The sequence below is a fragment of the Macrosteles quadrilineatus genome, unplaced genomic scaffold (genome assembly GCF_028750875.1).
Source record: "Macrosteles quadrilineatus isolate MER2022 unplaced genomic scaffold, UCM_ALF_1.0 Scaffold_2__2_contigs__length_208266976, whole genome shotgun sequence".
NCBI lineage: Eukaryota > Metazoa > Arthropoda > Insecta > Hemiptera > Cicadellidae > Macrosteles > Macrosteles quadrilineatus.
Genome location: NW_026542595.1, coordinates 108,736,528 through 108,797,475, shown reverse-complemented (window position 1 = coordinate 108,797,475; position 60,948 = coordinate 108,736,528). Strand labels below are relative to the sequence as shown.

The following is a 60,948-nucleotide window of genomic DNA, read 5'->3' as shown; positions in this document are numbered from 1 at the left end:
AAACAAGTATGCTTTAAGTTTCTTTCTAAAAGCGTTTATACAAAAAAATAAGGACTAGTATGTGTATGGGACACGTAGTTTTTTTTATCGTGGAGGTGGATTTGTTAGCACAGATTATTAATTTAATTAGTATTTTCATATCACTGACTGTTACATATAAAGTTTTCAAATATAAAAATCTTCATCCTCGGTAACAAACTTAAGCAAAATATAAATGATTAAATCTTATCTTCTTTATGTAGCACATTGGAAGTTTCTTTCATCCTAGCATATTGTTTATCTCAGTATTGATTCCCAATTAGATTTTGTATTATTATATGCTTACAAGGAAATATAATAACTGTTCGTGATCTAAGTGTTATAAATAATGTTCTCTATGTTTTCAGTCAATAAAACTGTCATATTATACAGCTGTTATGAAAACAGCTGGAGCTGCGACTGCGCTTAGCCGGTTATTCTTGGATTTAATTGGCTGAGATTTCTTTCACCTGACCAATAACAACAAAGGCCTTAAACAAGAGAGCAGTCGGTTGTCAGTTGCCAAACTGTTTCAATATGGTGGATCAGCTGGTAGGAATTATTGAACTACAAGTTAATTAATTTGAAAATTAGCCATGATTGTTAGAAAATGGGTTCTATTGCTTCAGTATTACAGTGGCACTGTGAGAAGTGCACTTTAATTAACCCAACCGAACAAATTAAGTGCATAAGATGTGGAACTGTGCGAGAATTCAAACCACCTAGAAAACCTGGACTTAGGGGTAGAAGTGCTAGTTTCAATGAACGTCCCCTGAAATATTCTACATTCACTGTTTCATCAATCAAGAGGGATGAATCAAGAAGTGAGCTGAGTAGTTCGAATCAAACTTCCAACCCTGAGAAAGAACCAGTTGACAATTGCTTAGCACAAAGGTATGTTAGCTAACCTCTCACATAGGCCTAGTCAATTGATTTTTAATTTTCTCAATTATTTATCTTCTCTCTTTTTCAAGCGTTAAACAGGGAATATCTCTAAAATTAATGAAGCGTGTCCAACAGTCGGTACTTAACGACCTCTGTTCATGCTTCAGGATAACATTTTAAGTTATTAATTCAATTCAATGGCTGTCAGGCATGCAATATATTTTTCGGTTTTCATTGGCCAAACTTACTCTTGTTGTCTGCTAGATTATTAATAATAGAGAAAAGAATAGGTTTGAGTTACTTAGTTTAGTAACTTAGCCAACAAAAATTTACTACTTGATAGGCAGGCAAGATTGTTAATTAGGCTAGCCTAATATTTAAAGATGGTAATTAGGCCTAGCCTAATTTTTTCTATTGGCGGTATTTCTTTGACAATCAGGCCTAGGCCCTGGGCCTAAATTAATTAATCGGTTTCTCCACCCAGTTTTTAATTTTAAAAATCCTCCATTTGTTATGCCAAGTACCAACTCTGCATAGCCTTCACAGTTGATTTTAATTCCCAGAGAAAGGTTGGGTGGTAACTTGGTCATAAACATAGCCTAAGTAGGCCTAAGTTTAGCCTATTTTTTACATTACGGACACATGGAATTTCGCCTTAACAATGTTAGCCTATGAGGTTGTGCAGTATTGCATCTAGATCACGACTTTAATGCTTTTCCGTCGCTCCTAATGAAAAATGTGTATTACTTTTTTGTACTAACTTAAGTTAGGCTAAGTAACTTACTTAGTTTTCATGTTTAGCCTGAATTTTCAAAGTTTGACAAATTTATGACAGGTAGAACACTAGGCCCATGAAGTGCTCTAGTGGTTAAGGACATAGGCCTAACCAATTTAAAAAAAACCCAAGGCTGTTCCAATCGAAAATTGGCTACCTACTCATTTCTTAAATTTAAAACTAAACAACACATTTTCCTATAAATATTTTTCCAATAACAAATTTGATAGCCTATGCCTATTTTCGATTTACATAGGCTAGGCCTAGGCTATCTATCTAACTTATCTGTTACAAAAAATACTATTATAGGCTAGGCCGCTCTTATTACCAAAAGGTTTAACACGTTCACTGCGGGCGTATCCGATCGGATAAGGGCTGAGCGGTGTTCAGGTGCTGCCGTAACCGATTGGATACGCTCGGCAATTCAATTCAATTCAAATTCTCTATATTCATTCACAGTACAAGTTTTTATACAATGAATAGCGTCAAATAAATTTGCCTTTCGTATATCTTCAATTTTGCTCTAGCGTGGGTCGAAGGCAGACCTATAAGCTACCACGTTAGCGGACTTGCTTTTGGTTGTGGTGTAGATTGGTAGTAAAATTTCCCAATAAAATCCGTGTCTGGCAAACTTAAAAATCAACTTGGTGTCCCGTCTCTCTCCCTCCAATTGGCAATACAATGGGACCGGCTACGTTACAAGCAGTGCCTGCTATATTTGGGTGTTTAGCGAACTACGTTGACTCTTGTCATAAAGCAGGTATATCACCACACTTTATTTTCTATTCGTCATACCAAAATATGAAAGCCAATCAAAGGCAATGAAGAAATCACCTGGCAATCGGGTTTGTTTGACGCTGCGGGCTGCGCCACACTGGGGCTGCGCCTGCCATTTGATGGGTCGCAGCGAACGTGCTAAGTGGTAATGGTACAATCTTCTTCATTATCCCCTTGTAGCTTGTATCAATGCACGTTGCCAGGGAAGTGACTAGGCCGCCAATTTTCATCCATGTTAGTCTAGGTACCTATTGAGTACGAATTATAAGTTAAAATGAGGTACAGCATTGTGTTATTAGCGATGTTGCAAAATGCGAGAAATGTGGGCAGGAATAATTGCTCAACCACAAAATGCAATTTTTCTGGTGCAACCGTGTGGACATTCTTCTGAGAAACGGAAGCCTATGAGGTGTTTATTAAATATAGGCTAGGTGCCTCCACACAAATTTTTGATTTTGATATTTTTGAAATTTTATTGTTTTTTTGTTTTTTTTTAGCTCTTGAATCCAAATATAGCCTACCATATTTTTTTAACGTGAATGAATATTACTTACCGTACCCGGTAGGTGATAACTTATCCCTGTTCAATTCAAAAAGACTATAGGTAGGTACATTTTTTAAAGGCTTGTCCAGTAGTAAGCCTGATGGTGTCACTTTACTCTGCTGCTTGGTAAAATAAAGGCGAGATAAAGGCGGTCGAAGAGATAATGAGAGGAAGATAAGGCTATGAATTTCGTTGATTAGTCTATTTATTGTCATTCTTTAAGTCAATAATGTTTCTTTTGAAGGGAGTTTTTTTTTTTTCATGGGGATATAAATGGACTGGCAGGCAAATGAAATGTAACAAGGCATGTGGGTTGAAGGATTGTTTTTTAATGAGAAATCAAGGTTGTATTACTTAGGTGTTAACAAGATACAGGTTAGATAATGAGGAAGGTCAAGTTTAGGTCTATAATTGAACCGAGTTGTTTGTTACCTCCAGAATGCTTTCGTACAATTAGCAAGGGGTAAGGCACTGCAAGTACTATTTCAAAAATGTAAGCACTGCCTTATTTTGTTGCCTTCGTTCTTTAGGTAAAGGTTTATATTCACATACACCCTGTGTAAATTTTACTAGTTTGTGTGGTACCGTACCTTTAGAGGGTCTTTTGCATAATACCTTAAATTCCAACACCCCCAATACAAGAAATTAAACGGTGGAGGAAAGGCCTCCTGCCGCGAATCCGCTGTGTGCCGTCAGCGTGTCACCGTTCGGCCTGACTGTGATACAAGTGTAAATATTTTATGTAAATAGACAGTAGAAATTTGTAGTATTCTAAGTGTTAAATAGAATATATGAAGATAGAATACCCCCGAAGATGTCACACAAGCTGTCAAAATGTGTCACATAGGGTGACTTTAGCTCTAGAAATCACTATGTAAAGCTTGTTGTAAAATGGTGTTTGCCGTCAAAATAAATAAATAAATAGAACGAAGGTGAAAAAATAATATTTAGTAGAATTAGTGACTTTTAAAATTTATTTTTTATCAGGGACTCTTTGTGGACGGTACCCACTGTTTAAGCCTAGCTATTTTCAGTCTAATCAAAAGATTTTATTAAAAAATTATCAACACTTAAATATGGTTTTACATTACAATGTACCTACATCTAAAGTAAAAATTTTTAGGCTATATTAAAGTACCCCTGCTATTAGCAAACTTGCAGACTAAGGAAATTTTCATTTGTGTGAAAAGATTTTTACTAAATGAAGCTGGGGTCAGTTTCATTTTGGAAGAAAAAATATTCTTGGATGATAAAAAACTCTTCAGCAGCTGTTTAAAATTATCCAAGATGGCCGCTAGCCTCCAAGGAATCTTAAGCTGGATCAGCTGTTTAACAATAGTTTAATAATTTGTCCAGTGTTTTCCCTCAACAATTCAGTTCAGACTTTGTACTTAACTAAACAGAGATTGTGAATATCATAAAATGAGTCAATCATTGATGAAAGACGTAACATCTGTGACTTATCTACAACTGTTACCATCTGACTCAAGCGACTTTTGACTTTGTATTACTATCATCACCATGTGTTAAGAGTAATTAATCATTCTGGTTTTTCTAGTGTATTTTGTTCACTTCTTCTATTTACATCTAATTGCAAGTATACATGAATTCTTAATAAATATTCCAGGCTATGAAACAGGTGATCTTAGCCATTAACAAATCCATACAATTTTAATACGGTACAGAATCGGGAAGGGTGGCAACCATGCCTCTAGGCTGTTTGTGTACATGTTCAATTTTTGTGATTAATTAATAAAAAAAAATAATTAACCTGTAAAATGGGTTGGTCAGCCAACAGTAGATTTTATTCTTAAAATACTTTGTAGTGTGTGATTTAATTATGGATTCAAGGAAGTTATATATTTTGAGTGACAAAACTATGTGGCTTAGAGTTTTACCTAAACAATGGAATTCTATTGATGCATGGTTATTATTTCTTACCAGAAATATAGCCTACCTATGATTATGAGAATTGTTTCTAAATTTAAAAAATGATGATTTTCTAATATTTGAACTGTCTTAGTCTCTCTCGAGCCTTAGATATAACTCAAACCGCTTTATTTGGCAAAACAAGAATGCCCTCTACACAATTGCCCCAAAAATCAACCTATGCCTGAAAATGGATTGAACGTATAAAAAATATGATGAGTTAAGACATAATTTAGTGGAATGCATTTTCTTCAGACAACCTGGTAAAAATAATAGACGAGAAAGTGTGGTACTTAAATTTAAATTTACTTAAATAGTCTACAGTATGTGTATCCCATGTTTGTTGGATATTAACACATATATTGGACCCAAACACTTATTCCCAAAAGCTTTGCTGTAAAAAGTCTAATTTAAATTTAATCACTGTACAGTCACTATTTATATCAATTCCTCAGAGCTTATTAAACTAGGCCCAATCAAATTGTCAAATACCTATAGACAAATTAAATTTTATTCAAATTTAGTTAGACCTGCAAAGTATCATAACTATCTATTCCATAACTTGCTTTTTAAAAACATTTTTTCTATTTACTTACAACATAAAAAAATAAACACAAAAAATTGGCTAAAAACAATATTTTTAGAGCATTAAAAAGTTAAAAACTTATCTCTAGAATACATCCATTTAGGTTTTTTGGAAGATTCAAAGGAACTACTGAACTGAAATTTACACTTGAGTTAACTATAAAAGAGACAATTCTTTGATAAATAAAATTTTATAACATTGCTATTATCTTACAGCTCCATCTTAAACCCCTATGAATTTAATAATATTAAAACAAGAAATTAAATTGTAAACAAAATTAATAATAAGTAACATCCATAAAGATGAAACCCAAAACATTACTTGGAATTTGTTTATAAGGCCTACTTTTAATTAACTCTCTTACCAAAATTGTATCTTTAAAAATAAAAAAAAGGGTTTCTCAGGACACAACCCTTATTGCAAGAGCAGGTACGAACACGATAGAACTTGGGTCGTGTTGAGACAAGAATGTGAGGCAATTGTAGTTTCCGGTTGGTGCAGAACTATTGACACATTGTTGAAATATGGCTTTGACAATTTTCTCTCTAACCCTTGGCCTTCTCATCTTCGATAGCCAAGTAATTTGTTACGTGACTTTTAAATCATCGAGCTATTTTAAAAGTTGTTCCATATTTTATTAATTTTTAGCGAATTTACCATTTAGGGAATAAGCTAATGTATTTGCGTAGGTGTCACGGTAAGAACTGGAGCTGGGACCGATTTACTTTTTCGTTTTGAGGTCCCCAGAGGCCAAAAACACCATCCGTTCAAATTCATATAATGTATATATTTAAATATATTTGTCCGTTAGCACGATTACTCTAGCAAAAATGATCCGATTTTGATGCAATTTGGTATAAATGGGAAAACCTACATTTGTTCGAATGAATTCGCGAACCAGCATGATAGGACTATGGGAACAGGGGTTTAGGGGGTAAAAATGGGGTTTTCCCATTTTTACCCCATAAACATAACATTTTTCAATTTCTTTCCTAACCATTTTGTAGAGCTCAAAAAAATAAATAATTTATGATATTGAAGCATTGTTGTATGCCCAACCGTTACGGAAATTCTACAGTACTAAAATTTTAAGTAAAATCTTTTGTAATTGCATGCCAAACCGCGATGGGGAATAGGCTAATAGTAATATTTATGTATAAAGAATAACTTAGGTCTATACTATTGCCACACATAATACACTGTGTCAAAATATTCTACTTTGTACATTTTATGTAACGTACATTTTTAATAGATGAGATTTAATCGAGAAAAAACTGTAGAGTATTTTACTTGTGAAGGTTATAATATTGTTGCTAGTAAAACCAAAAACTGTCATACTAGAGGTGAATTTAAATGGGTTAACTATTTATTGGTAAATTATCAAATTATTTCCAATAAATATTGTTTGAATAGAATATAAATTTTTCTACTTTTACCATCCAGAATTTATTTACGTTTAGAAGCCTTAACATTTTGTTGTTTCAACTGTTAACTCTGATACCAAGATCGCTGCCATTAGCCGTGTAACAAAGCAATTGAAGGGAAGCTCTGAACTTTCTTCATAAACGGAACTTAACTGATCTCACAATTTGTGATAACGATTAATTTTTACTCTTCAGGAAAGCGGAGTAATTATTTATATTTTGTTTTTTCCCAAAAACTTTTCCCTAACAAAAGCTTGCAAAACATAGCTCCCACCAGAAAACATTGAAAACAATTGAGTTGAATTTAAATTATGTGAAAAATGATAAGATCAAGGTTATAACAAATTATTTGAAATTTAGTTTGGACTTTAAAATATCCTATTGACAACAGAGTTTGACAAAATTATTTAAAATTTGAAAATAATTTGTTTTTAGTTAAGAGCTAAACAGGCGAATTTTATTTCATTATTTAAAATGATAATAATTTATTTTAGAACGATTCTTATTCCAATTCTCCAGAGAAGACATGTATAAATCAGGGTAAAGTATTGTCTTTATAATTTCAAAACTTTTTTACTCACTGAAAAAGATTGTTTCGACGAGCACAAACTGAATTCTGGTCCAAAGTTAATATGTGTGGGCGTATTAAATTCCTCAGACGAAAAAACAAAAGTTTGTTTATCAGAATAACAAAATAAATGAAAACTAATCTGTTGTAAAATCATCGTACCGGTTCGGTTCTTAGTAACAAAATAAGATATGAATCAAGCTAATGAAACTGTGTACCACCCGTGGCACATGTCAACCTGTCATTGTATAACCACTAGTCAATGTGCGCCACCTGTGGCCACATCTAGTACTACTACCTGAAACAGTACATGACAATGTTCAATTTAAAGTAAAAAAAAGTGGGAAATGTGATGTGTGTGTCTAGTTTTATCCTTATTCAACGATGGAACTCCGTAATCAATGAGGAAATAAACTATACCAGAAATCTGACACATACTTTTTCCCATTTGCTTGTCAACAAATCTTATCATGGGTAGTGGGATTAAAATTTTTATGAAAAAAAATCACAAAAGTTGCAATACCGTAATTTTTACATCATGGGGTGTGTACCATTTTGTTTAGAGCTAAAAGGAAGACTGCAACATACTAAATTTGTATTAAAATCTCCTTGGTTTTTTTAGGAAATTAGTTTTACAGGTTTAAGTGGGAAAACCGTGCTATTAAAAAAAATCCATGCCCTACGGTACTATGGATTAGTAACCATATAGGCCTACCAAATTGCAGTAAAATCGGACCATAGGTGTGGTCTCTAGCTCTGTACACATCCATACACACAAAGACATCACTTGGTAAAACCACTTTTTTGGATTCAGGGGGATCCAAAACGGATATATCATTCCAAAACTCAAACTCAAAAATGTTGATAAAAACAATACTTTCTCCATATACAAAGTAAAAGGCAGATGTTTACCATGGATCTTTGGTTGCAGTGCCAGGAGATGTCAGGTGAAGGCCGCTACGTGGCACGCAGGGGACAGTGGCCGAGGAGAAGGTGTCGTCCGCTCCACCAGTCTACCTAACCTCATGTCTCACTGGGACTGTAGTGTGTGCGGCCTCACCAACACCAGCGTCAGTGATCGTTGTGCCGCATGTGGAATGGCCACCAACACCACGGTGCGTTCCCCCAAACGACAGAGCCCATCCGTCTACGAGAAGGTCCGCTCCAAAGTCAGCAGGTCTTTGTCCAACAACGGTGTAGTTCAGCGTCGACGCCCCAGCAGTCTGGTGGTGGAGTCCAACAGTCTCACGTGGAACGTCAACAACATCGGTGACAAGAACTCCTGGTCGTGTTTGCGATGTACTCTGGTCAATCTGAACAGTGTGGAAAGGTGTGCCGTGTGTGAGATGCCTCGGAAAGCTAACATTCCCAGTAGTTATAGTACTTTGCCCAAATCTGGGGTCGTAATCACGATTCCAGACTGGAGAAGTTCCGTTGGCGCTCACAGAAATTTGCTTGCGACTCCAGCTAAGGAAGTCGCTATTTCGGTGCAACAAACTGATTCTAGTCTCGCTACTAGTTTATGGACTAAACCTATATATCGTAGATCTTTTTCGGAGGTCTTGCCCTCCGATCCGCCTTTAGATAATAAGATTAACAGAAGAAGTTTAGTCGAAACGGATGCTCAAGGTAATTTGCAACAGACGGTGCCGCGACAAGCTAATAATTTAAATTTGAAACTGACTCCAATCAACAGATCTCCTAGCACAACTAGATACTCGTACATAGGAATTTCGGAACCCGGTGTTCAGCATTTACGGAGTCCACAAGGGACTGTGGCGGCCAAAAGAGTTTCTACGGGATCCGTGGTTATAGATCTGGTGGATAAGAAAAATTCCCTTACTGAAAGCACAAGCGCTAAAAACTTTGAGAGAATGTGGACTTGCATAAAATGTTCTTACGCTTACAATCCTATTTGGTCTGAAGCTTGTGATATTTGTAACTCCGTAAGAAGCCCGCCGAGTCTAACGGAACCCAGCCTCATCACAGTTACCAAAGACAGTGTACGATACACGCCTCCTAAAGAAGAAGGATTGGAAAATGGGCCAGATAACCATCTTCAACAAGACTTAGAAGATGACTTTCAATTTCTACCCGGTGATAACGCGGAAGATTGGACCTGTAAAAAGTGCACTCTAGTCAATTCCGGCAGCGAAATGGCTTGTGTCGTTTGTGGAGGGTCGAAGCTCAGAAGTATATCGTTAGTACGTGACATGACCCTACGCAAAGGCGAGTTCTGGACCTGTCCGCAATGCACATTGAAGAATCCTCTCAGCTCCCAGCATTGTCAAGTGTGCAAAACGGCCAACAAGCCGCAAAGATTGCTCGAAGTGCCTACATCTAAAGTTCCCAGAAGTCCTTCTCCGAGACACGGGCAGAAGAAGTTGGCCGGTGCCAATCCAGCTCTGGGTGCCATACCCAAACAGAGACAAACACGCAAGAACAGCTCCCACAGAAGCAGCGCTCACGTGCGACACAGCAGATCAGGAGTTATCGGGAGTTACAGCAACGGCCCTGTTACCAACGAACTCTCTGTAATCCCAGCCCAAGTAGGCGCTCGCAGTCCCTCCACATCGTGGCATTGTGTTCACTGCACATTTGAGAACCACACAGCGTCCGTGGCATGTGAGATGTGTCAGACGTCGCGGAGTGTCTCTTCATCAGCGTCGCCAGTCGCCCCTGGGACCCCAGTGTCGTCTCCTGCGCCCCTTGACGTGCCCCCTAGAGTGCAGACTATGAGACAAGAGAGTGAACTGATGGAGGATCTGCGTCATATAGAGGAGCGAGAGGCATTGGAGAAATGGAAGAGGATCGTGCAGTTCTGCAAAGAGGTTTGTCACTTTTATTCTCCCCACTTAAACTTTCTTACTTCTAATGCATTTTATGCTTCATACTTTGATATAGCAATTTATATATCTTGGAATATATTTTAAGCATTAAAGAGGCATTATATTACCAAGCTGTAGGTTCAAAGTATCAGTACCTAAAAGTTCCAATCTCAATCTTCTTTGGTATCAAAGTCGTTAAACTTCTTAACTTCTTCCTGGTAACTGGTGCGCATGCAAAAGCCCAACAAGTCTAAAGAGTAAGACCTTTCCAGAAAGATTTTTCCAACAAACCTTGTTTCCCTTGCTTAATTTTCTTGCTTGTTGGACTTCTCGTACTCTGTAAAGAAGTTTTATAATTTTAGAAGACTTTTGTAATGTGTACAACTTGTCTTTGAAATTCCATGTTGAGTTTAATAGTTTGATAAATGATTTTGATTCAGAACAACGAGCCGTTTGTAGACGACTCGTTCCCTCCAGCGCCCAAGTCTCTGTACTACAACCCCGGGGACAGCAAAGACCAGAACCACGTGGTGCAGTGGTTACGACCTCACCAGATCAACACGGAAGGCGACTCTAAACTGAAGTGGGCCATCTTTCGCACACCACTGCCATCAGACATCTCACAAGGTGAATAAATATTATCTATAGAGATTGTACTTATTTTGGATTGTTGACAAAGCTTGATAACTACAGGCCAATCTTCCGACATATGTGGCATCCCCAGGATGTCAGAATAAAAGAATTCGGTATTACCAAGAATATAATGCCCTTATGACCATGATATGTAAAGTAAAAGAGAGATTTGCAGATAACAGAAGATATGACTAATTTTAACAAATTTGTATTGTGAGACTATTCCATACTTTTTTCTGCAGGTGTTCTCGGCAACTGCTGGCTTCTTAGTGCGCTAGCTGTGCTGGCAGAAAGAGAAGACCTTGTCAAGAAAGTGATGGTGATGAGGGACTATTGTCACCAAGGGGCGTACCAAGTACGACTGTGCAAGGACGGAGTGTGGACCACGGTGTTGGTGGATGATCTGCTACCTTGTGACAAGAGAGGACATCTCGTGTACTCTCAGGTGAGTTGTGGTAAAGTACAGCATCTGACAAGCCATTGGAACCCAATATTTGGTAACATCTGTTACTATTGTAACTACAGGTCTGCGGAACAGACTTTAATACTTTGAGTTGGGTCAAAGATTTCGGTCCTTAGGTCTTGGGTCAAAATAGGGTTGTGTTGTTGATCATTTATTTATTAAAATATTAATTGGCATACTGCAATTGGTTTATACAATACTTTACTTGATCTCCCCCTATGTGGTAAAATTTTCAAAATCTTCTTTGGTTACGACTAAATCATGTACGTCTTCCATGGTTACGTAGACATCCTCTGTGGTTTAGTGAAATCCTGACAACTTCTGCGGGCACAATTAAATTTAGAAAATTGTGTGCAGTCCCGCTAATATTGAGTATGTCTTATGCGGATCGGGCGAAATCATGAACGTCTTCCCCAGCTACGGCCCCCAGCTACGGCAAAATGGAGAACATCTTCCACGGCCATACAAAACATTGGAGCAAATTTGTCAATTTTTTATCACACTCCTAAATGCTTACTGGGATTGCAACAGAGTAAGATCTAGCCTGGCAAGGTTGACCCGATCCGAGCTCGGCCCAAAATTTATTCAGCGTCCGTTGCATGAAGTGGTAGTGTAGTGTGGTGGTAGTGTGGTGGAAGTGGTATTATTGATTCCAAAATTTGAAAAAGGAAGAATGCCACATCCTAAAGACAATGATGGTAAAAGTGCATTTTCTTGTGTCCTGTTCTTATTGAAGAGGTAGTAAATCACCAAATAATCCTAGCTAACCTTTTATCCATCAACAAAAGTATGAAATTTAATGAACATCTAACCCATCAGTTCCTATTATAACGGTTTAATCTATATCTATAAAAGAGGAACTATGTATGTATGTATGTATGTGTGTGTGTATATACGTTATGGACTCCGAAACCGCTCGACAGATTGTAATGAAACTTTCAGTCATTATTAAGCATCTTTCAAGGATGGTTCGAGTGAAGTTTGGTGCAGATCCGTCAAAATGGCTCTGCCCCAGAGGGTTTTAAGTGGGCCAATGTCAGACTTTTTGATCTACAATGTTTACAAATAAATATAATTTAAAAGCAGATGTTTACTTTCACCAACTGTTTTGTAGGTTTGAATAATCACAACATTCTGTATTAGCATTAGTCATGATTTGAAATAGTGCCACAGTGTTTCTACAGATTGCAGCACAGAAAACTATTTTACTTTTAAATAAGTCCCAATGTATTAAACCCCAATCGCAGCACATCTGTGCACTTAACAACGTTTAAATTCTCCAATGTTAAATATTATAACATAAAAACCTTTATCAAAGTACTGTATTATAAACAATAAAAGGGATGACTTTTTAAAATTTATGACAACAGCTATTTCCAACCAAAAGGTGAGTGAGCGTAGCGAACGAACATCAACCTGGAGGCGAGTAAGCGTAGCGAACGAGCTAACCTGAAAACAAGTGAGCGCAGCGAACGATTAACAACCTGAAGGTGAGTGAGCGTAGCGAACAAATTTAAACTATAATAATTGTTTTCAAATTCTAGGCTTGAGTTGGAATTGCTTTGTTTTCAGGCCAAAAGGAAGCAGTTATGGGTGCCTTTAATAGAGAAAGCTGTTGCCAAAATACATGGTTGTTATGAAGCGCTGGTCTCCGGAAGAGCTATTGAAGGCTTGGCCACGTTGACAGGTAAAATTAAAACTTCTTAAATATGTTCAAACTGTAATATGTTATTTGTAGAAGGTATTCAACTATATAGTATATTTATAGTATTTAGACTTCACTTATTGGAAATAAAATCATCCAGATTGCCTATTATCATGCACACGTCAAGGGGGAAAAGTAAAGGAAACTAAGTTTATTATTTCGGACCCAACTGTCTTTTGTCGCTGCCATGGTTAGTAAAATTCTTACTGTTGTTGAATTAACAATTGTAGCAAATATTTCATCATAGTCTTTTTCAAATTTCTATGAGTAACCCTTTGGCTACTAGACGTGCCCTATAGCGCTCAACCATACCGTCATATCCATACTTGGCTTTAACTACTCATTTACTTCCAACTGCCTTTTTCTGTGGAGGTAAATCTACAAGTTCCCATGTATCATTTTTTAATAAAGCTTCCATTTATTTTAATTTGTCCACCACGTCAAAAAATATATTCATGTAATCTCTGACATCACAATCAGGTGTAAGTTTTGCCAAAATCAACTTCTATAACAAGGTATTCTTGCTAGTCCACTCGAAGCCCACTTAAATTTTTCCCATATCTCTGCTCAAGTGTTACATCCTTTCTGTTCAATCTCCTAACAGACTGTTTGTAAATTAACATATGATTGAATTTATATTTGTAAAAACACAAACAAAAACAGTAGGTATTGTATTTTTTAAAGTTTTACAAGCAAGTCATAAGTTAAATAAAGTTTCATTTTTTTTATATGATTTCATGCAGTTTTCTAATACAAACAATGTTGGACACTCGACATTGTACATTTTGGTCCTTCACCCCGCGATAAAACCACGACCTTAAGGTAAATTTAAATTACTTACAAACTTTGCAATATTTATTCAGTTGTACATTCATTCAAGTTTTATTGAACATTAACAAGCCATGCCAAAGCAAGATCAGTTACAACAATTAGTGAAAGCTAGAAGTAATATTAAGGCTAAACTTACAAGATGTAAAAACTTTTTTGATAAATGTTTAGGAAGTCAGCATGTAAAGGAATTACAACTTAGGCTACAAAAGGTAGAAGGAAGTTGGGTAGAATTTGAAAATGTGCAATCTAAGATTGAAGATATTGATTCAGATTCAGAATTGGATCATGAAGCTGAAAGGGATGAGTTTGAACAGCAATATTTTGTGCTTTGTGCAGAAATAGCTAACTTTATTGAACAACACACGTGTCCACCACCACAAAATGACGTAGTTGTTGTTAATCACAATTCTAATTCAAATAACAGTACACAGTCCTCAGACTCGTCCATTTCAGTTCGACTACCAACCATAAATCTACCAAGCTTTTCTGGGAAGTTTGATGAATGGATGCCCTTCTTTGATTCCTTTTCAGCATTAATTGACAAAAATGAAAGTTTAAATGATGTCCAAAAGTTGCATTACCTAAAAGCTGCACTCACTGGTGATGCAGCTAATGTAATAAAGAACTTAGAGCTATTAGCTTCTAACTACAACGTAGCTTTAAGCTTACTTAAAGATCAGTTCCAAAACATTAGGCTTATCGTTCAGCAACATGTAAGATCACTCTTTGAGCTTTCTCTCGTACAAAGGGACAACCCAACAAGCTTAAGGCACCTACTAAATAGCACTCTAACTCACATCAGGGCTTTAGAAGGGTTACAGATAAAGATTAATGAAAATGATCCATTCATTGTCCATCTCATAACTACAAAGCTTGACACATCCACACATAAGGAGTGGGAACTTTCAACCCTACCAAATGAACTTCCTACTTTAAAGGAACTTACAGACTTTTTACAAAAAAGATGTCAAATGTTAGAAAACGTCAACCACAGCATTGTTCACACTAACTCAACGTCATTTCAACTCCATAACAAACCTGCCCATCCAAGACAACACTTGGCTCATCCTCATAAATCAAACACGAAAACATATGTTTCTGTCAAAGAATCCATCTGCCTCATATGCGATGGAAACCATCCTGTGTATCAATGCAGCGAACTTATTAAGGCTTCTCATGAAGAACGATTAAGCAAATTGACAGCAGCAAAACTCTGTTTTAATTGCTTAAAACCGGGCCATCGCGTAGAACATTGCAATTCTAGAGGATGTAAGCATTGTAATAAGAAACACAACACTGCACTTCATTACAACACATCAGACCCAAGGCTTAAATCATTACAACCAAAGAAAACTGCTACATTTAACAACAAGCAGGGAAGTAGTGATGACACATTAAATACCAGTACCACTACAACAAGTCTAAGTACTAATTTCCAAGGTGGAGAGGTTTTATTATCTACAGCATTGGTGGATGTTATAAGTCCGAGTGGAATTAAATACACGTGCAGGGCATTCTTAGACAACGGCAGCCAATCTAACTTCATGACAGAAAATCTCTGCCAAAGGTTAAAACTAAAGAAAGAAAATTCAAATGTATTAGTAACAGGTATTAACGAAGGAACAACTAAAACTACAAACAAGGTACAAGCAACATTTCAGTCAAGAAATTCTAATTACAAAGCAACTGCAACATTTTTGGTTCTTCCTAAAATAACAGGGTTACTTCCAACACACACTGTTAATACAAGTCAATGGGATATCCCTGGAAATATCACTTTGGCAGATCCCACATTCTGCAAACCATCTAAAGTTGATATTTTGTTAGGACAAGAGTTTTTCTTTGATCTATTGGAAGATGGAAGGATAAAGAATCAAAATTCACCAGTACTTCAGAACACAAAGCTCGGCTGGATAGTTGGAGGCAAAGTACACCATCAAAAGTCATCAACTGAAACGTCTTGTCATCTAACTACACTGGAAAGCCTTGATAAGAATATTCAAGCATTCTGGAAAATTGAAGAAGAACCTATAAAAAAGGCGACAATGACATCAGAAAATAAACTATGTGAAGAAATGTATGACAATTCAGTTCAAAGAGGCGATGATGGGCGCTACACTGTCAAAATGCCTCTGAAGCAAGATCCAAGTTCCCTAGGAGATTCCAAAGAATTAGCAATCAAACGATTTTATCAAGTTGAAAGACGATTAAAAAATAACAGTGAACTGCAAAAACAATACAAATCCTTCATGCACGAATATGAGGAACTTGGACACATGGAAAAGGTTACTGCAAATGAAACTGACAAACCAGTGTATTATTTACCCCACCATCCAGTTATTAAGGAATCCAGTTCAACAACTAAATTAAGAGTAGTTTTCGATGCTTCAGCAAAAACTACAACAGGGATATCTCTGAATGACTCGCTTATGGTTGGTCCGACTCTTCAAGATGATTTATTTTCTATCCTATTGAGATTCAGGATTCACACTTACGTTCTGACAGCAGACATAGAGAAGATGTATCGACAAATCTGGATCCATCCAAGTCAACGAGACATGCTAAGAATCCTTTGGAGAGAAGACAACTCAAAATCTGTCCTCATTTACAGGCTCAATACAGTTACGTATGGAACAGCATGTGCTCCTTACTTAGCAATCAAAACTATTCAACAATTGGCTCAAGATGAAAGATCACAATATCCACAAGCTTCCAATGTAGTGATGAAAGACTTTTATGTGGATGATGTATTGACAGGAACAGACGACATTAATGAAGCAAGGGTATTAAGAGATCAACTGGTCGGTATGTTAAAGTGTGGTGGCTTCAATTTGCGAAAGTTTAACAGCAACAGTAACGCACTTTTAGCAGAGCTTCCAGATGATATGGTGGAAAGAAAAGCACATAAACTTCCCAACTCTAATGATAGCACAATCAAGACCTTAGGCATTTTTTGGGATGCAGAATCTGACAAAATAAAGTACAAGTACATGTTATCAACAGACAATAAGGCAGCTTCTACAAGTGTAACAAAGCGAACTGTGCTCTCAGACATAGCAAAACTGTTTGATCCTTTAGGAATCATTTCTCCAATTATAATAAATGCTAAAATACTCATGCAAGACCTGTGGAAACAAAATATGAAATGGGACGATGTACTCCCAGAACAATTACACAAGAGATGGCTACAATTCAAACAGGATTTAACTTTGCTCAGCAATTTTAATGTATCAAGATGTGTAAGAATGATCCAAACAGAGGGAACTTTTGAACTTCATGGTTTTTCAGATGCTTCTGAAAAGGCATATGGAGCAGCAATTTACTTGAGACACGAACTAAGCGATGGAACTGCTAAACTACTCTTCTCTGTTCAAAATCTCGTGTAACACCACTGAAAACACAGTCACTTCCAAGATTGGAATTATGTGGAGCTCTACTCCTAACTGAGTTAATGTCAAATGTCAAAACCGCTCTTATCAACAAACATATTGAAAGGGTTACATACTGGACGGACTCTACAATTGTTTTATCCTGGTTAAATGCAGAAGCAGCATGCTGGAAAACATTCATTGCAAATCGTATTGCAAAGATCCAGGATCTAAGTGATTATAAAGATTGGAGACATGTGCCAAGTCAAGACAACCCCGCAGATCTCGTATCCAGAGGTTTAACAGTCGACGAAATCATAAGATCTGATTTGTGGAATTCAGGGCCATATTGGTTATCGTTAGAACCTTGCAACTGGCCAATTACTTCCATAACACCTTCAACTGACATTCCAGAAAGAAGAAAGTCCACAGTTTCTGCTGCAATAGTTCAATCAAATGAAAAACAAACAGATAATGACTATGTACTGAAGAAGTTTTCCAAGTTACAGAAACTGATTCGTGTCACCGCATATTGTTTGAGATTTATAAAAAATTGTAAAACTCAAGATTCAAAGATTGCAGGACCTCTAACACACGATGAATTAAACCACAGTCTTAAGCATTGGATAAAACATGAACAGAAACGTTTCTTTCCTCAAGAACTACAATCATTGTCAAACTCAAAACAAATTCACAAGAAAAGCAAACTAATAACACTTCATCCATTTAAGGATGATGAAGGAATCATTCGAGTAGGCGGTCGACTAGTCAACGCAAAGTTAGATCAAAGTCAAAAACACCAAATTGTATTGCCTGCTAAATCCTATTTCACTCATTTAATAATTGAAAATGAACATATTCGCAATCTCCATGTGGGTCCTCAAACACTTCTATACATCATAAGACAACAATATTGGCCACTAAATGCCAAGAACATTATAAGGAAAATCATCCATAAGTGCATACCATGTTTTAAAACAAAGCCGAAATGCACACAACCTGAAATGGGAAACTTACCTGCACATCGAACGAATCCATCACAGCCTTTTGAGATTACAGGAGTTGATTATTGCGGACCGATATATTTACGGTCAAACCGCCTTCGAAAGTTTTCATTAATTAAGGGCTACATTGCAGTCTTTGTTTGCTTTACCACAAAGGCTATTCATTTGGAATTAGTATCCAACTTAACAACTGACGGCTTTTTAGCAGCATTCAAGCGCTTTACATCTCGAAGAGGCTTATGTAACCACATATATTCCGATAACGGAACAAACTTTGTTGGAGCCAATAACGAAATAAAGGAACTTTACTCCCTTCTTAAAAGTAATGATCATCAAGAACAAATCATAAATGCTACATCTTTTCAAGGCATCAAATGGCATTTCTCGCCTCCAAATTCACCCCATTTTGGAGGGCTTTGGGAATCCGCAGTTAAGTCCGTAAAGCAGCATTTAAGGAAGGTTGTGGGAAACGCCAATCTCACATTTGAAGACATGTATACTGTGCTTACAATGATAGAGGCGTGCCTGAATTCAAGACCTATAACTCCTCTGTCATATGATCCTAAAGATCCCCTTCCTCTAACACCTGGTCACTTCTTAATTGGGAAAGCACTCACAAGTTTACCAGATCCAGATTATACATTTAAGCCAGAAAATCGTCTATCACAGTGGCAACGATTACAACAGCTTATGCAACACTTCTGGCGCCGTTGGTCAAAGGAATACCTCTCTCAATTACAACAAAGGCAAAAGTGGTTCACGACTGCCAATAATATCAAACCTGGTCAACTAGTCATAATCAAAGATGACAATCTACCACCTTTAAAATGGATTACTGCTATTGTTGAAGATGTGCATCCTGGACTTGATGGAAAAACTAGAGTGGCTACAGTGCGAACCTCTACAGGAACATTCAAGAGATCTGTAAATCGCCTGTGTGTATTACCAATTGAAAATTGAAAAGGCCAAAGACAATCGATAAGACATTTTTTGTAAATAGTTTATTTTTTGTATTTTGTTGAAAGTGGTACTTTCAAGGTGGGCGGCATGTTCAATCTCCTAACAGACTGTTTGTAAATTAACATATGATTGAATTTATATTTGTAAAAACACAAACAAAAACAGTAGGTATTGTATTTTTTAAAGTTTTACAAGCAAGTCATAAGTTAAATAAAGTTTCATTTTTTTTATATGATTTCATGCAGTTTTCTAATACAAACAATGTTGGACACTCGACATTGTACACTTTCACTTGCTTTAACGCTTGGGCTGATAGAGATGATTATATCCGCCTTTGCCTTTGCATCATAAACTAGCCAAACAGTAGTTTTTTGGCCTTCTTCTTGAGGCCTTTAATGGTTCCCAACACATATCCAAGTAAAATTGCTTCCATCTGCATTTTCCACGTGATCAATGTGATTACTCATATTTCTTTCCATATTCCTAACTTAATTGAGTCTCAAAATCTATTAAAATTAAAACTAAACCATCTAACTGTCATGTAGGTGCCCCGTGTGAAAGTGTGCCACTACAGCCGAGCTCACTGCCATCAGAAGATGAGCTTGACAAGGACCTGATCTGGGCCCAACTGTTGAGCTCCAGACTGGCCAGGTTCCTGATGGGGGCTTCGTGTGGCGGGGGCAACATGAAGGTGGACGAAGATGAGTATCAGCGGCGGGGACTGCGACCCAGGTCAGGCAATTGTTACTTTTAGGTTTGAATTAGTGTTAATCAGGTTAAGTTCCTTCATGTTGAGTGTGAGGGGCGGGAATTCTCGTCCTGCCGTACCGGCACCACTGGTGCAGGGCGGGAAATGTCGTCCTTGCATTTAACAACAACCTTGCTTCAGTGTGAGCTCAGCCTTGCACAGGAACATTGTTTCCAAATGCCGCTGTGTCTTTTACTTCAATCCAGTTTAATTCGTTTTCAGATACAAATATTTTATCGGTGGAAGGGATTGTTTCAAATTTAGTGTAGTGTGGGGTTTTGGCTTTTAGTAAAAAAGGAATTGAATAATGATAATAATTGCTGCAATGAAGCATTGTGGAAGGAACTTAACCTCAAAGTTTTGCTTGACGCCTTTTTGTCATATTTTTTATGGTATATCCGGATTTTTTGTCCTTGCTTTTTCCCTCTATTTGGCAATACTGAGAGCCTACTGTTTAGTTCTGCTATCTGTTGGGTTCTTGTAAAAATACGTCCATAACGACTGAAACACAGTACATGTTTTAATATGCCTCTCCTATTGGATGAAACTAAATTTAAACATTTTTGCACACTCATCTACACAACCCATTGGCTGCTCCCGCAACCGGCCGCGGCTGGCCATCGCATGTCCGCAGCGAACTATTAATTGGTTTTTCTGGGTTAGTAAAGACAACTGTTCTCTGATACTAAAGGTCAATAAGACTACGAATCAGCATTCTTTTCATCATTTCTGGAATTGGATGAGGAGGAAATTAGAAAACCGTGGAAATATCCTCAGACTTAGCCAGTTCATCACGATTCAGCCAAAATCCTCTAGAGGTTCCTGCAGTGATTTGGTTATCTACTCATGGTTAACCTCGGATCTGTCTAATATATACTTTTTGTAATTTTACTCCACCAAATAGAAGAGATTAATCTTAAGTAGTTGATTGTTTGCAAAGTGTTTACCAAAATATGGCACTTTAAACCTTGCATTAGTCAACAAGGTGTTTTACCTGACAAGTCCTTCTGGTGGAGTTCCTGGGCAAGTAACAAATCTGAAACATGTTTTAATACCTAGAAATAGCCCCTTTGACACTATTACATCTGTATTTTCACTACCTCCATAATCCAGCATTTTCAGTAAATCAGTAAAATGTCGTAATTATTGATGAATTGTGAGTCTCTGCTGTAATTAGAAAATGTAGCATATGTATTTTCAACAGATGCTTGCCTTGAAGTTTCTACATATGTTTGTACTCTTGTACAAGATGTTACGGATGTGGATGTTGCTAATGCAACTTGTTTTGTTCACTCTGGCATAGTAAACTATTTGAGTTGATGTAATGTCTGCAGGCATGCCTACTCGGTGTTGGACGTGAGAGATCTGAACGGCATCAGATTGGTAAGACTGAGGAACCCCTGGGGACACTACAGCTGGCGAGGAGACTGGTCGGACGACTCCGACATATGGACGCCTCAGCTGAGAGAACTGCTCATGCCCCACGGTGCGTCTGACGGGGTCTTCTGGATATCGTTCGAGGACGTGCTCAAGTAAGAACATCTGAGTGTCTTGAAAAAATTTTCAATCGGTTTAAAATATTTTATGGTGTGTCCTGGATATCTTTCGAGGATGTGGTAAAATAAGAACAACTGAGCGTCTCAAAACCATTCTATTTCTTTTCAATCAGTTAAAAATATTGATTTTTCTTTTAGCACACTGTGCATATCACTGATTTGGAACGATTGGTGGTGTCAATAGTGTCAGTTTAAATATTTCCGTTTCCTTCTCTGCTACAATAGATTACAGGGCTTTTCAGGAATGATCCATATTTTAAGAGTACTTCTACTGTTCTCTTGATGAATATATTTTCAGAGACCAGGTGTTCTTGTACCATGAAGTACTATCCTTGATTATATTCCTGCGGTGCCGTGTTGCAATAAACAATTTCTTGCAAAGTTTCATAAAGAACCTTCTAATGTTTTTTTTTTTACTTCAACTATACCCCTTTTTTGTGTTTTATTAGGTGACTGTTTTATGTTCTTGGTCCAGGGTATAAATCCTGGTCTTGTCACTGTCCTTGATCGTTTGTTAGCTATCATTAATTGATAGCTACATGACAAAATTACATTTGATCTAGGAAGTAGGAACGTTCAGATTTGATGTCAATCACTCTACCCTAAAACTCATGTATCCAAAACAGTTGTATGGCTGCTATAAGCTATCCCTGTGTTCCAGGTACTTTGACTGTATAGACATCTGCAAGGTGCGATGGTCAGGCTGGAACGAGGTGAGGCTACGAGGTACGCTGCCTCCCCTCGCCTCTCTAGAACATCTGTCCTGTGTGCTACTGACGGTGCTGGAGCCCACTGAGGCAGAGTTCACACTCTTTCAGGAGGGACAGAGGTAAGTAAGGTTGGAATTGGAATAATAGTTGGTGAGAATTTGTAAATGCAGGATAATAATTAATTCGGTGCAGGTGCTAGCGTGCTAGGTCTCCTGGATATCTAGACAATATTTTAGTTCCTCTTTACGAGCAGTACTTAATGGAACACTGTGTAGATGACTCTTGAATGGAAAGCTGTATACAGGAAAGCTACTGAGCAAACTTCGAACTCTTCCGCCTATTTAAATTGGCCTTCTGCTTTGATTTTGAAATATCAAGAGAATCTCCATGGACTGAGCTTCAATTTTGAATGATCAAAAGCTTTAATTTATTGAATGTTTGAGTAAAGCTAGGTTTTCCTAGGCGCGGAAGCGGAGAGAGGAACGCGGAGAGCGGAAAAAAGATTAACATGGTGTTCTACTCCGCTTCTAGGAAAACAGTAACATTAAATTATCTAAGACAAGTGGAGTCCGCTCTCCGCGTTCCTCTCTCCGCTTCCGCGCCTAGGAAAACCCAGCTTTAGGCTGCAATCGTGGATGTTGATTCATGTAGTATTTGTATCGCAGGAACAGTGAGAAGTCGCAAAGGTCGCAGCTGGACCTGTGTGTAGTGGTGTTCCGCACAAGGTCCCCGGCCAGTCCCGAGGTAGGACGTCTCGTCGAGCACAGCAAACGACAAGTAAGAGGCTTCGTCGGGTGTCACAAGATGCTGGAGAGGGATCTGTACATCCTCGTCTGTCTAGCCTTCAACCACTGGCATACTGGTATGTGTTAGTGTACCACTTGATTCCTGAATGAGGTTAAGGATGTATCATAGAGCACAAGGGCCTAGGTTTTTTTTGTGAGGATAGCAGGCTTACCTGCATGGTAAAAAGTCCAAACTAGTACAGAATACCAAAACTTTGCACTATATACACAAAACATAATAATATTTCACTGTCACTGACAGCATTTTCAACTAAAGAAGAGAGAGTTTTCTTTACTACACACAAAACAAAAAGAGAGACTGCTACACAACAAATATAGTCAGATCCCTGTCCCCTCAATATAACCAGTCACAACTGAGAAGTTGGGAATTATCTTACCAATGGTTTACAAAGTCTAGAGAACCCTCAAACCTAAACCTAAGATAACACCTTAGAACTGAATGTGACTCTCAATGTTGAGAAAGAAGCCTGTGGCCTCAAAATTCGCCAGTGTTTCTTTTGTATTTTCTTCTGTGTTACTTTAGTGAAGTGGGATGCCTACATTTGTAAAGGTAAGCCTGCTAAGTACTTGGAATTCGTGTAAACTCATGGAAAAGCTGATGTATTGTGATGAAGATTCATCACAGTCAAATCCCAAAAACTCCTCCTCTTCATTTGATTCCCAACCTTTAAGTTTATTATGTAAAAGATTGTTATGGCTGGAGATTTAAGTTAACTGAGCATGTGCACTAGGGAACTGTTGGTACTTTAAAATCCCCTTTTTGACTTGCCTATCAGTGCTCTTGAGAACATTTTTTTCCACCCCAGGCTGGAGATATTCTGACTAAGTTAACTGAGTGTGTTTTCTGGCTAGTGTTTAGGAACTTATTTATCAGGCCACATAGACTTATGATTAAAGGTATAGAGGACCCAGCCAACTACCCTCAGTATGTGTTGGCCATCCACAGCTCCAAGAGACTACTATAGTTCGGCCGCTTAGAAAACGACCTGCGCGCTAATGCTAAACCAATGCTGGAGGAGGTCGTTTTCTAAGCGGCCGACCTATAGTGAAGAAGGTGTCTCCTCCTGCCTTCATGTTGGCTGATGTTATAAAGACTTGTGATTGCAGGTATAGAGGACCCAGCCAACTACCCTCAGTATGTGTGGCCATCCAGAGCTCCAAGAGACTACTAGTGAAGCAGGTGTCTCCTCCTGCCTTCATGTTGGCTGATGTTATAAAGACTTGTGATTGCAGGTATAGAGGACCCAGCCAACTACCCTCAGTATGTGTTGGCCATCCATAGCTCCAAGAGCCTACTAGTGGAGCAGGTGTCTCCTCCTGCCTTCATGTTGGCAGATGTTATAAAGACTTGTGATTGCAGGTATAGAGGACCCAGCCAACTACCCTCAGTATGTGTTGGCCATCCACAGCTCCAAGAGACTACTAGTGGAGCAGGTGTCTCCTCCTGCCTTCATGTTGGCAGATGTTATAAAGACTTGTGATTGCAGGTATAGAGGACCCAGCCAACTACCCTCTGTATGTGTTGGCCATCCATAGCTCCAAGAGACTACTAGTGGAGCAGGTGTCTCCTCCTGCCTTCATGTTGGCTGATGTTATAAAGACTTGTGATTGCAGGTATAGAAGACCCAGCCAACTACCCTCAGTATGTGTTGGCCATCCACAGCTCCAAGAGACTACTAGTGGAGCAGGTGTCTCCTCCTGCCTTCATGTTGGCAGATGTTATAAAGACTTGTGATTGCAGGTATAGAGGACCCAGCCAACTACCCTCAGTATGTGTTGGCCATCCACAGCTCCAAGAGACTACTGGTGGAGCAGGTGTCTCCTCCTGCCTTCATATTGGCTGACGTTATAAAGACTTGTGATTGCAGGTATAGAGGACCCAGCCAACTACCCTCAGTATGTGTTGGCCATCCATAGCTCCAAGAGACTACTAGTGGAGCAGGTGTCTCCTCCTGCCTTCATGTTGGCTGATGTTATAAAGACTTGTGATTGCAGGTATAAAGACTTGTGATTGCAGGTATAGAGGACCCAGCCAACTACCCTCAGTATGTGTGGCCATCCAGAGCTCCAAGAGACTACTAGTGAAGCAGGTGTCTCCTCCTGCCTTCATGTTGGCAGATGTTATAAAGACTTGTGATTGCAGGTATAGAGGACCCAGCCAACTACCCTCAGTATGTGTTGGCCATCCACAGCTCCAAGAGACTACTGGTGGAGCAGGTGTCTCCTCCTGCCTTCATGTTGGCTGATGTTATAAAGACTTGTGATTGCAGGTATAGAGGACCCAGCCAACTATCCTCAGTATGTGTTGGCCATCCACAGCTCCAAGAGGCTACTAGTGGAGCAGGTGTCTCCTCCTGCCTTCATGTTGGCTGATGTTATAAAGACTTGTAATTGCAGGTATAGAGGACCCAGCCAACTATCCTCAGTATGTGTTGGCCATCCACAGCTCCAAGAGACTGCTAGTGGAGCAGGTGTCTCCGCCCGCCTTCATGTTAGCTGATGCTATCATCAGTCTCACACTGGCTAAGGGTCAGCGGCATGAGGTAGATACACTGGCTTCATCATTAGACATCACCTTCCAATCTCATATTTGTTTTTTATGTGAAAAGACATTTATTTGAGAATGAGGTTGATTGAAAAGTTTGTTAAGTATATTTTTATTCGTCAAAGGCTTGAGAAAGGTTAAGAAAGGTAGTACATGTCCAGCCCATCTCATCCTCCTGCTTCTTGCCTCGTCTACAATGTCCATTTCAAAATACGACTTTTTAATTCTCTATTCTCTATCTTTAAAGAATGGTCCATAAATTTTCACAATTTGGTCCATATTCCTCACTTACTACTAGACAATTTATGTTTTTTTCCTTGCTACCCACATTACTAAGAGTTATATAACTATAATAAACGGGGATGGCGGCTAGCTTTCCTTGGAAGAAATACAACTAGGCTTGAGAACAAACAGATAACATAAAACACACAATATTTCGTCCCTAATGGGGACTTTGTTATGTGTAGAGAAAGAAAGTTCACACTAGTTGTTGTCACCTTTGTCGTGTAGAGGGAGTTCACAAAATGGCTGTTGCCACCCGTGCAGTGAAGCCACTTTTCACTCCAGCTAAAAAAAGACCTCTTCAAGGAACCTCCCCATCTTGTGAGGCAACTGCCAAACATGAAAAGGGTGTAGCATAGAGCACAAGGGGCTAGATTTTTAGGATTTTTTGAGAGGATAGCAGGCTTACCTGAATGGGAAAGAGTCCAAACTGGCACAGGAAACACAAAACTTTACACTATATACACAAAACATTAGAATATTTCACTGTCACTGACAGCATTTTCAACGAAGGAAGAGAGAGTTTTCTAGATGTCCAAAATGATGGCCAGTGAGTTTGTTGAGTCAGTGTTGCCAATAGTATGAATTCAAAAAGCAGTTTCAGTTTATCTTATATGCAATGATATTATTCATATTCATATATAAATAGTGCATATAAGATAAACTGAAACTGTGTTTTTTGAATTCATACTATTGGCAACACTGACTCAACAACTCACTGGCCACCATTTTGGACATCTAGAAAACTCTCTCTTCCTTCGTTGAAAATGCTGTCAGTGACAGTGAAATATTCTAATGTTTTGTGTATATAGTGTAAAGTTTTGTGTTTCCTGTGCCAGTTTGGACTCTTTCCCATTCAGGTAAGCCTGCTATTCTCTCAAAAAATGCCAAACATGAAAAATATGCTTATCCGTCCCAAACTACCCGATCCCTCCTCTACCAGAACAACTCCTCCAACAAGGCTCAATTACATGTAACAGCAACAGCCTGTAATATTCTCAAACAACCTTCAATATTGGTCCCAACACCATTAGCTAATCGAGAGTGTACTGTAACAGATATCGGTTTTTTTGCTTTATGAGACTTTTTATCATAATTATTGGTTGCACGCTGAGACATTTTTGGCTAAATTTATTCTTTGTTGTATTCTTTTTGTCTTTTGGAAGTATAAAACGTGTGGAATGTTGATTGTATTTGTTTTCCAGGGCAGAGAAGGCATGACGGCCTACTACTTGACTAAGGGTTGGGCTGGGTTGGTGGTCATGGTGGAGAATAGACACGAGAACAAGTGGATCCATGTGAAATGTGACTGTCAGGAGAGTTACAATGTGGTGTCCACCAGGGGACAGTTGAGGACGGTCGACTCTGTACCTCCCTTGCACAGGTAGGTGCAGTATAATTTTGCATTAGTCGATATACATTCAAATTTTTGTTATCTTTTCTGGAACATTGAGATGTAGTGCTCGGGGAAGTTAATTTTCTTTTTACTTTTAATACTGTTCAATGAAATGGTGACCATACATAGTAGGTATTTTAAGCCAAGTATGAATGGAGATGAGTGTAGGATGAGTGGCGCGATCTTGTAGTCTTGTTAGTGACTAAGGGTGACAATGGCAACTAAGGGATCTACAGTTTATAGTGGAATCCGAACCACATTTTTTCCTTGATATATACAAATTGGTCTAATTATCAGGATAGTACTGCGGTTAGTCGTAGTACTCACTCGTGCGGACGTTAATCCACACCAGGGAGTATCGCATCCACAGTGCATGACTATAAATATCCACAATTTGTCACCTCGTAGTAGCTGGATTACAGGACGACGCCACCCGTCCCAGTTTTTAATCTTTAATCCCCCTGGGTTATGAAATCTTTCACCTTATCACTTCATACAGCAATGCACCTTTTGCAGATTAATGTGAATACAGGGTGTAAAATGGAGTGAACGTTTTGGATAGCCTTTTTATTGACCAAGATCATAATATGTTCCTCTAGCATGTCCATTTATCAAAAATCTAATGGTCTAGGACATTTTGGTCCAGTTTCAAACCATCAAAAAGCTACTGGCCTTTATTGAGATCCATGAGTTTCTTTTCATAAAAATTAAACTTGTAACTCAGCTAAACTTTGATATTTTAAGATTAACATTATAACTACTCACCTAAAGTGTGTTCTCATTGAAATATTTGTATGATTTTCTATTTGAAAACACTACAGTCATATCATGTTTCTTAGCAACAATATTTTTACATTTTTCCACTTACGTTAGAATCTATTCTGTAATCTGTCCTACTTTTGTTCAAAATCTTAAAATGAGTCAACAAATTAAAGTTAAATCGCAGAAAGAAAATAATAAACCACATGCGGGTAAAAATCAAATTCTAAAAGAAATCAACAGGATTGCTAGCAAACAGGTGGCTGCTTACGGGAATTACCCTCAAAAGGTTTTCGTCAGGAAAAGTCTTCCAGATGTTAAACAAGAGATTAAAAGAACCTCTTCCAGTAAAGCTTTTAGGAGTCAGGCATCTCAGACCACCATTGCAGGTCCGAACGACTACGAAGGAATCATTCGCTATCCAAGTAATCGAATAGTGAACGCAAAACCTAAAAGAGAGGTTGGACTTCAAGTGTCCAACGCACAAACCTCTCCTAGAGGTGATGACATCAACAGCATCGTGGCGCTTGCGTCAAACTGTCGTGCTCCAGTAGACCACGTCAAACTGAACCAGACGCCCATCATTAAGGCAAGGCTGACTCCAGCGAAGAAACTGGCCAAACTAGACCCGACAAGAGCCCCACCCTCGTACCAGAGGGGCGTACTACCCAAGTACCTGCGGAAGATGAGGGAAGAGGACTCGGATAAGCCGAAGGTAGGAGAAGAGGAGAAACCAAAGGTGAAGAGAAACTCAGATACAGTTGGTTTCTCCGTTAAGGATACGGATGAAGAAGAAAGATTGCAGAAGACAAAACAGATTTCCCAGTGGCACGAGAGTTATAAGAGTATGGTATCTGAGTTGACAATGTTGTCTGCCTTGTGAATTGTTAGAATATAAATTTGAATACTCATTATGTTTTATTTTTTATTTTAGATAAACTGTGAGGTCAGGATTGTGATTTTTAGAATTAATGGATATCATTTAAAAAGGTTAGTTTTGTTCAAGAAAAGACTCGAGACTAGGATTTTGAATTGTGGGATAAAGGGGATAGCGGAAAGCCTACCTTGAAAAAGTAGAGGTAGGCTGTAGATCATGCAGAAGAAAAACTGAACATTTAGGCCATAGAACATACTAAAGAGATAGTGAACACACAATATTTTGTTCCATGGAGGACTTTGTCAGGTGAGGAGAGTTTACAAAAAATTATACTCATAGAGAGAAGGGAGTTTTTGTAAACTATCACTTTCTCTTCACTTGACAAAGTTTGCCACAGAACAAAATATTATGTGTTCACTGTCTCTTCTGTATGTTCTATGGAATAATCTTTTAAAAAGTCCAATTAATTATGAAAAGGAACATACAGAAGAGTATAACAATATTTCGTCCCCTGAGAGACTTTCTCAATTGTACACAAAGAGAGACAACACCCTTACTAAGTGTTGAGACTAAGGTGTGCGTAATTGACAAAAGTGTGATGACACAAATTATCAAAGAAAATGGACCAGTTAAGAAACTATATTGTAAAACCCCTTGAGCCGCATTCAGTTGAACCGAAACCTGTGTTAAATGAAACAAAAGTTAAAATCAATTGGAAAGTATGCTACGCAACTGGGATTGTCTGCCGTGTTGTGAGTTGTACTGTTGGTCTGGTTTGGCCAAGAGAATGTAAAAGAACTGGAGACAACATGGGTCATATACCCTGATAAAAAAAATATCAGACTTTGATCAATTATTTAAACTGTCGGTTATTTAAAGAACACGTTCGCTGCTGATGACTCCGATTAGAGTTACGCCATACTGGCACAGGGCTTGTATGACTCCGGTCGGAGTCGCGGTACATCTTTTATCAACGTTTATCAACTGAACTATGTCAGCCTGTTGTTGGGCTGGTTCCATACTTCATTTAGGTTGCATCTGTTTTCGGGTCATTCCACTAGTGCCCTTATGCACCCAGTGTGAGCCTTGCTGCATTTTTGGGTCGCCTTGTTAAGGCTCTTCAGCGGTGAAGGTGTTAACCGAAAAAATGGGTTATCCAAATTGGACTCACTCCCTTTGTCGGTTAATCAGACTTTTACGATATATTGTAATTTTTTTAATGTCTGCTGAATAAGTCAAGTCCTGTTGATTACCACAATTAATTGAAATATCGCAAAACCGATCTAAATGTTATGTTGTAGGCAAGTGATCATAGTGCTGACTCAACTAGAGGGCAGCGGGGGCTTCTCCATAGCTCATCGACTGACACACAGGCTAGCCAACAGCGGGGGACTGCATGACTGGGGGCCCCCCGGCAGCTCACATTGCCCCGTCATAGACAGACAGGTGGAGGGCCTACACTCACCCCGCCTCATCACGTAACACTGGTACAGTATGTAGCATCAAGTGAATATGTGATTACACATACTTTTACTATTAGCTGATAATAACGAACGACAATCAGCAATGATCAGCCAACTACAATGATTTAGTAAAATTAAAATATCCTCTTAAATTTTGCTCAGTGGGTGATTTGACTGGGAGACTTTCCTCTGAAAATTCCTGTGGGTCTTGGGTCCTGGGGGTTTAAAACATCTTTTGTACAACTAAATCTACAGTTCTACTGGACCGATTTTATTATTAAAGGGACGTCGTAAATGCTCACTTCCTAAACATGTTTTGTTTTCTATAAGAAATACAGTACATTGGAAAAGGGGGTTTCACATTTTTTATTTGGAGAAAACTTTTGGCTGCCTTTATTGAGTATTTTCAAGAAACGCATATTAGTAATTTGTAACGAATTTCATTCTCTTTCGGAATATTACATTTCTTTGAACTAATATTGCGTATCTTCTGTAGTGTACCGTCATGTCACACAAAAATAGCAGACAATCTCACTTGTTCTTGATCATTTATAGGGAAGGATGTTGATATAACCATAATGTCAAATAATTGAAACACTACTGTAATGATGTTTTCTACCATATTTATGTTGTACCATGACACTAACTCATCCTCTCTATGTTGCAGGTCGCCTGTTTGAGCCACACCGGTGCCCAACTATCATGTGATATGTAAATACATCTTTTGTCGTATTTTAACAGTTTTGTAAGTCAAGTTGTGCCCCACTATAGCTAGCGACTCCGCACAACCCAATGGACGTTGGAAACGTACACCGCTGCTGCTCCGGTTTGTCACAGTTAGGATCTTCACACTCGTCTGTCCCAGAAATTTGAGCACAAGTTTTACAAGGGTTGGATAATAATTTTTGATATTTCACATCAAATTTGTAGGACAGTTTGTTATTTTTAACTTTGGTTTAGTAGCCTTCGGATTATCGATAAATAATAAAAATGGAGTATGAATCGGTGTCACCATCTTGCTGTCTTCTGTGGCAATCTTCAATTCTTTTGAATATGGTCTTCAACAGGAGATGATTATAATATGCAAAATGTCTAACACAGCCCCACACGTAACACCAATGGCACCAATTTAGCACCGAAACTAGTTTAATTTAATGGATTGCCCCAAACAGGGTCTTTTTCTCTCTAGGATGTAGCACAGAATTCTTTCCACATTACTTAAAGCTAGAGACGGCTGCGGCATTATCACCGAAATAAAATCAATTGGTGATTGGTGGGAACCCAGAACCTCCAGGAATGGAAGCCCTTGCAGTTTACCATAATGCCAGCTCCCTCCTCAAAGCATATTTCTTATTTTTTATCCTAGGACGCTAGACACGAGCCCAGAATTGTTTTTCACATTACTTTAGCTAGACCTAGGGGTTGCGGCATTATCACATGGATAAAATCCATTAGTGATTTGACGGGATTTGAACCCGGGACCTCTGGAACCGAAGTCCCGCTCTCTGCCCACTAGACCAGCTCGATCCCTCAACCTAAAAGCATAATAGGCCACATGTTTGATGAATAAATGCTGGTGCTTCTTAAGTCAACTTTGCACAAGTTAGGTGTATGTGTGTGACAGTTTTTGAAAAGTTGAAATAGTTCTGATAGTTAATTACCACAATGATTGTGGTAATAAGTAATAATTATTACAACATTGCTTAATGAAATGTAAAACTTGTGAGTTCAACATTTTTCATGCTGGTATTAAGTAGTATAAAAATACTTTAAAGTATTTTTGTCATTGTCTTTCAGTTCAACTGGGAATAGACGATTGTGAAGAACCATAATTTAGATCACATTGAATATTAGTCCTTATCACAAAAGTTTTCAAGATGTATAAAATCATCTCTAAACAATAAACTATCTTAAGACTTAATTTTATAAATATAGCATACTGTAAAGTTCATTGAAATCATAGATTACTCAAAAAACGGTTCTTTGTCGTATTTTATTAAATTAGTGTTTTAATTGATGATGTTTCTTTAAACAAACCGTTGTTGGTTCATTTAAAATCCATGGTTACCATTAAATGGAGCACAAAATAGCCATGATTTACGTTCTTGTACCATGATTTTTAGTGTTAAGAGTAGTTTTAGCTGTTTTCCTAATCTATGATATTTTAATTTTTACTGTGCCATTTTTTATTGGTTAGATATAATGTATACTACGCCTCATTTCACGCAGTTATGATTTTCTAACCACGTCATAATTTAAAGTGTAATGAAGTCAAAAGATCTCAAACGTATACTCCATGACTGAACTCTTTATCATCACAAACTGGCCTATATGTGAATCTTAAAAAGCGATTTACAATTGTATTGATACAAATGTTTTGTGTATTTTATATTTAGTGATGTATGTTTATTTTCACAATTTTGTATGCATTTTTAGAGATGTTCAGGTAATACTCATTTTACCCTATGTTATACGGGTTGAAATCTATTTGGATTGTTTATCGATTTTTTTATTGATTAGTCAATTTTATTGCTTAAGTGTTTATCAATCATCTGTTATTTAATGTCAGTAAAACGTTTAAAATTTAATCATTGGAGAAGAATAAGTAAATTAGTTTCCTGACTACGCCCATCTTTTGAAATCATGTATACGGATGTAAGTTTTTTTTTTACAGTGACTATAAAATAATTTGAAAACAGCATTAATTATTGAGATCAGCTGTGTAAAAAAATATCACATTGTTTAATCGTTTTACCACATCAAATGTGGTCCGTATTTAATGGTAACAAAAAATTAAAATTTATTGGTTCAACATTTTTTTTATGAGTAAATTTTGTGGAATTGAAATTTTGTAAAAGTTATTGCTGACAATAATCAATGTTTTCAAATATAATTTGAAAAAGTTATTTTTGAATGTGTGTAAATTTTCTGCACAGAAAAACAGTGTTGGAATGTGATACATTTTTACTATAGACAGATATAGACCCTGTAACCGTGTTTCATTGTTAGAACAGATTAGAAAACCTACTGTATCGTTTACCAACTATGTATTGATGTTGATTGATTTTTGTTCTACAAACACTTTTACCGAACAGATTTTATTGTTTAAATGTATTAATTTGTTTGATCTATTTCGGTGATTATCTACATTGTTTAAAAACTATTGGACATGAGGAAATTGTGTTTCTTTTTTTAACACCATTTTGTCAATAATTTTGTGACAATTGTGTGAAATATTTATATCACCTAAAATTTCATAATTGAAAGACTACCCACAATATATCAGCCTTTGTTTCATTTTTTAAGGGCGATTTTCTTCATGGAACATATGAAACTACATTTTAAAATGTTCAAGTTAAATAACAAGTTGTTTATCGACTAATCAATATTTTCACATGATCATTTGACAGAAATGTTCAGATAATACAATTTTATTCCTATGATAATGAAAAAAATTGAAATATTCATAATTTCCTAATAGGTTTATGTTTTGGCGAATAGCTCCTTTTGCCACTTTAACCAACCATATTTTGAGAAATAGTACTTTTTTTCTAACATTTTCTAACGTTCAGTTAACGTCTTGTAGTTAATAATTATTATTTGAACCTTGGTACTCACAATGCTTTCCCAAATGTCTATGTTTTAATTGTATGAATATTTTCTTATTCATTTGACTTTTTTTTTATTCATTGATTTTTCAGATCTCACTACTTCATCTCATACTCTTTTTTCTTTTATTTGAAGAAAGAATTGGTCACTCAACAATTTTCCTATCAAAATGTACTAAACTGCAAATATTTTCAAGAACTGAAGTGGATACGTTGGATGTTTTAATGTATAAAAAAGTTGTTGGCAACAAATTATTTTATTCCGATCAATGAGTATTGTAATACAAATGAAAATCATGATTTTAAAAAATACAATTTAATTTTTTCTTGTGTTAACCTTTTATTATTCAGATTTAGGAAAATAAATAATGAATTCAAAACTACAATGCTGAAAAGCTACCAGATGTGAGTAAAGAAACAAAAAGAAAGTAAAATAGAATTATTTAAACCTCAAATGAATGTGTTTATTTTTTTACTAAACCAAGTGATTTTTTAACATAATTTATATTTTAAGTTCGACCACACCCAGATTGTGATAATTCTGGTTGTATTTTGTAGTGATCATATCACCTAGCTGTTAATTAGATGCTTTGCTGTTTAGATCTGTTTATAATACTCTTTATTTTTATACTTTTCTGATTTGTCGCTCAATTTTATTTCCCGTTCTAGTCACTCCTGTGCTTCTGTATGTTCACAGTCATCAGTGTTGTAATAATAGGTTTTACTATTTTATAGTTCGGTGCAATTAATTACCGAATCGAGAGCATGATTTTTCCTTGCTGATATTTCTACCAAAGTGTATTTATGTGTATAGTTTTATTTTGTTATTTACCATTTATAATTTGCTGTACATTTACCAGTCTTGACGATTTTCACAAAATAAACCTCTGTTTATGGTTGATATGGTGTTATTACTCACCTTCAATACTTCCTCTATTTGATTTAGTTTGTTTAACTATCTGATCTATTTAGTTACTAGAAGATTATTTATGTTTTTATACTTTACTTTATTGTATTCTTTCAATCATTGTTGATAACAATAGGTTTGTAGTTGTTAATTTACTTTGTTTTACGTTTTTTTTTTGTTTACCTGTTTATTTATTGTGTTCCTTATTGTGTTTTCATTCCATAAAAATTGAAAAAAATTGTATTGACAAATTAATAAACATTGAACAACATATTTTACAGAGGCCGTTTAGGCCCACTAAGTTTTCAATCAATACTGCATGCTGTTCTAGAAGACAGTGCCTCTCTATTTCATCTTTCTTCTTTTAACTTGTTGCATTTGAAAAAAAATAAACATACTATTATGATTCATTGCTATAATAGTTCTTTTTTTATTGGTTGATAGAAACTTAAGGATAGATTCTTTAAACAATTGGTATGGAGTTTATATTATTCTAACCGCCAAAATGTGTCATCCTTTCTATAACAAGTTTTATCATCATTTTGACAGACACAGTAACAATAAAATTGATGTTTAAATATGTAAAATGTCTCTGTGTCTGTAATATGTGATAAGTTTCTGTTTTTTTTTTATCTATTGTCACTTCCACAAAACATTTTAGTAAAGTAAAATTTTTCACATAAATAAATATACTGTACTACAACAGAAAGTAAAATATTTTATAAGTTATTGTTATTAGTATTTTCATTCTTATTATTGAGTGGACATTTAAATGTTTCAAATTAAAGAAATAGTTGTTCTATGAGATTATAATGTGTGAAAATATTTCAAAAAATGTGTTCATCAACTACTAAAATACAATGGAGGAAAACTGAGCTTCCCATAATAATTACTCCAATAAGTTGATCTAAGGTAAGTATAAATGATTTTACTTTACAAACTTTAATAATAATCAAAACAACTTTCAATTACTAAGAAATTTTTATATTTCACCGTTTTTCGGAACAAATATTCCAACAGAATTCACAGTAGCATTACCCCAAGGAAGCTTAACTGAGGGGTACATTTTATGCTCCATTCTGTTTTAACACAGAATGTAATGAAGCATTTTCAGGGAATATTTGAACAGTAACTTTGATGATTGTGTTCATTTGATGCACCTTAGAATGGAGATTGTTGCAATTTTTATTAAGTGGTTGCAGCTATTATTTGGGAAATATATAAAAAGCTAAAAAGGAAGAGTTATTTTGGGAGAGGAAATAAAAATAGAAGAAATAAAGTTATATCAATATCCGAAAAATTCTGTAATAATTTATCAGAGGAAAATAACCGAATACCAGAAGAAACTAATCTGGAGGTCATGAACAGTTACACATTATTTACTTTTACATTCGTAACATAGCACTTGAACACATCAACAGATTTTTGGTCGTTTGTGTTATCATAGTAGGAAGGAAGGGTTTTGGAAAAGAAGGGAAAGAAAGTTATAAAATAAAACTGGATAACTCCAAAGGAACTTGACACTTGAAGAAAAAAAATTGCAAGTACAAGTAAACTTCTCATCCCATGATAAAACATGTTCTATAAAATAAACTACGTTTAAGCTTTATTTAAGTCTCCAAAAACGGGAAGAGACGGATTTATAAAAAAAAATCTCAATAAAAAAAAATTAAAATTATCTTCAATAGATCTCTCAAGATGAAAATTTTTTTTAAATCTCCAAATTGATCTATAAAAATGCATAAAGAACAAAAATGAAATTGCTTACGCATGCTTGATGAATACACAAAAAAATCTTTTAAAAATACGAAACCCAGAAGTAAAACCAAGGATAGAAGCATCAACGATAGAAAATGTGTCGAAAATTTTTGAGTTGGATTAAAAGAATAAGTCTTAAAACGTGAAATTTATTTAGATATTGAACCAAACACTACACTTCAGTCCAGCACCATTTGATCATTTCTTACAATCCTGGACATGCCTAACAAAAATGATGCAACATGCAATAGTTACCTATGTAATTTACATACTTTATTACAAACCATTTAAAAAATAGTGCATAGTGACGAATTTGATTTCTACATGGACATCAATCAGATAAAACTAATCAAATAAACCCGACCTAAAAAAAGCTGTAAAATGTGAACGTTTTCATGAAATAAATTCCACTGGAACAAAAGCATAATCCTTTGAAGAAATTTGAAAATAACAAGTCGTAGAATCAAACAGACTCAAATTCCACGGAAGTCAACAATGAAATCCTTTCTGTCCGACTTCAGTACGACACGCTCCAGCAGGTGCAGACAATATAGTACAGTAAAAATATGTTTTGAAGCTGTGCTACGGCCGCCATATTGGAAAATGGCGGCATATTTCTGTATTTTTCGCTATGGTGACTTTATTTTTAGAGATACAAGAAAACGCTAAATGTACAAAATGTAGGTCATCTAAAAATACACATTTTTTGTATTTACCCTTTTTCTCTAAACCCAACGGTTTTTGAGTTATTCGTTATTAAGTATATTTAGTTTTTTCTATTTATCAAAAATAGGTGAAACACATGGAAATTGACCGTTACTTTATACTTACTTTACTTTGATACTTTTCATTGAAATGGCGACCATACTTTCAAGGATTATGATAATTTATCCTATTTAGTTAAATAGTGCGATACTATAAAATCTAAAAATTTAAGCTTATTTTATGAGTAAAACAACTCCACCACAGCAAACCTGCAGACTCAGCAAATTTCCATTTGATTGGATGTTCATTTAAATAAAATTAGATTCAACAGGTACCTAGGTTTGCTGCTACAAGTAGGTTTTTATAGTGTGTTTTTTTTTAAGTAAAATATCAATACATTACTATAAAATAACTAATTTTCCAAGTTTGATCAAAATATACCAATAAACAAGCAAACTGCAACAGTTAACTAATTCCTAAGAATAGCATGGGAGTTTTAAATTTGCAATAAACAAATTTGAATATACAAATTTTGGTTGTGTTTACTAAAAAGATGGCGATTAGTCACGATTAGAATATTAACCAAATGGGTTTTCAAAAGGAGATGGAGCCTATTATTTAAGTAATATTAATTCGTACCAAGCACCGAAAATATTGTATGCAGTAAGGTGATCTACCATATTTTGTAAAGTACGCAATAGTCATATTAATATTTTATCTTAATTTTTTACCCATTTAATAGTTAAAATTTTAGTATTTTGATGGCACCACCACACTAACTAACTATACTTGACATCCCATTGTAAATTTGGAAGGGTGTTTTTCGTGTCTGGTTCATGTTGGTGACTAATTAAGTATGGTATAGTATAGTTAGTTTTATTTATCAAAAATCGGTGAAACCCATCGCAATCAACGGTTACTTTTCTAGGTTTACGACAATTATTCATCCCACTTAGTTGATATCAGAGTGATAGTGGTAGTGCCATCAAAATATTAAAAAGTTAATTTATTAAATGGGTAAAAATTAGTATAAAATATTAATATGACTATTGCGTAGTTTACAAAATATGGTTGATTTCCTCACTGCATACAATAATTCCGATACTTGGTACGAGTTAATATTACAGTACTTAAATTACTTGCTTCATCTCCTTATGAAAACCCATTCGGTTAGTATTCGAATCGTAACGAATAATCGCCATATTTTCAGTAAACACAACCAAAATTTGTATATTTAAATTTGTAAATTGTAAATCTTAAGCTACCATGCTATTATTATGAATTAGTTAACCGTTGCAGTTTGTTTATAGATTTATTATGATCAAACTTGGAAAATTAATTATTTTATACTAAGTTATTGAAATTTTACTTAAAAAAACACACACTATAATAACCTACCTGTAGCAGCAAACCTAGGTACCTGTTGAATCTAATTTTATTTAAATAAAACATCCAATCAAATGGAAATTTGCTGAGTCTGCAGGTTTGCTGTGGCGGAGTTGTTTTACTCATAAAATAAGCTTAAATTTTAAGATTTTATAGTATCGCACTATTTAACTAAATAGGATAAATTATCATAATCCTTGAAAGTAACGGTCAATTTCCATGTGTTTCACCTATTTTTGATAAATAGAAAAAACTAAATATACTTAATAACGAATAACTCAAAAACCGTTGGGTTTAGAGAAAAAGGGTAAATACAAAAAATGTGTATTTTTAGATGACCTACATTTTGTACATTTAGCTTTTTCGTGTATCTCTAAAAATAAAGTCACTATAGCGAAAAATACAGAATTATGCCGCCATTTTCCAATATGGCGGCCGTAGCACAGCTTCAATTTTAGGGGACTTTTAGTATGTTCAAAAGGAAGGTACACCCAACATCTGTACCAAATTCCCCGGTTGTGCTAATTTTTTTTAGGTTTATGGAATTTTTCTCTTATTTTTACTGCACTAATAGGCGGCCCAAGCGTCGTCTGCTAGTTCACCATTGGATCGCCAGGCGCATGTTCTCGGTGAGATACAAATACACGGTGCACCAGCGTTGCATTGGCCGTGACAATAGCTGTGTGGAGGGGATAACAACAGATTGGGCGCCCGCCACCCACCCATTGTCAGGCGCACTATTGTCATCCTCTGTGAAATATCAATGTCCCCTCCTTCCTTTCTTGCGCTGACTCGATGTTGGAGGTGTTGCCGTGGAACATGCTGATGTTGAAGTTGAGATTGTCCTTTTTGCCACTTTGATCCTTGAGTTTCTTAAAATTAGAATGCAAAGAATATCTGTGGCGAACATAAATTTCCCCACCTTCCTTTCCTGTGTTGGGAGTTTTGCTGTTTTGATCTGTTGGAACAGAAGTTGAGCAATTAATTGTTTTATGCCTTACGGTATTACGTTTATGCCTTATCTTTTTATGTTTAATGTTGCCTTACGTTTCTCAAAAACTAGAGTGTCAATAAATTAAAGAATGTCTGCGAAAGAATGACCTTTATATCTTTCCCGCATTGGAAGTATAGCCGTTTGAATCTGAAGTTGAACAACTGTCTTTTTGTTACTTTGATCCTTACGTTTGTTAAAACAACATATGCGACGAAACGTCAATTTCCCTAATTCATTCCCGTGTGAGGGGTGTTGCTGTTTGGGTCAATTAGATCTTAAAGTTCTTGAATTGTCTTTTTGTCACTTTTTAAGTTCCTTAAAATTGGAATATCAATTAGGGAATATCTGTGGTAAAACAATTTCCCCACCTTCTTTCACCGCGTTGACGAGTTTTTCTGTTCGTATCTTTTGGAACTTAGTAAGTTCGTCAACAACCTTTTTGCCAGTTCAATCCTTATGTGCCTTGAAATTAGAATGTCACTTTGTGACGTAACATCAATTTTACCTCATTCATTCCCGTGTGAGGAGTGTTTCCGTTTGGGTCTTATCGAACGGATGTCCAACAACTGAATTATTGCCACGATGACCCAACATCTTTCTGTAAAAATAAATAAATAAAAGAATTCAGTAATTAGATAGAGTATGTCTGGTGAAACATCAATGTTCTGTCATTGGAGGTTTGTGTCAACCACACGTTGCTATTTACTTGTCTTTTTGGTTCGTTGATTCTTCCTCATCTTGAGATTACACTTGGAGTTTGTCCGAGGCCTTATCATCTCTGCGTATATTCTAGAGTGTGCCGCGTTGGGAAAGAGGAATTCCAAATTTCGTATTGAGTACAATTTTAAGAAGAGAACAAGTTTGGAAAACGCACAATTGTTTCGATCCAAACAGAGCAAGGCAGCAGAGTAATTTTAGCGCTAGTAAGCAACTAATATACCACGTATATCGTCAGAAGTCAGTAGCTTTTTGATGAGTTTGAACTGAGCCCAGCCCCGATTATTAGGCCTTGGTAAATTATCCTGGATAAGGACAGCTGATCTTGCTAGAGAAAAAACTACACAAAAAATATATTCCGTTCAACAAAATAACCCTGAACCTATATTGCTTCAAATGCGTACACAAACTACGTTGCTTCTCTTCTTGATTTTTTTTTATGTGGTATGATGTTCGGAGCAGGAAAGAAGAATGTAGTGAGTGCAATCCGAAAAATACACAGCTGCTTAAGACATAAGTGCATTGTTGAGTGACAGAAGCTTAAGACATAAATTCACTGCAGAGAAACGACAGATTACGAAATAAATGTCATTTTGTGTGACACCAGACACCAGTTTAACAAAAGTCGTCCGTAAAATGAAAAAAAGTGTGCATTGTTAAGTGAAAGCTCGCGATAAATGTTATCACACGGTCAATAGTAACTTAAATTTGATAATGTAATGGTTTCATTGTGAGATAGATTAAACACAATTTAAATCTCTCTATTGTTATAAATATATTTTTTCTAGTGTATGGAACTCGATGTATAAGGACACCGTTGAACCGTTTGTACATCATTATCTCAGTTGGACACGCAAGTAAACGTCGCAGACAATGAAATACTCCCACGCTCGTAGGAGAAAGGACAAGGGTTTAACAATGACGAAACTCCGCCCCTTCACCGTGCTGGTTTCTGATTGGTGCTCGAGGACAATGAGGTGATCTCATTGGTCACTGGACAATACCTGGACGTGTCTGTAGTGCAACAATAAATCTAACCGGACCATTGTCTTCTCGCCTCTCCGCGCTTGAGAGATTCAAACACTGCTGTCGTTAAAACTTCCACGATTCATTTAAACAGTTGAAACAGCGTTTCTTTGCTTAACTAAATATTATTCTACCAATTTATTGCGAAGTATTTTGAAATTTTACTTTTTTATACAAAAATATATGAAATATTTTACAATGTTTTTATTGTTTTCTGTTTATACATTATTATGAAAATACGATTTGAACATTAAATTAAAAATAACTTATACGATCGCCCAAACTCAATATTTTTATGCAAAAGTCCTATTTAAAACCTTAAATTATTGATTTATTTTTATCTGATTTATTATTTAAAAAAAATATGGGTACAATTCACATAACAAAACAAAAACAAAGATATAAATAAGAAACAATATTTTTTAAATCTTCTAGTGGACCAGCTTGGAACTTAGCGGCGTCTCGCATATTCATTGGTGAATTCGCATTTCTGTCTATGACAGGTCCCTTCAAAGATTTCATCCATTAAAGTTCCTTGATGCCTGATTATTCTCTATTAGCTTGAATCTCATTAAGACCTCTCGACAGTTAAAAAAATCAGGAGATACCTTGACTCCTCTCCTAGACGTCCATGTCGTCCAGCACGTCATATTACCTCTGATTCCTCCTCCCAGTACCTCTGACTCTACCATTGTCTTGCAGATGGATCCCTTACACCACTACACAGCCAGAATCTTCTCCTAGACATCCATGTCGTCCAACACGTCATATTACCTCTGATTCCTCCACCCAGTACCTCTGACTCTACCATTGTCTTCCAGATGGATCCCTTACACCACTACACAACCTGTATTCTCTCCTAGACATCCATATTGTCCAACAGGTCATATTACCACTGATTCCTCTTCCCAGCACCTCTGACTCAGCCATTGTCTTGCAGATGGATACCTTACACCACTACACAACCTGAATCTTCTCCTAGACATCCATGTCGTCCAACACGTCATATTGCATATGATTCCTCCTCCCCAGCACCTCTGACTCAGCCATTGTCTTGCAGATGGATCCCTTACACCACTACACAACCTGAATCCTCTCCTAGACATCCATGTCGTCCAACAGGTCATATTTCCTTTGATTCCTCCTCCCAGTACCTCTGACTCAGCCATTGTGTTGCAGATGGATCCCTTACACCACTAAACAACCTGAATTCTCCCCTAGACATCCATGTCGTCCAACACGTTATATTACCTCTGATTCCTCCTCCCAGCACCTCTGACTCTACCATTGTCTAGCAGATGGATCCCTTATACCACTACACAATCTAAATCCTCTCCTAGACATCCATGTCGTCCAACACGTCATATTACCTCTGATTCCTCTTCCCCAGCACCTCTGACTCTACCATGGTCTAGCAGATGGATTCCTTACACCACTACACAACCTGAATCCTCTCCTAGACATCCATGTCGTCCAACACGTCATATTACCTCTGATTCCTCCTCCCAGTACCTCTGACTATACCATTGTCTTGCAGACGGATCCCTTACACCACTAAACAACCTGAATTCTCTCCTAGACATCCATGTCGTCCAACACGTCATATTATCTCTGATTCCTCCTCCCCAGTACTTCTGACTATACCAAGGTCTAGCAGATGGATTCCTTACACCACTACACAACCTGAATTCTCTTCTAGACATCCATGTTCGTCCAACACGTCATATTACCTCTGATTCCTCCTCCCAGCACCTCTGACTATACCATTGTCTTGCAGGTGGATCCCTTACACCACTACACAACCTGAATTCTCTCCTAGACATCCATGTTCGTCCAACACGTCATATTACCTCTGATTCCTCCTCCCAGTACCTCTGACTATACCATTGTCTTGCAGATGGATCCCTTACACCACTAAACAACCTGAATTCTCTCCTAGACATCCATGTCGTCCAACACGTCATATTACCTCTGATTCCTCCTCCCAGCACCTCTGACTATACCATTGTCTTGCAGGTGGATCCCTTACACCACTACACAACCTGAATTCTCTCCTAGACATCCATGTTCGTCCAACACGTCATATTACCTCTGATTCCTCCTCCCAGTACCTCTGACTATACCATTGTCTTGCAGGTGGATCCCTTACACCACTACACAACCTGAATTCTCTCCTAGACATCCATGTTCGTCCAACACGTCATATTACCTCTGATTCCTCCTCCCAGTACCTCTGACTATACCATTGTCTTGCAGATGGATCCCTTACACCACTAAACAACCTGAATTCTCTCCTAGACATCCATGTCGTCCAACACGTCATATTATCTCTGATTCCTTCTCCCCAGTACTTCTGACTATACCAAGGTCTAGCAGATGGATTCCTTACACCACTACACAACCAGAATTCTCTCCTAGACATCCATGTTCGTCCAACACGTCATATTACCTCTGATTCCTCCTCCCAGCACCTCTGACTATACCATTGTCTTGCAGGTGGATCCCTTACACCACTAAACAACCTGAATTCTCTCCTAGACATCCATGTCGTCCAACACGTCATATTATCTCTGATTCCTCCTCCCCAGTACTTCTGACTATACCAAGGTCTAGCAGATGGATTCCTTACACCACTACACAACCTGAATTCTCTCCTAGACATCCATGTTCGTCCAACACGTCATATTACCTCTGGTTCCTCCTCCCAGCACCTCTGAATCCACCATTGTCTTACAGATGAATCCCTTAAAAACTGCACAACCTGAATCTTCTCCTTGACATCCATGTCGTCCAACACGTCATATTACCTCTGATCCCTCCACCCAGTACCTCTGGATCTGCCATTGTCTTGCAGATGGATCCCTTACACCACTGCACAACCTGAATTCTCTCCTAGACATCCATGTTCGTCCAACACGTCATATTATCTCTGTTTCCTCCTCCCAGCACCTCTGACTATACCATTGTCTTGCAGGTGGATCCCTTACACCACTAAACAACCTGAATTCTCTCCTAGACATCCATGTCGTCCAACACGTCATATTATCTCTGATTCCTCCTCCCCAGTACTTCTGACTATACCAAGGTCTAGCAGATGGATTCCTTACACCACTACACAACCTGAATTCTCTCCTAGACATCCATGTTCGTCCAACACGTCATATTACCTCTGGTTCCTCCTCCCAGCACCTCTGAATCCACCATTGTCTTACAGATGAATCCCTTAAAAACTGCACAACCTGAATCTTCTCCTTGACATCCATGTCGTCCAACACGTCATATTACCTCTGATCCCTCCACCCAGTACCTCTGGATCTGCCATTGTCTTGCAGATGGATCCCTTACACCACTGCACAACCTGAATTCTCTCCTAGACATCCATGTTCGTCCAACACGTCATATTATCTCTGATTCCTCCTCCCCAGTACTTCTGACTATACCAAGGTCTAGCAGATGGATCCCTTACACCACTAAACAACCTGAATCCTCTCCTAGACATCCATGTCGTCCAACACGTCATATTACCTCTGATTCCTACACTCAGTACCTCAGGATCTGCCATTGTCTTGCAGATGGATCCCTTACATTACTACACAACCTGAATACTCTCCTAGACATCCATGTCGTCCAACACGTCATATTACCTCTGATTCCTCCTCCCAGCACCTCTGACTCAGCCGTTGTCTTGCATATGGATCCTTTACACCACTACACAACCTGAATCTTCTCCTAGACATCCATGTTCGTCCAACACGTCATATTACCTCTGATTCCTCCTCCCAGGACCTCTGATTCTACCATTGTCTTACAGATGGATCCCTTACACCACTACACAACCTGAATTCTCTCCTAGACATCCATGTTCGTCCAACACGTCATATTACCTCTGATTCCTCCTCCCAGCACCTCTGACTCTACCATTGTCTTACAGATGGATTCCTTACACCACTACACAACCTGAATTCTCTCCTAGACATCCATGTTCGTCCAACACGTCATATTACCTCTGATTCCTCCTCCCAGCACCTCTGACTATACCATTGTCTTGCAGGTGGATCCCTTACACCTTACTCCCACCTATCATTAATCACTCCGATGACACTGATCTTCGTCTTTCATCCTTCCTCTTTGTGTCTCTCGCTTTGTTTTCCTTCTCGCTTTGTTTGTTTGTTTGTTGGGCGATTTTCTTTTCAATTTGCTTCACTTGTCCGGACGTTTTGTTCCTCAACAAAGGTATACGCGGTGAGGCAACTACGCAATGTCTGCAGTAACAGCACGACTGTGAACCCGTTACTTATGTGAATCTAATTTTGTCGGATTTTCTGTTAAAGAACAGCTTTTTGTGTGGAGTTGTATTAGTTTTTACAACGAAGTTGTGATTTAATTCTTTTAGAGACGTGTGTCGTCTTTCTGAAGTATAATACAGCCTGCACTAAAAATACGTAATTAGTTTAGTGCAAATTTTTTTGTTTTTCGCTCATAGCTTGAAAACGCCGCAATTTAAATTGCGCAATTTAATTTGTTAAATTTGCAACAACTTTGGTTCAGTACATTATCAGTGAAAACACATAGTTTCAGAGATATCTGCGCTCAAAAAAGTAATACTCGGAAAAAAATGTTAAACTAATATTTTTTCGTTAAAATCTTATTTTTTCTCCTTACTTATTATTTTCTCAGAAATATTTACTTAGAGAAATATGTAGAAAATTAAATTTACTTCAATAATATATACATATATGTAATTATATATGACGTAGGTCGACAGTTACAGTGTTTTTAAGATTAAAGAAAAAAAATCGTGATCTACACAAATAATTGCAAAGTCTTGTATTGTTATCAAAGCATGATTTGTATGGTTTCTTATGATTGTTTAGCCCAAACATAAGTATATTTACGGTCTAAATTGGCAAAAGTTATGTAAACCCTCTTAACCTTCTGCCAAAAAGTCAGTAGTAGTTATCGAGCCATTTACGATTTTCCAGAGATCGCTTATCAGCAAGAAAGGTAATGATGATGTCGCTGACCTCCTACAGTATGAGTTAAAGAGCCTTTTTGATGAACGATGCATGCGGAAAATAAAAATCAGCCCTCTACGATGCCTTTCCTTCGTGCATCAGATCAGTGAACCTGAAAATCATTTTTACTGTTGTGGATGGTGGCTTCCTTCTTCATCTGGTAAAATAGAATTTTGGTGTTAGTTTTTATTCAATCTGCGAGCAGTATGGTATGGTATTAATTAATCATTATGGTAATAACTCAGCTGTTGGTTTGATGGATATGAAGACGTCAATTCCAGTAAGAGCGCCGAACAAAAACGAGAAGGATAACAAAAATCTTCAGTATACGTTCCTTCCAATGTAAGGGTCACTATGAAGCAGGAGAACTTTCTTTTCAACAAGAAAAGCAAGAGGCTGATTGAGCTACTGGTCTTGAGCTTGACTGCAAGAGGGATACAGGCTAGAACCGCTACAGGTGACGCAGATCGTTCCATCGTCATGTGTGGACTGAGAAAGGCAACATCTCATTCCTCTGTAGTTGTTGTTGGGGAGGATGTGGATCTTCTTGACCTACTTGCCACACTCATACAACTTGACAAACACGTATATAACCTCAAGCCGGGAAGGGATAACTGTTAAAGGAAATTGTTCTCCAAACAACTGCAGGTGCTTCCCTTCATCCAATGCATACTTTTTCTGCATGGATTCTCAGGGTGTGACACCACCAGTGCCATAGCTGGTAAGGGTAAGCTATCAATTCTTAAAGCTTTCCAAACTCAAACAGAATAATTGGAGACCATAGCCCAAGCTTTTTACGACTCATTTTCTAGCCGAGTTGCCTTGACCAAAGCTGGAGAAGACATGTTTCTTATTTTGTACCACGCTCCACCACATAAATGGGACCTAGAACAACATCGCTACACTTTATTCATTAAGATTAAATATTCTGCTAAAGCCAGAAGTAATTTATCAACCGTGCCTCCAACAAAAGGTGCAGCTCAGCAGCACTCACTGCGAGTATATTTACAAACTCAACAGTGGATTGGTAGTGTCGCTTAATCCACAACAATAGGGTTGGATTCGAGATGAAAGTTGATCTCTCAACCGTATCAAAACCGTAAACCCTCATGCTCCTGCCAGCATCCTAGAATCTATTTTCTCTCTGTGAAGTGTAATACGGCCTGCCCTAAAAATATGTAAGTCGCAAAAGTATTTTTTTAAACAATCCTTGGCACGTTTCTAGCATCTTTAGTAAGAGGAGGACATTTTGACCAATTACTAGAAACTGTCATTTGAAGACCTTTGTTCAAATCCTGTAGAGGAGTTGCTAGACTGGGCAATTTTGGGGTTGGTGAAGTCGGAGGATAGTGTACAAATTGAAAAGAAAGATTTAAAAAATGTGATGTGAAATGGGAATACATAGGTCTGCTCCTCATTTTTCCTATTTTGGGTTAATTGGCAAAATTGAGTATAAAAAAGTAAATCAAACGGAAATTCCTGAAATGAAAATACTATTTCAATTTGTACACTATCCTCCGACTTCACCAACCCCAAAATTTCCCAGTCTAGCAACTCCTCTACAGGATTTGAACAAAGGTCTTCAAATACAGTTTATAGTAATTGGTCAAAATGTCCTCCTCTTACTAAAGACGCTAAAAACGTACCAAGGATTGTTTAAAAAATACTTTTGCTAATTACATATTTTTAGGGCAGGCCGTATAAACTTCACAGACAGAAGATAGATTCCAGGATGCTGGCAGGAGCATGAGGGTTTACGGTTTTGGTACGGTTGAGAGAACCACTTTCATCTCGAATCCAACCCTATTGTTGTGGATTAAGCGACACTACCAACCCACTGTTGAGTTTGTAAATATACTCGCAGTGAGTGCTGCTGAGCTGCGCCTTTTGTTGGAGGCAAGGTTGATAAATTACTTCTGGCTTTAGCAGAATATTTAATCTTAATGAATAAAGTGTAGCGATGTTGTTCTAGGTCCCATTTATGTGGTGGAGCGTGGTACAAAATAAGAAACATGTCTTCTCCAGCTTTGGTCAAGGCAGCTCGGCTTGAAAATGAGTCGTAAAAAGCTTGGGCTATGGTCTCCAATTATTCTGTTTGGGTTTGGAAAGCTTTAAGAATTGATAGCTTACCCTTGCCAGCTATGGCACTGATGGTGTCAAACCCTGAGAATCCATACAGAAAAAGTATGCATTGGATGAACGAAAGCTCCTGCAGTTGTTTGGAGAACAATTTCGTTTCACAGTTATCCCTTCCCGGCTTGAGGAAATATACGTTTTTGTCAAGTGGTGTGAATGCGGCAAGCAGGACAAGAAGATCCACATCCTCCCCAACAACAACTACAGAGGAATGAGATGTTGCCTTGTTCAGTCCACACATGACGATGGAACCTGCGTCACCTGTAGCGGTGCTAGCCTCTTCCACTCTTGCAGTCAAGCTCAAGACCAGTAGCTCAATCAGCCTAGTCTTGTTTTTCTTGTTGAAAAGAAAGTTCTCCTGCTTCATAGTGACCCTTGCATTGGAAGAAACGTTTACCACTACCGAAGATTTTTTCAATCCTCTTCGTTTTTTTTCGGCGCTCTTACTGGAATTGACGTCGTCATATCCATCAAAGACAACATCTGGGTTATTACCATAATGATTTATAACATAATTACCTTAATGCTCGCATGTTGGATAAAAACTATCACCAAAAATTCTATTTTACCAGATAAAGAAGGAAGCCACCATCCAAAACAGTAAAACTGGTGTTCAGGTTTACTGAACTGCTGCACAAAGGAAAGGCGTCGTAGAGGGCTGATTTGTCATTTCCCGCCTGCACCCTTCATCAAAAAGGGTCATTGGGCACGGGGCTAGCTCATACTGTAGGAGGTTAGCAACATCCTCATCACTTTTCTTGCTGATAAGCGATCTCTGGAAAATCGTAAATGGCTCAAAACTACCACTGACTTTTTTAGCATAACAAATAAGAGTGTATCTGGATAGCTGAGTGGTAAAATATTTATTCTTCGACACATATGGTCACGTCAGAGTTTAAAAAACTAACACATAACAAACGAACATTTAACACATGTAGGCCTACTAGTAAAGCACCTACAGCAGGATACATGATGTAAGCCTCGTGTAAGTCTCGTGCCGAATCTCGACTCAATGTCTCCAAAAATACTTCGTTTACTTTTGACCTCATAAATTATACGTATGGAAACAAGAAGACTAATAACAATTAAAACTGTTCAATACTGTTACTGTTCAATACTGTTCAATGAAAGAAATTGCGACCATCCATAGTAGGTATTTTAAGCCAAGTATGAATGGAGATGAGTGTAGGATGAGTGGCGCGATCTTGTAGTCTTGTTAGTGACTAAGGCCGACATTCCTTAGACACAGCTGTTAATTAATAGCCCGTACAGCTAATGGCAACTAAGGGACCTACAGTTTATAGTGGAATCCGAACCACATTTTCCCTTGGTATATACGAATTGGTCTAATTATCAGGATAGTACTGCGGATAGTCGTAGTACTTACTCGTGCGGACGTTAATCCACATCAGGGAGCATCGCATCCACAGTGCATGCCTATAAATATCCACAATTCGTGACCTCCTAGTAGCTGGATTACAGGACGACGCCACCCGAAAACCAAACCTCGGATACAATGTAATTGACAAACAAATGAACATAGGTCTTACAACCAAAGGTCTGTGTTTTTCCTTAATATCCCTTTTTTAGACAAATTGTTTACATCTCAAGGACTGCTAGGAGTACTTGACTGTTATTTAGTAAACACTGTTAGATTGATTTTCAGGAAAGTAACAACATTTAAATTAAGGTGCTTTTTATTATTCCTATACAACAATATGTCCATTTTGTATGTTTTGGATAAGTGGTGCTATATTAGTGTGGATAGAGTAAACAAATTCTTATCTTTTGAAATAGCCTACACCGATTTTACTAAATAACTCATTATATTATCCTCTTAACTGAAGTAACAATTCATTAAATGTCCCTCTGGTTTAATTACTAATGTGTATATATTAACAGGTTTAATTCTCTATAACTTTCTCTAAGTAAATATTTCTGGGAAAAAATTAGATTTAAAGAAATTTGAGGTGAACAATGTTTTTCAAATATACCTTTTTGAGCACGGATATCTGTGAAACTATGCTATTCAATGATAATGTACTGAACTACATTTGTTGCAAATTTATTAAGCTTTAACTTATATCATAAAACAATGTAAGCTAGGACGGAGAACGGTGCTTTCAAATTATGAGCGAAAACCCTTAAATTTGGGCGTTGAGAGATGAATAACTTGGTGGACCCAAATTAAGTAAACATGTAGAGTTATGAAGTGAAAGCTACAAACCACCAACATTTTTCAGAATGTCTATATCACCTTGTCATAAACATTGTAGTACTTTCGATTACTGTTCACACTTCATACACCTAGTTTCTAAATTATCTTTTAAATATGTTTGATGAATTTCACTGCTCACATGTCATTTTGTCCTTGCTGCACCTTTGGTATTTATAAAGTTTTGAAGGAAAAGTCTGACCTTGAGCCAATTAAGTTTTTTTTAAGCCTAGTCCACTCATGGAGACTGAGTCGGCCAACTGTCTGTCAACACAGTTAAGTTTCCGATGTGTTTTGCGTCCACACTAGCCAGCTAGTGTATCCATGTTTGTTGGTATGGTGACCGAGGAGGACGTAATTTTATCCTGTGCGGGCTTCATTTTTCTGAACCATGGGCCTAATGAATATAGGAAGAGACTATGATGGACCCAACATTTTCTCATGGTCACAATCTTCAATCACACCTTCAGATTAGGTGGAGGATTTAGAAACTTCACGAGGTTGATTTCTAACAAATTTTGAAACTTTGCTGGGCTTTGTTGGTCCTTAGATTTTAAACTTGAAACGATGAACAATTCAATAAAATGTCATATAATAATATAAATCATTGACTACTAATTCCAAAACTTTCAAGAAACTCAATCCAGCTCTAATATTACCTCCCAAAAATCGTAATATTACCGCTTTGCAGTCTAACTAAATGGGCTGAATGTTGAACACCTTCGGCTTGTATCCAGTCTCCTGTCTCCAGAAACGTCCACACATGCAGACTTGAGACAAAATTTTGTCTCTTGTCTCCGTGTTTGCCATTCGAACGGGAAACAGAAAACACTGCATTTGGTCTCCAGAAACACCAAAATTAGTTTTTGGCGTGCAAAAACAATTTATGGTGAGCAAAATAAATGGTAAACTATCGATCCTTATAAAACGTTTTGCACCAAACAATTTTCAATCCTAAATTGTCGGATGTCAAACACTCTCCTATCTTCTTCAGCAGACTCGTACTCAGGAATGTCACGTCCCCAGCAAGCCTTGAAGAAGGCTGTAAACAGTGCGAAACGTCGGTGCGAGAATTGCGCTGTAAACAGTAAAGAGCACGAGCGTCGAGCAGTCGCATGTAGAATGGTAAAAGGCTGTTGCGAAGCTACTTTTATTGAGGGTAGTTAACATTTTTCACTCCTCTATGATGATTCGTGATAAAAATTCTTGTAATGTTTGTGATTAGTTGTTTTTTTGTTTGTTAGGTATACTCCAGCCAAAATGGGAGTCATAAGAATAAACAGCACATAAAATAAATTTCAATAACTAAAAAGGTGTTCATGATAGGAATGTTTTTCAATTGCAGTTTGCTGTCCTCAGAGAAATCACGAACGCAAGGTTGGAGACCTGATGATGAATTGACCCAATTTCATGGTTTAAAATGTTTCCATAAATAACAAACTCTTGGTGATTTCCCTGATTATTTCTACAGAGGATTTCCAAAAGGACAGCCAGATTTTGACTAACTATCCTAACTAGTCACATAAGGCAGTGACTTATTTACAGGCATGCACTGTGGATGTGATTCTCCCTGGTGTGGATTAACGTCCGCACTCTTGAGTACTACGACTATCCGCAGTACTATCCTGATAATTAGACCAATTCGTATATACCAATGTAAAAATGTGGTTCGGATTCCACTATAAATGAATGAAATAATGAAATAATGAGTTTATTCCTTCAAAAAAAATAAATACAAAATAATACAATCACTTGGAACTACGTTGCCACATTATCCAGTAATCGTGGCAAACGTAAAACAAAAAAAATGATACAATTTTATTTACAACTGAGTCCAGTCTCTTCACTTGAAAAATACAAGTTGCCGCTCTCTGTGGCGTCTTAAGCATAGGAATATAAAATTAGAGCTTAAAAAATTAAATCCTAAAGTTAACAGAAATACTCCTATAACTAAAAATGTATTGCCTCTTCGTGAACTGGAAAACCAAATGGAAATTACAAAAATAGCGAAACTTGACGGATTTATTTGCAGAAAAAAAGAAAAAGAAAAATTCTTTGAGTGGTTGATGTAAATTATTGTTATATTAGTATATTATTAAGAAAATATACGTCCGGATAATTAAAAAGCCAATGTTTTAATTTTGAAGAAAATTTATCTAAGGTCAAACAAAATCTGATATCTTCCGGCAGTTGGTTGAAGTATTTAGGACCATTATACTGATAAGAATTTCTGAACAAAGACTTGTTTACTTTAGGTAAACGGAAAATGCCTTGATTGTTTTGTCTAGTATTATACAAAAGGTTGCTTGTCCCAGTATTTCCACTGCGTACATAGAAGAGTTTTAGAACCTTAAAAATATATAAGTGCTGAACTGGGAGTATTATCAATTGAGAAAATAACGGGAAAGAGCTTTCACGCTTATTTCTAGTTATTATCCTTAAAAAATGATTTTGTGTAAACCTTAATTTTTCAATATAACTTTTAAAAGTTCCACCCCAGCATTGAATTGCATACTGGAGTCTTGATTGGACAAGAGCAAAATAAAGAGTTCGAAGTAAGAAGGTATTACAAATGTTTTTTATAAAATAGAAAACTCTTATAGTTTGTTTAATTGTTGTATGTAGTGTGGAAATATGTTTGTCCCAGTAACAAACTGTAATAAACTGTAGGTACCTTAGTTGCCATTAGCTGTATGGGCTATTAATTAACAGCTGTGTCTAAGGAATGTCGGTCTTAGTCACTAACAAGACTACAAGATCGTGCCACTCATCCTACACTCACCTCCATTCTCACTTGGCTTAAAATACCTACTTTGTATGGTCGCCATTTAATAAGAAAGTATTAAAAGTACACTTAGGCTAATACACAGTCACTCAGTCAGTCACTTTACACTGTCACAATTAAACACAGTTCTCACTTTCGATAACGCACATGACAACACCGATAAAAACTCTAAAAAAGTAGACAAGTTCTTGAATTGTTGTACCTCCGATGGTAACGATTTGTCGTGCGGTCGGTGTTAAGCTATGTGATGAGAGGGTGTACAGTAGTAAATTGCATGTTACCCACAGTGTGAGCGGACGATCCTACCTTATAAGAGGATGCGGCGACTGACGATGTCTGTATAACGATCAGGGTCCAAAATGTATCATATGGTTAGTAAAAATCAGTAGAAATACGCTACTTGGTACTAACATATAACACCAAAGAGATTTATTTGAAATCATCGATCTCTATTTTTGAAATTAGCTTCGTCAACAATCCGAATTGATTGTCAATGTCACTGTATTACGGTGAACAATTTATGCTAGGAAGTCCTCCAAATGATATGCAAATCGCACTGATTTGTAAACGGAAAATAGATCTTACATGATAGTAGATCATACTTGGAAAAATAACGAAAGTCATGCACAGCAAAGTGTCACATACATGCACATCTACACGGAAAAAGGTTAAATTAAATCATGACATGTACAACATCAGTCTGCCCAATTCGTCACACTAAGCACCAAAGAGTCTGGAGTTTTTAGGCCTAGATTTAATAAAGTTGACGATTTTTACTGCATCATCAAGAGTTTTTTTAGATGCTCGTCCAAACCTGTAACTGCCAGAGCCTCTCTATGTATGTTGCAATGTGTCCATTGTACTAAACGAGCAACTTGACTAAACTTTGGCAATTATGCCAGTATGGATTCCAGACATAGCACGTGCCCTATTAGTTGTCAAACCTACACACTTTGACTAATCCACTTCATTTTGTGTTAAACAATATCAAGAGATTTGAAAATCTCTTCTCCAGTTGTTTTTGTTGGCAAAGGCTGGCAAAATAACATTTCTTCTTCAATATTACCATTTAACTCAAAAAGGTCAAAAGCTAATAGATTAGCCTGGCCAGCTTATGTAATGCTAATGTACTCTCATCGATCTGTAGCGAAAAATATTCGCTTTGTTTCATCATGGTGACAGAGAATGCCAAAGAAGCTGTCATTTCTTTGGCATTCTCTGTCATTTAATCAATTCGTCTTTGCACGGTAGTATTTGGTAACGGAGTATAATTTATTTCGTTGGTACATTTTGCGTCAAACAAAGCACTAGTTATTGTTTTTGCTGCGGGTAAAATAACTTCTTCTCCTGCCTTGTGAGTTAGTTCCTTCTTTCATATTAGCAAAGAAAGCTTAAAAGACACTCTAGTATTTAGTTTACCCTGTTTTGTAGATTGGATGGTGGATCTAGTGATACAAAAATTCCATTTCTAAATTCGCAACTAAGCTCGAAAATAACTAATGTACTGTATACGAAATTGTTCACCTCAGACTTCTCTATGTGTGAGTCTTCAACACCAATTAAGGGTAGCTGGATATAGTTTTCAACTTCAAACGATCATGACTTCTTATATTCTAGCTATAAGAAGATCCATGATTTGGTCCGATCTCTTAAAAATCAATGACTAAAGGACACAACAAATACACTTGGCTAAAAAGTAAAACAGCCATCGAGGCCTTCACTAAGTGACCTCCAAGTCACAAAGCTCGGTCCACAGTATTGTGACTGTATCATTGTAACCGTCGGCCATTGTGACTGTATTGTGTGTTATGACAAATGAACTCTTTGACTGCCGCTGTCACTGCTTTGTCCAGAGATAAATCGAACCACCGCTTTGTCTTCAAACATTTTCTATTTGTACTTTTTGGTATGACCATTATGAAACTCAGGTGGGTAGTTTTCATGCAAGAGAAAATCATCGAAATGCATAAAAGGGTTATGTCTAATGGATTTAAAAGAAGCTGTTTGAACTTATAATTTATAGAAAAAAGCTCTGTTAGACTTTGCTTGTGGCAAAGTCACATCAAAAGAAGATTTCTTTATAAATGTTACCATGATCTTACTTACTATGATACCATTTCCAGACCGATTTCCAAAACTATAGTATTGATTCACACAATATTATTAAAACTCTCAAATTTAGTGTGACTTTCTGAAATGTGTAAAAAAACATGTCAAGTCACATCAAATATAGCCCGATTCTACAAATAAAAGGAAAGAGGGCTTGAGAGATACTAACAATATAATAACAACAACTCAAACTTTCCTACTTATTCAAATTTAATTTTAAGATTTAGAATGTCCCCTTTTGAAAAGTCCTCTTGATGTAAAGTTGTTAAGATGACATGTACTGAAGGGACAAAATATTTGCTTAGTTTACAGGTTTGCTGCAACTAGAGTTTTTGTCTTCCCAAAATTAATTATAAACTGTGTGTTATTAAAATGTGATCATACTCTCAAATACACTTAGAACTCAATTTAGACCTAGAAAGATTTGTAATGTCAACATGTAGAGTCACAGTTGTCAGTCAAACTTTTGGCAAACTAACGTGAATTTACTCAGAAAAGTAAGACTTTTCCTTTGCCCAAGTCGTAACCAATCAAAAGCCGCGCTTTCTCAACAGATTAGCACACAATCAATCGCAGGTCACAACCAAAGACAGGAGATTTAAGTGATTTTGTGCTGCTGCACGTGAGCGCTCATTAGCACCTGATGAAGTGAAGAGCAACTCTGCGAAACGTCGCGGCATTTTACTGTCACTCCGGGATAATGCACTTGCTGTACAGGTCTCTCGTTTTCCTTCTCTTTCTCCGTCCTTCTCTTTCTATCCTCAGAGGTTATGGATCCGCTATCCGCTAGTTGTACAATAAAACTCAAGGCCGTCGAAGGTATGAACCCTACTGCTCAAAGAATGGAAAGGTTTTCTCCACAATCGGATTATTTTTGCACTGTTAAGTTAATATTTATTGTCTTACCAAATAGTTTTAATAGATATAGAACTGTTTTTTGGCAGAGAGGAAGACAGAGTTTCAACAATATCTGACATAAGGTTAGAACAAATAATGATGTAGAAAATTAAGTAATTCTGTTTAATAATTATATAGGGTCGTCGAGACAATGTATGCAATAGAAATTGATTCCTTGATTTTGGTTCCACCATTGTTGTATATTTTTTATACGTCCAATAAATAAACCCCCAGCAAAAAGTTATAGTTCTTCTTCTTAAACTATAATTCAATATGGTTAGCTATATTGGAAACTATTTACTAAACTTAAAACAGTAAAACCCCTTTTAAAATTTTCACGAAGATTTTTACAAATAATTTAAAGCCAACGTTATTATACTAAATTGCAGATTATTCTAAAACTCAACATTGTTAAAAGTTTATTTGATTGTTAATAATTAAAGATACTCGTTGTTGATCCTCAAAGATTGAGGATGTAAAGAAGCACAATTAATTTATGACTTTTACAAAGCTAATTAGAATCTCGTTAGTCTTGTGATCAGATAAAGGGATTTTGTTTGAAGTAGTGTTTAAATTAAAATTAGTAAAACAAGATTAAACTGTAAATGTTAACTTTCTTTGGATAATTTGTTTCTTTGTGAATACTTAGTTAATGAGTGAGTGAACAAAGACATGATGGGCTTCTAGGGTAAAAATAAATAGTCGAATTTTGAAATTGAGTGCTGACTGCTTAGTTGAACTAGGAGGAAATACTAGCTGACATTTAGGACGCTATGCAGGAATTACTATGCTTATACTTAGGTATAAGCTACAATTCAACGTAATGTCATTTATCTTGCCACAGAGATGGATTTTTGTCTTAGATCCGAAACGCATTAGAATATATTCTTATGAGAATACAATTTATAAGGAATAGGAGTGTTGTTAAATAATCAAACAGCCATGCATTTCATTAAAAATGTTTAAATATTTCGATTATTTAATAGGCTAGTTTTTTTATTGTTACATTTTAAAATTAAACCGGTCGAACTTCTTACAGAATTTTCGTCAATCAGATAGATGGTTTAAGTGGCTATTTGTAATTGATTGCAAATGACACCTAGTTCTTTTTTTCAAAACGAAGTACTGTATGAATTGAAACGCAAACAGGGTATTAAATAAATAACTTTAATATTTCTTTTTTCCTAAATTTATGTTTTAGAAATGGGTTACATAAAATAACAAATTAGTTGATTGATGGCCCAAATACAGTAAATTATTGTATTGTATCTCGTTTAGGGCCATCTTTAATGATTCTGAATGGCTATGAATTACTGTAATTCATTATTTCTACACGATAGATGAGTTTATGTTAAAACCATGGGATCAATGCATCATCTTATTACAATTAAAATTAGTGATTAGAGAGATCTGAACCTTGTGCCTCCAGGTAAGTTCCGCGGACTTTCCCATTATACGAGGTGATCAGAGTAATAAAATGAGTCAGATAAAGATATCGCATAACGACCACTCATAGAATATTCAAACATGCTTAGAGGTCTTTGGAGCAGCTTAAAATATAAGAGGCTAATGATGACTTGTAGCAAGCCAATTCGTTTGTCTTGAATCCGTCATAGATTTAAAAAGTATTTGACAGTCATCTATTTGACCATCACTCAAGCAGTAATCTCTTCCCAAATCTGACACAAATTGGAAAATTCTTCTTCATCCGCAACAATATTGCTTCTTAATTAACCAAACACGAAGCCAATTCCATCCTCTACTGGAGCTGCTATAGCCTGTAGACTGATTGTTGAAATGGTCCAACAGTAAACAAAGGGTTTGTTGATAAATGTAGAAGGCCGGCTGGCCCATTACGGAACCTGTTCGAAGATGTCCCCATCTATAAACCACGGCTAATTAACTCACGAGATATGGGCCCGTTGTTCTATATTAATTGTGGTCGGCAAATGAGTTAATTCATCCAGCCGGTAATTGGTAGTAATCGCTCATTGTTACCAACTCGTTAGGTTTTGCGGGTTGTTACGGCGAATCTGACTTTAATTGACTCTTCGTTGAGATGTAGGAATATGTTTTGCAGCTCTGGATCATTGGCGTTGGCCTTAAGGGAGAGCGGATTGATATTGCAGTTTGAATTGTTAGTTGCGTAGATTTTTCATTCAGACTTTATACAAATAGTGTGTAATCATGATTTCTGATTAAATTCTATGTTTCCTAGTACCTACTTAAATGTTTGTTTAAATAATTTTTGGTTAGGGTATTGATCTTAAAATTAGTACAGAATAGTACCATATGCTTACTGTGGATTACATATAAAATGTTGAAGTTTACACCAATAAACTAGAACCATCACAAATTACTACCAACCAAAAAATGTGAAAGATGCCATAGTGAGAAGCTTGAAGATTAACTTGTTGGAACATTTAATTTTGTTTGTGTTACATAAGGATAAGTGACACTTTCGGTTTGAACCAGTGAGGGTAGATTCCAACCAGGCCCCAAAGTTACCTTGGTGACCATTTGTGATACAAGAAGCTTGTAATGTTATTTTTTTTTAATACGAAACGGTCATTTACTGGGAGGTCACAATTCGTTGGTGCACTCACCATTTAAATAGAAGTTTTTCATGTAACAAGTACATAATGTTACAGTAAAGATTAATTCTTCCAAATATCAAACGGACACTAATTAGGTCAAACCTAAATAAGGATGTAAATCCTCTTTCTTTCCGCACCGATAAATCAAGGACACCACAGCTCATTTACAAATACCTTTAGCCAGTGACATCGCCTACTATTGTCCTCAACTCGTGAAGCTACGAGACATTCTGAGTCTCATTAGAGGAGATTGATCCGTGAGGCGCGTAGAACGTAGAACGTAGAAGACTCGTGGCGCAGAACAGCGTTGCTCATTAGCGCTGTCTCTTAGGCAATACGGTAAAACGTATAATTAAGTAACTGTTAAGCTTGATTGTGTACGAAATAGATAGGAGCATTTGGACATTTAAGTAGGCATCTCATCTATATGGTATTTTAGCCTAGATTAATCAGCTGAATGAGACTCTTACACAATATGCTGCTGGATGCCTTAAATACAAGGCCGTGGCAAGACAAAAGTGGCAACGTCGCAGTTCAGGCCTACCGAAACAGCTGTTGCAGTAATTCCTCATTGAGCGTATGCGCAATGTTTGGATTTACACGTTTGCTATTACTGTTATTGCCATGGCAATAGGCCGGCCGGTGCGACATTGCCACACACCAACGCCGTAGCCTTAAATTAGAGGAAGCTACGAGTACTAAAAGTTCTATCCGTAACTTTTGGATTCTATGATATATAGCTGGTCGTGAAAAATGCTACGGTTTATAATCAATTGTCTTTTCATTTCGGATGGGTTAAAATTTATTTATTTGAAATAGTCAGTAATTCTCATCAGTGCACTCTGATGCTTCCTCTTTCCAACTACATTCATTTTGATTTTTAAAACTGACAACAGCATGGCGATAGAATGTCCTCGTCTATCAATATTTAATGGTATGAGTTGGCCTGAAGAGGTACTTTAAATCTTTCAGACACAACAATGTCGTGTCTAAAACTCAAAGATTAAATTAGTATGAAAGTTTATATTGTTTTAGTAGCTTTGCCCGTGTATCGAAACGGGAAGTGACCGCTCAGTACAGTTATTTGGGCCTTTGAAGAAGAAAAAGCCATATCTTTGGTAACTATTAGCAGTATCTAACACGTACTTTCTCCCATTAGCTTGTAAACAATACTTATTATTGGCAAGTAGTGGGAGTAACTATGCCAAAATCACAAAAGTTGCAATAAATTTATCAATAACGGTATTTTTTATAGCATCGAGATTGTACTATATTATTATTTGGAATTATAAGATTGTTAGTATTTCATTACCTTACAATATCCTTGGATGTCTGGTCCAACTAAATGTTTTGTGGCGACTGCCACTCCTTCAGGTTTATCCTCTTTTAAGATTCGTCATAACACACACGTTAAAACAACACATTAAAGAAAACTCTAAAAAAAAACTACATACAAAAGGTTTTGTCAACCAAGAAAATGTTCAAGTGTTTTTATGTTTAAAAATGCGGTTTGTCGTTTACTATAACGATTTACCTGATAAACTGTGGAAGAGATGGTTTAAGTTTGGAGGTCGAATTTTGTTCAGGGTCAAATCAGGGGTAAATGAGTGGTCGAATGTGTTTTGATGTGATTTGAAGGAATTCTTGTGTCTC

General features: G+C 36.9%; 1 protein-coding gene across 1 annotated transcript; it reads left to right on the top strand.

Moving 5' to 3' along the window:
- The first annotated feature begins 545 nt into the window (after positions 1 to 545).
- On the top strand, positions 546 to 31,902 carry LOC128985624 (calpain-D-like). The gene is made up of 13 exons (XM_054405327.1): positions 546 to 912; positions 8,438 to 10,337; positions 10,775 to 10,961; positions 11,210 to 11,412; positions 13,003 to 13,117; positions 19,844 to 20,030; positions 21,381 to 21,578; positions 22,264 to 22,431; positions 22,978 to 23,174; positions 25,516 to 25,661; positions 27,151 to 27,329; positions 30,279 to 30,464; positions 31,108 to 31,902. Exons 1-12 carry the CDS (start codon positions 629 to 631, stop codon positions 30,457 to 30,459), a joined length of 3,945 nt encoding a protein of 1,314 aa, XP_054261302.1. The 5' UTR covers positions 546 to 628; the 3' UTR covers positions 30,460 to 30,464; positions 31,108 to 31,902.
- The last annotated feature ends 29,046 nt before the right edge of the window (positions 31,903 to 60,948 follow it).

Excerpts from the sequence above, each read along its gene's own strand:
- LOC128985624 (XM_054405327.1), top strand. The coding sequence starts at position 629 with ATGGGTTCTATTGCTTCAGTATTACAGTGGCACTGTGAGAAGTGCACT. Across the intron at positions 23,175-25,515 it reads CTTCAACCACTGGCATACTG|GTATAGAGGACCCAGCCAAC; the intron begins GTATGTGTTAGT and ends TTGTAATTGCAG. Across the intron at positions 27,330-30,278 it reads TCTGTACCTCCCTTGCACAG|GCAAGTGATCATAGTGCTGA; the intron begins GTAGGTGCAGTA and ends GTTATGTTGTAG.